Source organism: Castor canadensis, chromosome 16 (assembly GCF_047511655.1).
Source record: "Castor canadensis chromosome 16, mCasCan1.hap1v2, whole genome shotgun sequence".
In the NCBI taxonomy this organism is placed as follows: domain Eukaryota; kingdom Metazoa; phylum Chordata; class Mammalia; order Rodentia; family Castoridae; genus Castor; species Castor canadensis.
This window is the reverse complement of record NC_133401.1, coordinates 32,764,416-32,836,504: the sequence shown is the minus strand read 5'-3', so window position 1 is coordinate 32,836,504 and position 72,089 is coordinate 32,764,416.

Sequence of the window (72,089 nt, the reverse complement as noted above, 5' to 3'; positions counted from 1 at the left end):
AACAATGGCCTAGATACTCGTTCTTCTATTACACACAGGTTTCTCTGGAGAGATAGTTGTGTATCATCAACTTAGTTAAATAGGCCTGTTTGTGACAAAATGAGCCATTCTCAAAATTGAAAACTAGCATTAGCAGGAAGTACTCCCTTCCAAAGGGAAGTGAGATCTCACAAACAAACAAGGTCTAACACAGACGGTTTTCTCCCGAGCCATACATGTGGTTCTTCACGTTTACCAAGTAGGCCTATTTGGAACAACAAAACCTTTCTCCATCTTGAGAAGTTTGATTTGCAGAAATTATTTCTTTCAAAATCTAATTCAATTCCCATAGTTAAGCAATGTGCTACACGCTCCTGATTCTGTGACAGGAGGTATAATTTCGACAGCTACGTGTGTTTCCCCAAGTCAGAAGAGTAGGTCCATTTGCAACAAACTGAGCCTAAGTCCACCTTGAAAATTCCAATTGGAAGGATGCATTTCTTCAAAAACTAACTCTATTCTCCCAGGGAAACAATGTGATAGATGTTGCAGTTTCTCACATAGCTGGTTTGCTATCGAGAGATACATGTGGTTTTCAACTCTTCTGAATACGCCTACTTGGAGCAAACAGAGCCTATCTCCATACTGGAAATTAGGATTTGCAAGAAGTGTCCTATCCAAGATTTACTCAATTCTCACAGGGGAACAATGTGCTTGTGATCCACCAGGGAACACAGAAAATTTTCAACCGACAGAAACATCTGTGTATCACCTTAAGAAAACAGGCCTATTTGGAACAAAATGAGCATCTCTTCACCATGAAAATTCTGACTTGAAGTATGTATTCCTATCAATTCTCAACTGGAAACAATGTGCTAGGTGCTCCTGCTCCTAACACGGACGGATTTTTTGCAGATAGAAATGAGTTTCTTGAACTAAGCTGAATAGGCCTATTTGGAACAAAAGGAGCCACTGTCCACCTTGAAAACTATGAATTGAAGGAAAGATTCCTTTCAAAAACTAACTCAATTACCACAGGGAAACAATGTGGTAGATGAGACAGCCTCTGACAAAGATGGTTTCCTTTGGAAACCTACATGTGTTTCGTCATCTAAGCTGAATAAGTCTATTTGCTACAAATTTAGCCTTCTCCACCTTGCAAATTCTGATTTGCCAGAAATATACCCTTCAAAAACTGACTCATTTCTCACAAGGGAACAATGTACTAGGTGATGCAGCTTTAACATAGATGCTTCTCTTTGGAGAGATGCATTTGTTTCTTGACTATCGCTGAATAGGCCCATTTGGAACCAAAGGAGCCTTATTGCAACTTGAAAACTATGATTGGCAGTAAGTATTCCTTTCAAAAACTAACACAGTTCTCGTAGGTAAACAATGTGCTAGAAGCTCCTGATTCTGCCTCAGATGCTTTTCCTGTGAGATATACATATGTTTCCTCAACCTAGCTGAATAGGCCTGTTTGCAAGAAAATGTGCCTTTATCCACCTTGAAACCTGTGATTTGCAGGAAGTATTCCTTTCATAAATTACCTGAATTCTCAAAAAGAAACCATGTGCTACATGCTGCAGCTTCTATCATAGCTGGTTTTCTTTCCATAGATTTATAGTTTCCTCTCCTCAGTTGAATAGGCCTGTGTGGAACCAATGAGCCTTTCTCCAACTTAACAACTGTGATTAGCAGGTAGTATTTGTTTCAAAAACTAACTCAATTCTCACAGGGAAACAATGTGCTGGTTGCTCCTGCTTCTAACACACATGGTTTTCTTTCCAGAGGTACATGTGGTTCAAAATCTCAGCATAAGATGCCTACTTGAAACAAAAAGATCGTCTCTTCAACTACAAAAATCTGATTCGGAGGAAGTGTTTCAATCAAACACTACCTCAATTTTCACATGGAAACAATGGGCTAGATGCTCTTTCTTCTATTACACACGGTTTTCTTTTGAGAGATAAATGTGTTTCACCAACACAGCTGAGTAGGCCTGTTTGCAACAAAATGAGCCTTTCTCAATCTTGACAACTATGATTTCCAGGAAGCACTCCATTCCAAACCGAACTGAGATCTCACAAAGGAACACCGTGTGACATTCTGCAAAGTCTAACACAGACGTTTGTTTTCTGAGACCTACATGTGTTTCTTCAACTTGTCTCAATAAGGCCTATTTGGAAGAAAATGAGCATTTCTTCACCTTCTAAATTCAGATTAGATGTATGTATTCCTTTCCAAAGCTACTTGATCCTCACAGGGAAACAATGTGCTAATTGCTCCTGCTCCTAACACAGGCGGTTTTCATTTCAGATATACATGTATTTCTTCAACTAAGCTGCATAGGCCTATTTGGAACAAAATGAGCCTTTCTAAACCTTGGAAGCTATGAATTCATGGATGCATTACTTGCAAAAACTAACTCACTTCTCACAGGGAATCCATGCACTAGATGTTGCCGCTTTGAACACAAATGGTTTTCTTTTGACATATACATGAGTTTGTCTTCCAGCTGATTAAGTCTACTTAGGACAAATTGAGGCTTTCTCCTCCTTGAAAATTCTGATTTGCCAGAAATATACCCTTCAAAAATGATCTCAATTATCACTGGGGAACAATGTGCTGGATGCTGCACATCATAACATACAGGGTTCTCTTCTAGTGAAACATGTGTTCTTTGACCGCAGCTGAATAGGCCTATTTGGAACCAAAGGAGTGTTATTCCAACTAGAAAGCCATGGTTTTTAACCAGTATTCCTTTCAAAAAGTACCTCAATTCTCATAAGTAAACAATGTCCTAGATGCTCCTGATTCTGCCACAGAGGGTTTAATTTCGAGAGACACAAGTGTTTAGTCAACTCAGCAGAGTAGGCCTCTTTGCAGCAATATGAGCCATTCTCCACCTTTAAACCTTGATTTGCAGGAAGTACACCATCCAAAACTAATTTAATTACCACAGGGAAATAATGTGCTAGATGCTCCTGGTTCTAACACACATGCTTTTCTTTGAGAGATACATGTGTTTCTTCACCTTACCTGAATAGGCCCATTTGGAACCAAATGAGCATTTCTTCACCTTGAAAATTCACATAAGAAGAAAGTATTTCTTTCAAAAACCCACTCAATTCTCACAGGTAAACAATGTGCTAGTTGCTCCTGCTGATAACACACACAGTTTGCTTTGCAGTTAGACATGTTTTTCTTCAATAAATAAATAAGCTGATGAAGCTTATTTGGAGCAAAACGAGCCTTTCTCCACCTTGAAAAGTATGAATTGAAGGCCATATTCCTTTCATAAACTAACTCAATTATCACAGGGAACTAATATGCTAGATTCTGCAGCATCTAACACAGATGATTTTCCTCTGAGAGATACATGTGTTTCTTCTTCTAAGCTGAATAAGTCTATTTGCTACAAATTCAGCCTTCTCCACGTTGAAAATTCTGATTTGCCAGAATTATACCCTTCAAAAACTAACCCATTTCTCACAAGGGAACAGTGTACTACATGCTGCAGCTGCTAATATAGATGTCTCTCTTTGGAGACATACATGACTTTCTTGACCATAGCTGAATCGGCCCATTTGGAACAAAATGAACCTTATTCCAATGTGAAAACTGTGGTTTGCAGCAAGCATTCCTTTCTAAAACTAACACAGTTCTCACAGGTAAACAATGTGCTGGAAGCTCTTGATTCTGCCACAGATGCATGTCCTAGGAGAAATATATATGTTTCCTCACCCTAGTTGACTAGGCCTATTTGCAACAAAATGTGCCTTTCTCCACCTTGAAAACTGTGTTTGCAGGAAGTATTCGTTTAAAAAACTAACTGAATTCTCACAAAGAAACCAGGATGCTACATGCTGCAGCTAACAATACAGCTGGTTTTTTTTTTTTGGAGATTCATGAGCTTCGCTCAGTCAGCTGAATAGGCCTATCTGGAACCAATGATCCTTGCTCCAACTTAAAAAGTGATTTGCAAAAGGTTTGTCTCTCAAAACTAACTCAATTCTCACAGGGAAACAAGGGGCTGGTTGCTCTTGCTTCTACTACTGATCCTTTTCTTTTGAGAGATACATGTGTGTCGTCAACTCAGCATATGATGCGTATTTGCAATAAAAAGAACCTGTCTCCAAATTCAAAATCTGATTTGCAGGAAGTGCTCCATTCAAAAACTACCTCAATTTCCACACGGAAACAATGGCCTAGATACTCGTTCTTCTATTACACACAGGTTTCTATGGAGAGATAGTTGTGTATCATCAACTTAGTTGAATAGGCCTGTTTGTGACAAAATGAGCCATTCTCAACCTTGAAAACTAGGATTAGCAGGAAGTAAAGATCTCAAAGCGAACTGAGATCTCACAAATGAACAACCTCTAACATAGACGGTTTTTCCCAAGCCATACATGTGTTTCTTCACGTTTACCGAGTAGGCCTATTTGGAACAACAAAAACCTTTCTCCATCTTGAGAAGTTTGATTTGCAGAAATTATTTCTTTCAAAATCTAATTCAATTCCCATAGTTAAGCAAGGTGCTACACGCTCCTGATTCTGTGACAGGAGGTATAATTTCGACAGTTACGTGTGTTTCCCCAAGTCAGAAGAGTAGGTCCATTTGCAACAAACTGAGCCTAAGTCCACCTTGAAAATTCCAATTGGAAGGACGTATTTCTTCAAAAACTAACTCTATTCTCCCAGGGAAACAATGTGATAGACGTTGCAGTTTCTCACATAGCTGGTTTTCTATCGAGAGATACATGTGGTTTTCAACTCTTCTGAATACGCCTGCTTGGACAAAACAGAGCCTATCTCCATACTGGAAATTAGGATTTGCAAGAAGTGTCCTATCCAAGATTTACTCAATTCTCACAGGGGAACAATGTGCTTGTGCTCCACCAGGGAACACAGAAAATTTTCAACCGACAGAAACATCTGGGTATCACCTTTAGAAAGCAGGCCTATTTGGAACAAAATGAGCATCTCTTCACCATGAAAATTCAGATTTGAAGTATGTATTCCTATCAATTCTCAACTGGAAACTATGTGCTATTTGCTCCTGCTCCTAACACGGACGGATTTTTTGCAGATAGAAATGAGTTTCTTGAACTAAGCTGAATAGGCCTATTTGGAACAAAAGGAGCCACTGTCCACCTTGAAAACTATGAATTGAAGGAAAGATTCCTTTCAAAAACTAACTCAATTGCCACAGGGAAACAATGTGGTAGATGAGACAGCCTCTGACAAAGATGGTTTCCTTTGGAAACCTACATGTGTTTCGTCATCTAAGCTGAATAAGTCTATTTGCTACAAATTTAGCCTTCTCCACCTTGCAAATTCTGATTTGCCAGAAATATACCCTTCAAAAACTGACTCATTTCTCACAAGGGAGCAATGTACTAGGTGATGCAGCTTTAACATAGATGCTTCTCTTTGGAGAGATGCATTTGTTTCTTGACTATCGCTGAATAGGGCCATTTGGAACCAAAGGAGCCTTATTGCAACTTGAAAACTATGATTGGCAGTAAGTATTCCTTTCAAAAACTAACACAGTTCTCGTAGGTAAACAATGTGCTAGCAGCTCCTGATTCTGCCTCAGATGCTTTTCCTGTGAGACATACATATGTTTCCTCAACCTAGCTGAATAGGCCTGTTTGCAAGAAAATGTGCCTTTGTCCACCTTGAAACCTGTGATTTGCAGGAAGTATTCCTTTCATAAATTACCTGAATTCTCAAAAAGAAACCATGTGCTACATGCTGCAGCTTCTATCATAGCTGGTTTTCTTTCCAGAGATTTATAGTTTCCTCTCCTCAGTTGAATAGGCCTGTCTGGAACCAATGAGCCTTTCTCCAACTTAACAACTGTGATTAGCGGGTAGTATTTGTTTCAAAAACTAACTCAATTCTCACAGGGAAACAATGTGCTGGTTGCTCCTGCTTCTAACACACATGGTTTTCTTTCCAGAGGTACATGTGGTTCAAAATCTCAGCATAAGATGCCTACTTGAAACAAAAAGATCGTCTCTTCAACTACAAAAATCTGATTCGGAGGAAGTGTTTCAATCAAACACTACCTCAATTTTCACATGGAAACAATGGGCTAGATGCTCTTTCTTCTATTACACACGGTTTTCTTTTGAGAGATAAATGTGTTTCACCAACACAGCTGAGTAGGCCTGTTTGCAACAAAATGAGCCTTTCTCAATCTTGACAACTATGATTTCCAGGAAGCACTCCATTCCAAACCGAACTGAGATCTCACAAAGGAACACCGTGTGACATTCTGCAAAGTCTAACACAGACGTTTGTTTTCTGAGACCTACATGTGTTTCTTCAACTTGTCTGAATAAGGCCTATTTGGAAGAAAATGAGCATTTCTTCACCTTCTAAATTCAGATTGGATGTAAGTATTCCTTTCCAAAGCTACTTGATCCTCACAGGGAAACAATGTGCTAGTTGCTCCTGCTCCTAACACAGGCGGTTTTCATTTCAGATATACATGTATTTCTTCAACTAAGCTGCATAGGCCTATTTGGAACAAAATGAGCCTTTCTAAACCTTGGAAGCTATGAATTCATGGATGCATTACTTGCAAAAACTAACTCACTTCTCACAGGGAATCCATGCACTAGATGTTGCCGCTTTGAACACAAATGGTTTTCTTTTGACATATACATGAGTTTGTCTTCCAGCTGATTAAGTCTACTTAGGACAAATTGAGGCTTTCTCCTCCTTGAAAATTGTGATTTGCCAGAAATATACCCTTCAAAAATGATCTCAATTATCACTGGGGAACAATGTGCTGGATGCTGCACATCATAACATACAGGGTTCTCTTCTAGTGAAACATGTGTTCTTTGACCGCAGCTGAATAGGCCTATTTGGAACCAAAGGAGTGTTATTCCAACTAGAAAGCCATGGTTTTTAACCAGTATTCCTTTCAAAAAGTACCTCAATTCTCATAAGTAAACAATGTCCTAGATGCTCCTGATTCTGCCACAGAGGGTTTAATTTCGAGAGACACAAGTGTTTAGTCAACTCAGCAGAGTAGGCCTCTTTGCAGCAATATGAGCCATTCTCCACCTTTAAACCTTGATTTGCAGGAAGTACACCATCCAAAACTAATTTAATTACCACAGGGAAATAATGTGCTAGATGCTCCTGGTTCTAACACACATGCTTTTCTTTGAGAGATACATGTGTTTCTTCACCTTACCTAAATAGGCCCATTTGGAACCAAATGAGCATTTCTTCACCTTGAAAATTCACATAAGAAGAAAGTATTTCTTTCAAAAACCCACTCAATTCTCACAGGTAAACAATGTGCTAGTTGCTCCTGCTGATAACACACACAGTTTTCTTTGCAGTTAGACATGTGTTTCTTCAATAAATAAATAAGCTGATGAAGCTTATTTGGAGCAAAACGAGCCTTTCTCCACCTTGAAAAGTATGAGTTGAAGGCCATATTCCTTTCATAAACTAACTCAATTATCACAGGGAACTAATATGCTAGATTCTGCAGCATCTAACACCGATGATTTTCCTCTGAGAGATACATGTGTTTCTTCTTCTAAGCTGAATAAGTCTATTTGCTACAAATTCAGCCTTCTCCACGTTGAAAATTCTGATTTGCCAGAATTATACCCTTCAAAAACTAACCCATTTCTCACAAGGGAACAGTGTACTACATGCTGCAGCTGCTAATATAGATGTCTCTCTTTGGAGACATACATGACTTTCTTGACCATAGCTGAATCGGCCCATTTGGAACAAAATGAACCTTATTCCAATGTCAAAACTGTGGTTTGCAGCAAGCACTCCTTTCTAAAACTAACACAGTTCTCACAGGTAAACAATGTGCTGGAAGCCCTTGATTCTGCCACAGATGCATGTCCTAGGAGAAATATATATGTTTCCTCACCCTAGTTGACTAGTACTATTTGCAACAAAATGTGCCTTTCTCCACCTTGAAAACTGTGTTTGCAGGAAGTATTCGTTTAAAAAACTAACTGAATTCTCACAAAGAAACCAGGTGCTACATGCTGCAGCAAACAATACAGCTGGTTTTTTTTTTTTGGAGATTCATGAGCTTCGTTCAGTCAGCTGAATAGGCCTATCTGGAACCAATGATCCTTACTCCAACTTAAAAAGTGATTTGCAAAAGGTTTGTCTCTCAAAACTAACTCAATTCTCACAGGGAAACAAGTGGCTGGTTGCTCTTGCTTCTACTACTGATCCTTTTCTTTTGAGAGATACATGTGTCTCGTCAACTCAGCATATGATGCGTATTTGCAATAAAAAGAACCTGTCTCCAAATTCAAAATCTGATTTGCAGGAAGTGCTCCATTCAAAAACTGCCTCAATTTCCACACGGAAACAATGGCCTAGATACTCGTTCTTCTATTACACACAGGTTTCTCTGGAGAGATAGTTGTGTATCATCAACTTAGTTAAATAGGCCTGTTTGTGACAAAATGAGCCATTCTCAACCTTGAAAACTAGCATTAGCAGGAAGTACTCCCTTCCAAAGGGAAGTGAGATCTCACAAACAAACAAGGTCTAACACAGACGGTTTTCTCCCGAGCCATACATGTGGTTCTTCACGTTTACCAAGTAGGCCTATTTGGAACAACAAAACCTTTCTCCATCTTGAGAAGTTTGATTTGCAGAAATTATTTCTTTCAAAATCTAATTCAATTCCCATAGTTAAGCAATGTGCTACACGCTCCTGATTCTGTGACAGGAGGTATAATTTCGACAGCTACGTGTGTTTCCCCAAGTCAGAAGAGTAGGTCCATTTGCAACAAACTGAGCCTAAGTCCACCTTGAAAATTCCAATTGGAAGGATGCATTTCTTCAAAAACTAACTCTATTCTCCCAGGGAAACAATGTGATAGATGTTGCAGTTTCTCACATAGCTGGTTTTCTATCGAGAGATACATGTGGTTTTCAACTCTTCTGAATACGCCTACTTGGAGCAAACAGAGCCTATCTCCATACTGGAAATTAGGATTTGCAAGAAGTGTCCTATCCAAGATTTACTCAATTCTCACAGGGGAACAATGTGCTTGTGATCCACCAGGGAACACAGAAAATTTTCAACCGACAGAAACATCTGAGTATCACCTTAAGAAAACAGGCCTATTTGGAACAAAATGAGCATCTCTTCACCATGAAAATTCAGATTTGAAGTATGTATTCCTATCAATTCTCAACTGGAAACAATGTGCTAGGTGCTCCTGCTCCTAACACGGACGGATTTTTTGCAGATAGAAATGAGTTTCTTGAACTAAGCTGAATAGGCCTATTTGGAACAAAATAGGCCTATTTCCACCTTGAAAACTATGAATTGAAGGAAAGATTCCTTTCAAAAACTAACTCAATTACCACAGGGAAACAATGTGGTAGATGAGACAGCCTCTGACAAAGATGGTTTTCTTTGGAAACCTACACGTGTTTCGTCATCTAAGCTGAATAAGTCTATTTGCTACAAATTTAGCCTTCTCCACCTTGCAAATTCTGATTTGCCAGAAATATACCCTTCAAAAACTGACTCATTTCTCACAAGGGAGCAATGTACTAGGTGATGCAGCTTTAACATAGATGCTTCTCTTTGGAGAGATGCATTTGTTTCTTGACTATCGCTGAATAGGGCCATTTGGAACCAAAGGAGCCTTATTGCAACTTGAAAACTATGATTGGCAGTAAGTATTCCTTTCAAAAACTAACACAGTTCTCGTAGGTAAACAATGTGCTAGCAGCTCCTGATTCTGCCTCAGATGCTTTTCCTGTGAGACATACATATGTTTCCTCAACCTAGCTGAATAGGCCTGTTTGCAAGAAAATGTGCCTTTGTCCACCTTGAAACCTGTGATTTGCAGGAAGTATTCCTTTCATAAATTACCTGAATTCTCAAAAAGAAACCATGTGCTACATGCTGCAGCTTCTATCATAGCTGGTTTTCTTTCCAGAGATTTATAGTTTCCTCTCCTCAGTTGAATAGGCCTGTCTGGAACCAATGAGCCTTTCTCCAACTTAACAACTGTGATTAGCGGGTAGTATTTGTTTCAAAAACTAACTCAATTCTCACAGGTAAACAATGTGCTGGTTGCTCCTGCTTGTAACACACATGGTTTTCTTTCCAGAGGTACATGTGGTTCAAAATCTCAGCATAAGATGCCTACTTGAAACAAAAAGATCGTCTCTTCAACTACAAAAATCTGATTCGGAGGAAGTGTTTCAATCAAACACTACCTCAGTTTTCACATGGAAACAATGGGCTAGATGCTCTTTCTTCTATTACACACGGTTTTCTTTTGAGAGATAAATGTGTTTCACCAACACAGCTGAGTAGGCCTGTTTGCAACAAAATGAGCCTTTCTCAATCTTGACAACTATGATTTCCAGGAAGCACTCCATTCCAAACCGAACTGAGATCTCACAAAGGAACAACGTGTGACATTCTGCAAAGTCTAACACAGACGTTTGGTTTCTGAGACCTACATGTGTTTCTTCAACTTGTCTGAATAAGGCCTATTTGGAAGAAAATGAGCATTTCTTCACCTTCTAAATTCAGATTGGATGTAAGTATTCCTTTCCAAAGCTACTTGATCCTCACAGAGAAACAATGTGCTAGTTGCTCCTGCTCCTAACACAGGCGGTTTTCATTTCAGATATACATGTGTTTCTTCAACTAAGCTGCATAGGCCTATTTGGAACAAAATGAGCCTTTCTAAACCTTGGAAGCTATGAATTCATGGATGCATTACTTGCAAAAACTAACTCGCTTCTCACAGGGAATCCATGCACTAGATGTTGCCGCTTTGAACACAAATGGTTTTCTTTTGACATATACATGAGTTTGTCTTCCAGCTGATTAAGTCTACTTATGACAAATTGAGGCTTTCTCCTCCTTGAAAATTCTGATTTGCCAGAAATATACCCTTCAAAAATGATCTCAATTATCACTGGGGAACAATGTGCTGGATGCTGCACATCATAACATACAGTGTTCTCTTCTAGTGAAACATGTGTTCTTTGACCGCAGCTGAATAGGCCTATTTGGAACCAAAGGAGTGTTATTCCAACTAGAAAGCCATGGTTTTTAACCATTATTCCTTTCAAAAAGTACCTCAATTCTCATAAGTAAACAATGTCCTAGATGCTCCTGATTCTGCCACAGAGGGTTTCATTTCGAGAGACACAAGTGTTTAGTCAACTCAGCAGAGTAGGCCTCTTTGCAGCAATATGAGCCATTCTCCACCTTTAAACCTTGATTTGCAGGAAGTACACCATCCAAAACTAATTTAATTACCACAGGGAAATAATGTGCTAGATGCTCCTGGTTCTAACACACATGCTTTTCTTTGAGAGATACATGTGTTTCTTCACCTTACCTGAATAGGCCCGTTTGGAACCAAATGAGCATTTCTTCACCTTGAAAATTCAGATAAGAAGAAAGTATTCCTTTCAAAAACCCACTCAATTCTCACAGGTAAACAATGTGTTAGTTGCTCCTGCTGATAACACACGCAGTTTTCTTTGCAGTTAGACATGTGTTTCTTCTATAAATAAATAAGCTGATGAAGCTCATTTGGAGCAAAATGAGCCTTTCTCCACCTTGAAAAGTATGAATTGAAGGCCATATTCCTTTCATAAACTAACTCAATTATCACAGGGAAATAATATGCTAGATTCTGCAGCATCTAACACAGATGATTTTCCTCTGAGAGATACATGTGTTTCTTCTTCTAAGCTGAATAAGTCTATTTGCTACAAATTCAGCCTTCTCCACCTTGAAAATTCTGATTTGCCAGAATTATACCCTTCAAAAACTAACTCATTTCTCACAAGGGAACAGTGTACTACATGCTGCAGCTGCTAATATAGATGTCTCTCTTTGGAGACATACATGACTTTCTTGACCATAGCTGAATCGGCCCATTTGGAACAAAATGAACCTTATTCCAATGTGAAAACTGTGATTTGCAGCAAGTATTCCTTTCTAAAACTAACACAGTTCTCACAGGTAAACAATGTGCTGGAAGCTCTTGATTCTGCCACAGATGCATGTCCTAGGAGAAATATATATGTTTCCTCACCCTAGTTGACTAGGCCTATTTGCAACAAAATGTGCCTTTCTCCACCTTGAAAACTGTGTTTGCAGGAAGTATTCCTTTAAAAAACTAACTGAATTCTCACAAAGAAACCAGGTGCTACATGCTGCAGCTAACAATACAGCTGGTTTTTTTTTTTTGGAGATTTATGAGCTTCGTACACTCAGCTGAATAGGCCTATCTGGAACCAATGATCCTTACTCCAACTTAAAAAGTGATTTGCAAAAGGTTTGTTTCTCAAAACTAACTCAATTCTCACAGGGAAACAAGTGGCTGGTTGCTCTTGCTTCTACTACTGATCCTTTTCTTTTGAGAGATACATGTGTCTCGTCAACTCAGCATATGATGCGTATTTGCAATAAAAAGAACCTGTCTCCAAATTCAAAATCTGATTTGCAGGAAGTGCTCCATTCAAAAACTGCCTCAATTTCCACACGGAAACAATGGGCTAGATACTCCTTCTTCTATTACACACAGGTTTCTCTGGAGAGATAGTTGTGTATCATCAACTTAGTTGAATAGGCCTGTTTGTGACAAAATGAGCCATTCTCAACCTTGACAACTAGGATTAGCAGTAAGCACTCCCTTCCAAAGCGAACTGAGATCTCACAAACGAACAACCTCGAACACAGACGGTTTTTTCCCGAGCCATACATGTGTTTCTTCACGTTTACCGAGTAGGCCTATTTGGAACAACAAAAACCTTTCTCCATCTTGAGAAGTTTGATTTGCAGAAATTATTTCTTTCAAAATCTAATTCAATTCCCATAGTTAAGCAAGGTGCTACACGCTCCTGATTCTGTGACAGGAGGTATAATTTCGACAGTTTCGTGTGTTTCCCCAAGTCAGAAGAGTAGGTCCATTTGCAACAAACTGAGCCTAAGTCCACCTTGAAAATTCCAATTGGAAGGACGTATTTCTTCAAAAACTAACTCTATTCTCCCAGGGAAACAATGTGATAGATGTTGCAGTTTCTCACATAGCTGGTTTGCTATCGAGATATACATGTGGTTTTCAACTCTTCTGAATACGCCTACTTGGAGCAAACAGAGCCTATCTCCATACTGGAAATTAGGATTTGCAAGAAGTGTCCTATCCAAGATTTACTCAATTCTCACAGGGGAACAATGTCCTTGTGCTCCACCAGGGAACACAGAAAATTTTCAACCGACAGAAACATATGTGTATCACCTTTAGAAAGCAGGCCTATTTGGAACAAAATGAGCATCTCTTCACCATGAAAATTCAGATTTGAACTATGTATTCCTATCAATTCTCAACTGGAAACAATGTGCTAGGTGCTCCTGCTCCTAACATGGATGGATTTTTTGCAGATAGAAATGAGTTTCTTGAACTAAGCTGAATAGGCCTATTTGGAACAAAAGGAGCCACTGTCCACCTTGAAAACTCTGAATTGAAGGAAAGATTCCTTTCAAAAACTAACTCAATTACCACAGGGAAACAATGTGGTAGATGCCACAGCCTCTGACAAAGATGGTTTTCTTTGGAAACCTACATGTGTTTCGTCATCTAAGCTGAATAAGTCTATTTGCTACAAATTTAGCCATCTGCACCTTGAAAATTCTGATTTGCCAGAAATATACCCTTCAAAAACTGACTCATTTCTCACAAGGGAGCAATTTACTAGGTGATGCAGCTTTAACATAGATGCTTCTCTTTGGAGAGATGCATTTGTTTCTTGACTATCGCTGAATAGGCCCATTTGGAACCAAAGGAGCCTTATTGGAACTTGAAAACTATGATTGGTAGTAAGTATTCCTTTCAAAAACTAACACAGTTCTCGTAGGTAAACAATGTGCTAGAAGCTCCTGATTCTGCCTCAGATGCTTTTCCTGTGAGTGATACATATGTTTCCTCAACCTAGCTGAATAGGCCTTTTTGCAAGAAAATGTGCCTTTCTCCACCTTGAAACCTGTGATTTGCAGGAAGTATTCCTTTCATAAATTACCTGAATTCTCAAAAAGAAATCATGTGCTACATGCTGCAGCTTCTATCATAGCTGGTTTTCTTTCCAGAGATTTATAGTTTCCTCTCCTCAGTTGAATAGGCCTGTCTGGAACCAATGAGCCTTTCTCCAACTTAACAACTGTGATTAGCAGGTAGTATTTGTTTCAAAAACTAACTCAATTCTCACAGGGAAACAATGTGCTGGTTGCTCCTGCTTCTAACACACATGGTTTTCTTTCCAGAGGTACATGTGGTTCAAAACCTCAGCAGAAGATGCCTATTTGAAACAAAAAGATCCTCTCTTCAACTACAAAAATCTGATTCGGAGGAAGTGTTTCAATCAAACACTACCTCAATTTTCACATGGAAACAATGGGCTAGATGCTCTTTCTTCTATTACACACGGTTTTCTTTTGAGAGATAAATGTGTTTCAGCAACAGAGCTGAGTAGGCCTGATTGCAACAAAATGAGCCTTTCTCAATCTTGACAACTATGGTTTCCAGGAAGCACTCCATTCCAAACTGAACTGAGATCTCACAAAGGAACACCGTGTGACATTCTGCAAAGTCTAACACAGACGTTTGTTTTCTGAGACCTACATGTGTTTCTTCAACTTGTCTGAATAAGGCCTATTTGGAACAAAATGAGCATTTCTTCACCTTCTAAATTCAGATTGGATGTAAGTATTCCTTTCCAAAGCTACTTGATCCTCACAGGGAAACAATGTGCTAGTTGCTCCTGCTCCTAACACAGACGGTTTTCCTTTCAGATATACATGTGTTTCTTCAACTAAGCTGCATAGGCCTATTTGGAACAAAATGAGCCTTTCTAAACCTTGGAAGCTATGAATTCATGGATGCATTACTTGCAAAAACTAACTCACTTCTCACAGGGAATCCATGCACTAGATGTTGCCGCTTTGAACACAAATGGTTTTCTTTTGACATATACATGAGTTTGTCTTCCAGCTGATTAAGTCTACTTATGACAAATTGAGGCTTTCTCCTCCTTGAAAATTCTGATTTGCCAGAAATATACCCTTCAAAAATGATCTCAATTATCACTGGGGAACAATGTGCTGGATGCTGCACATCATAACATACAGGGTTCACGTCTAGTGAAACATGTGTTCTTTGACCGCAGCTGAATAGGCCTATTTGGAACCAAAGGAATGTTATTCCGACTAGAAAGCCATGGTTTTTAACTAGTATTCCTTTCAAAAAGTACCTCAATTCTCATAAGTTAACAATGTCCTAGATGCTCGTGATTCTGCCACAGAGGGTTTAATTTCGAGAGACACAAGTGTTTAGTCAACTCAGCAGAGTAGACCTCTTTGCAGCAAAATGAGCCGTTCTCCACCTTTTAAACCTTGATTTGCAGGAAGTACACCATCCAAAACTAATTTAATTACCACAGGGAAATAATGTGCTAGATGCTCCTGGTTCTAACACACATGCTTTTCTTTGAGAGATACATGTGTTTCTTCACCTTACCTGAATAGGCCCATTTGGAACCAAATGAGCATTTCTTCACCTTGAAAATTCAGATAAGAAGAAAGTATTCCTTTCAAAAACCCACTCAATTCTCACAGGTAAACAATGTGCTAGTTGCTCCTGCTGATAACACACACAGTTTTCTTTGGAGTTAGACATGTGTTTCTTCAATAAATAAATAAGCTGATGAAGCTTATTTGGAGCAAAACGAGCTTTTCTCCACCTTGAAAAGTATGAATTGAAGGCTATATTCCTTTCATAAACTAACTCAATTACCACAGGGAAATAATATGGTAGATTCTGCAGCATCTAACACAGATGATTTTCCTCTGAGAGATACATGTGTTTCTTCTTCTAAGCTGAATAAGTCTATTTGCTACAAATTCAGCCTTCTCTACCTTGAAAATTCTGATTTGCCAGAATTATACCCTTCAAAAACTAACTCATTTCTCACAAGGGAACAGTGTACTACATGCTGCAGCTGCTAATATAGATGTCTCTCTTTGGAGACATACATGACTTTCTTGACCATAGCTGAATCGGCCCATTTGGAACAAAATGAACCTTATTCCAATGTGAAAACTGTGATTTGCAGCAAGTATTCCTTTCTAAAACTAACACAGTTCTCACAGGTAAACAATGTGCTGGAAGCTCTTGATTCTGCCACAGATGCATGTCCTAGGAGAAATATATATGTTTCCTCACCCTAGTTGACTAGGCCTATTTGCAACAAAATGTGCCTTTCTCCACCTTGAAAACTGTGTTTGCAGGAAGTATTCCTTTAAAAAACTAACTGAATTCTCACAAAGAAACCAGGTGCTACATGCTGCAGCTAACAATACAGCTGTTTTTTTTTTTTTTTGGAGATTTATGAGCTTCGTTCACTCAGCTGAATAGGCCTATCTGGAACCAATGATCCTTACTCCAACTTAAAAAGTGATTTGCAAAAGGTTTGTCTCTCAAAACTAACTCAATTCTCACAGGGAAACAAGTGGCTGGTTGCTCTTGCTTCTACTACTGATCCTTTTCTTTTGAGAGATACATGTGTGTCGTCAACTCAGCATATGATGCGTATTTGCAATAAAAAGAACCTGTCTCCAAATTCAAAATCTGATTTGCAGGAAGTGCTCCATTCAAAAACTGCCTCAATTTCCACACGGAAACAATGGGCTAGATACTCCTTCTTCTATTACACACAGGTTTCTCTGGAGAGATAGTTGTGTATCATCAACTTAGTTGAATAGGCCTGTTTGTGACAAAATGAGCCATTCTCAACCTTGAAAACTAGGATTAGCAGGAAGTACTCCCTTCCAAAGCGAACTGAGATCTCACAAACGAACAACCACAAACAAAGATGGTTTTTTCCCGAGCCATACATGTGTTTCTTCACGTTTACCGAGTAGGCCTATTTGGAACAACAAAAACCTTTCTCCATCTTGAGAAGTTTGATTTGCAGAAATTATTTCTTTCAAAATCTAATTCAATTCACATAGTTAAGCAAGGTGCTACACGCTCCTGATTCTGTGACAGGAGGTATAATTTCGACAGTTTCGTGTGTTTCCCCAAGTCAGAAGAGTAGGTCCATTTGCAACAAACTGAGCGTAAGTCCACCTTGAAAATTCCAATTGGAAGGACGTATTTCTTCAAAAACTAACTCTATTCTCCCAGGGAAACAATGTGATAGATGTTGCAGTTTCTCACATAGCTGGTTTGCTATCGAGAGATACATGTGGTTTTCAACTCTTCTGAATACGCCTACTTGGAGCAAACAGATCCTATCTCCATACTGGAAATTAGGATTTGCAAGAAGTGTCCTATCCAAGATTTACTCAATTCGCACAGAGGAACAATGTGCTTGTGCTCCACCAGGGAACACAGAAAATTTTCAACCGACAGAAACATCTGTGTATCACCTTCAGAAAGCAGGCCTATTTGGAACAAATTGAGCATCTCTTCACCATGAAAATTCAGATTTGAAGTATGTATTCCTACCAATTCTCAACTGGAAACAATGTGCTAGGTGCTCCTGCTCCTAACACGGATGGATTTTTTGCAGATAGAAATGAGTTTCTTGAACTAAGCTGAATAGGCCTATTTGGAACAAAAGGAGCCACTGTCCACCTTGAAAATTATGAATTGAAGGAAAGATTCCTTTCAAAAACTAACTCAATTACCACAGGGAAACAATGTGGTAGATGCCACAGCCTCTAACAAAGATGGTTTTCTTTGGAAACCTACATGTGTTTCGTCATCTAAGCTGAATAAGTCTATTTGCAACAAATTTAGCCATCTGCACCTTGAAAATTCTGATTTGCCAGAAATGTACCCTTCAAAAACTGACTCATTTCTACAAGGGAGCAATGTACTAGGTGATGCAGCTTTAACATAGATGCTTCTCTTTGGAGAGATGCATTTGTTTCTTGACTATAGCTGAATAGGCCCTTTTGGAACCAAAGGAGCCTTATTGCAACTTGAAAACTATGATTGGCAGTAAGTATTCCTTTCAAAAACTAACACAGTTCTCATAGGTAAACAACGTGCTAGAAGCTCCTGATTCTGCCTCAGATGCTTTTCCTGTGAGAGATACATATGTTTCCTCAACCTAGCTGAATAGGCCTATTTGCAAGAAAATGTGCCTTTGTCCACCTGGAAACCTGTGATTTGCAGGAAGTATTCCTTTCATAAATTACCTGAATTCTCAAAAAGAAACCATGTGCTACATGCTGCAGCTTCTATCATAGCTGGTTTTCTTTCCAGAGATTTATAGTTTCCTCTCCTCAGTTGAATAGGCCTGTCTGGAACCAATGAGCCTTTCTCCAACTTAACAACTGTGATTAGCAGGTAGTATTTGTTTCAAAAACTAACTCAATTCTCACAGGGAAACAATGTGCTGGTTGCTCCTGCTTCTAACACACATGGTTTTCTTTCCAGAGGTACATGTGGTTCAAAACCTCAGCAGAAGATGCCTATTTGAAACAAAAAGATCCTCTCTTCAACTACAAAAATCTGATTCGGAGGAAGTGTTTCAAGCAAACACTACCTCAATTTTCACATGGAAACAATGGGCTAGATGCTCTTTCTTCTATTACACACGGTTTTCTTTTGAGAGATAAATGTGTTTCACCAACAGAGCTGAGTATGCCTGATTGCAACAAAATGAGCCTTTCTCAATCTTGACAACTATGATTTCCAGGAAGCACTCCATTCCAAACCGAACTGAGATCTCACAAAGGAACACCGTGTGACATTCTGCAAAGTCTAACACAGACGTTTGTTTTCTGAGACCTACATGTGTTTCTTCAACTTGTCTGAATAAGGCCTATTTGGAAGAAAATGAGCATTTCTTCACCTTCTAAATTCAGATTGGAAGTAAGTATTCCTTTCCAAAGCTACTTGATCCTCACAGGGAAACAATGTGCTAGTTGCTCCTGCTCCTAACACAGACGGTTTTCCTTTCAGATATACATGTGTTTCTTCAACTAAGCTGCATAGGCCTATTTGGAACAAAATGAGCCTTTCTAAACCTTGGAAGCTATGAATTCATGGATGCATTACTTGCAAAAACTAACTCACTTCTCACAGGGAATCCATGCACTAGATGTTGCCGCTTTGAACACAAATGGTTTTCTTTTGACATATACATGAGTTTGTCTTCCAGCTGATTAAGTCTACTTATGACAAATTGAGGCTTTCTCCTCCTTGAAAATTCTGATTTGCCATAAATATACCCTTCAAAAATGATGTCAATTATCACTGGGGAACAATGTGCTGGATGCTGCACATCATAACATACAGGGTTCTCTTCGAGTGAAACATATGTTCTTTGACCGCAGCTGAATAGGCCTATTTGGAACCAAAGGAATGTTATTCCGACTAGAAAGCCATGGTTTTTAACTAGTATTCCTTTCAAAAAGTACCTCAATTCTCATAAGTTAACAATGTCCTAGATGCTCGTGATTCTGCCACAGAGGGTTTAATTTAGAGAGACACAAGTGTTTAGTCAACTCAGCAGAGTAGACCTCTTTGCAGCAAAATGAGCCGTTCTCCACCTTTTAAACCTTGATTTGCAGGAAGTACACCATCCAAAACTAATTTAATTACCACAGGGAAATAATGTGCTAGATGCTCCTGGTTCTAACACACATGCTTTTCTTTGAGAGATACATGTGTTTCTTCACCTTACCTGAATAGGCCCATTTGGAACCAAATGAGCATTTCCTCACCTTGAAAATTCAGATAAGAAGAAAGTATTCCTTTCAAAAACCCACTCAATTCTCACAGGTAAACAATGTGCTAGTTGCTCCTGCTGATAACACACACAGTTTTCTTTGGAGTTAGACATGTGTTTCTTCAATAAATAAATAAGCTGATGAAGCTTATTTGGAGCAAAACGAGCCTTTCTCCACCTTGAAAAGTATGAATTGAAGGCTATATTCCTTTCATAAACTAACTCAATTATCACAGGGAAATAATATGGTAGATTCTGCAGCATCTAACACAGATGATTTTCCTCTGAGAGATACATGTGTTTCTTCTTCTAAGCTGAATAAGTCTATTTGCTACAAATTCAGCCTTCTCTACCTTGAAAATTCTGATTTGCCAGAATTATACCCTTCAAAAACTAACTCATTTCTCACAAGGGAACAGTGTACTACATGCTGCAGCTGCTAATATAGATGTCTCTCTTTGGAGACATACATGACTTTCTTGACCATAGCTGAATCGGCCCATTTGGAACAAAATGAACCTTATTCCAATGTGAAAACTGTGATTTGCAGCAAGTATTCCTTTCTAAAACTAACACAGTTCTCACAGGTAAACAATGTGCTGGAAGCTCTTGATTCTGCCACAGATGCATGTCCTAGGAGAAATATATATGTTTCCTCACCCTAGTTGACTAGGCCTATTTGCAACAAAATGTGCCTTTCTCCACCTTGAAAACTGTGTTTGCAGGAAGTATTCCTTTAAAAAACTAACTGAATTCTCACAAAGAAACCAGGTGCTACATGCTGCAGCTAACAATACAGCTGTTTTTTTTTTTTTTTTGGAGATTTATGAGCTTCGTTCACTCAGCTGAATAGGCCTATCTGGAACCAATGATCCTTACTCCAACTTAAAAAGTGATTTGCAAAAGGTTTGTCTCTCAAAACTAACTCAATTCTCACAGGGAAACAAGTGGCTGGTTGCTCTTGTTTCTACTACTGATCCTTTTCTTTTGAGAGATACATGTGTGTCGTCAACTCAGCATATGATGCGTATTTGCAATAAAAATAACCTGTCTCCAAATTCAAAATCTGATTTGCAGGAAGTGCTCCATTCAAAAACTGCCTCAATTTCCACACGGAAACAATGGGCTAGATACTCCTTCTTCTATTACACACAGGTTTCTCTGGAGAGATAGTTGTGTATCATCAACTTAGTTGAATAGGCCTGTTTGTGACAAAATGAGCCATTCTCAACCTTGAAAACTAGGATTAGCAGGAAGTACTCCCTTCCAAAGCGAACTGAGATCTCACAAACGAACAACCACAAACAAAGATGGTTTTTTCCCGAGCCATACATGTGTTTCTTCACGTTTACCGAGTAGGCCTATTTGGAACAACAAAAACCTTTCTCCATCTTGAGAAGTTTGATTTGCAGAAATTATTTCTTTCAAAATCTAATTCAATTCACATAGTTAAGCAAGGTGCTACACGCTCCTGATTCTGTGACAGGAGGTATAATTTCGACAGTTTCGTGTGTTTCCCCAAGTCAGAAGAGTAGGTCCATTTGCAACAAACTGAGCGTAAGTCCACCTTGAAAATTCCAATTGGAAGGACGTATTTCTTCAAAAACTAACTCTATTCTCCCAGGGAAACAATGTGATAGATGTTGCAGTTTCTCACATAGCTGGTTTGCTATCGAGAGATACATGTGGTTTTCAACTCTTCTGAATACGCCTACTTGGAGCAAACAGAGCCTATCTCCATACTGGAAATTAGGATTTGCAAGAAGTGTCCTATCCAAGATTTACTCAATTCTCACAGGGGAACAATGTGCTTGTGCTCCACCAGGGAACACAGAAAATTTTCAACCGACAGAAACATCTGGGTATCACCTTTAGAAAGCAGGCCTGTTTGTAACAAAATGAGCATCTCTTCACCATGAAAATTCAGATTTGAAGTATGTATTCCTATCAATTCTCAACTGGAAACAATGTGCTAGGTGCTCCTGCTCCTAACACGGATGGATTTTTTGCAGATAGAAATGAGTTTCTTGAACTAAGCTGAATAGGCCTATTTGGAACAAAAGGAGCCACTGTCCACCTTGAAAACTATGAATTGAAGGAAAGATTCCTTTCAAAAACTAACTCAATTACCACAGGGAAACAATGTGGTAGATGCCACAGCCTCTAACAAAGATGGTTTTCTTTGGAAACCTACATGTGTTTCGTCATCTAAGCTGAAGAAGTCTATTTGCTACAAATTTAGCCATCTGCACCTTGAAAATTCTGATTTGCCAGAAATATACCCTTCAAAAACTGACTCATTTCTACAAGCGAGCAATGTACTAGGTGATGCAGCTTTAACATAGATGCTTCTCTTTGGAGAGATACATTTTTTTCTTGACTATAGCTGAATAGGCCCTTTTGGAACCAAAGGAGCCTTATTGCAACTTGAAAACTATGATTGGCAGTAAGTATTCCTTTCAAAAACTAACACAGTTCTCATAGGTGAACAACGTGCTAGAAGCTCCTGATTCTGCCTCAGATGCTTTTCCTGTGAGAGATACATATGTTTCCTCAACCTAGCTGAATAGGCCTATTTGCAAGAAAATGTGCCTTTGTCCACCTGGAAACCTGTGATTTGCAGGAAGTATTCCTTTCATAAATTACCTGAATTCTCAAAAAGAAACCATGTGCTACATGCTGCAGCTTCTATCATAGCTGGTTTTCTTTCCAGAGATTTATAGTTTCCTCTCCTCAGTTGAATAGGCCTGTCTGGAACCAATGAGCCTTTCTCCAACTTAACAACTGTGATTAGCAGGTAGTAATTGTTTTAAAAACTAACTCAATTCTCACAGGGAAACAATGTGCTGGTTGCTCCTGCTTCTAACACACATGGTTGTCTTTCCAGAGGTACATGTGGTTCAAAACCTCAGCAGAAGATGCCTATTTGAAACAAAAAGGTCCTCTCTTCAACTACAAAAATCTGATTCGGGGGAAGTGTTTCAATCAAACACTACCTCAATTTTCACATGGAAACAGTGGGCTAGATGCTCTTTCTTCTATTACACACGGTTTTCTTTTGAGAGACAAATGTGTTTCACCAACAGAGCTGAGTAGGCCTGATTGCAACAAAATGAGCCTTTCTCAATCTTGACAACTATGACTTCCAGGAAGCACTCCATTCCAACCCGAACTGAGATCTCACAAAGGAACACCGTGTGACATTCTGCAAAGTCTAACACAGACGTTTGTTTTCTGAGACCTACATGTGTTTCTTCAACTTGTCTGAATAAGGCCTATTTGGAAGAAAATGAGCATTTCTTCACCTTCTAAATTCAGATTGGAAGTAAGTATTCCTTTCCAAAGCTACTTGATCCTTACAGGGCAACAATGTGCTAGTTGCTCCTGCTCCTAACACAGACGGTTTTCCTTTCAGATATACATGTGTTTCTTCAACTAAGCTGCATAGGCCTATTTGGAACAAAATGAGCCTTTCTAAACCTTGGAAGCTATGAATTCATGGATGCATTACTTTCAAAAACTAACTCACTTCTCACAGGGAATCCATGCACTAGATGTTGCCGCTTTGAACACAAATGGTTTTCTTTTGACATATACATGAGTTTGTCTTCCAGCTGATTAAGTCTACTCATGACAAATTGAGGCTTTCTCCTCCTTGAAAATTCTGATTTGCCAGAAATATACCCTTCAAAAATGATCTCAATTATCACTGGGGAACAATGTGCTGGATGCTGCACATCATAACATACAGGGTTCTCTTCTAGTGAAACATGTGTTCTTTGACCGCAGCTGAATAGGTCTATTTGGAACCAAAGGAGTGTTATTCCAACTAGAAAGCCATGGTTTTTAACCAGTATTCCTTTCAAAAAGTACCTCAATTCTCATAAGTAAACAATGTCCTAGATGCTCCTGATTCTGCCACAGAGGGTTTAATTTCGAGAGACACAAGTGTTTTGTCAACTCAGCAGAGTAGGCCTCTTTGCAGCAAAATGAACCATTCTCCACCTTTTAAACCTTGATTTGCAGGAAGTACACCATCCAAAACTAATTTAATTACCACAGGGAAATAATGTGCTAGATGGTCCTGGTTCTAACACACATGCTTTTCTTTGAGAGATACATGTGTTTCTTCACCTTACCTGAATAGGCCCATTTGGAACCAAATGAGCATTTCTTCACCTTGAAAATTCAGATAAGAAGAAAGTATTCCTTTCAAAAACCCACTCAATTCTCACAGGTAAACAATGTGCTAGTTGCTCCTGCTGATAACACACACAGTTTTCTTTGCAGTTAGACATGTGTTTCTTCAATAAATAAATAAGCTGATGAAGCTCATTTGGAGCAAAACGAGCCTTTCTCCACCTTGAAAAGTATGAATTGAAGGCCATATTCCTTTCATAAACTAACTCAATTATCACAGGGAAATAATATGGTAGATTCTGCAGCATCTAACACAGATGATTTTCCTCTGAGAGATACATGTGTTTCTTCTTCTAAGCTGAATAAGTCTATTTGCTACAAATTCAGCCTTCTCCACCTTGAAAATTCTGATTTGCCAGAATTATACCCTTCAAAAACTAACCCATTTCTCACAAGGGAACAGTGTACTACATGCTGCAGCTGCTAATATAGATGTCTCTCTTTGGAGACATACATGACTTTCTTGACCATAGCTGAATCGGCCCATTTGGAACAAAATGAACCTTATTCCAATGTGAAAACTGTGATGTGCAGCAAGTATTCCTTTCTAAAACTAACACAGTTCTCACAGGTAAACAATGTGCTGGAAGCTCTTGATTCTGCCACAGATGCATGTCCTAGGAGAAATATATATGTTTCCTCACCCTAGTTGACTAGGCCTATTTGCAACAAAATGTGCCTTTCTCCACCTTGAAAACTGTGTTTGCAGGAAGTATTCCTTTAAAAAACTAACTGAATTCTCACAAAGAAACCAGGTGCTACATGCTGCAGCTAACAGTACAGCTTGTTTTTTTTTTTTTTTTTGGAGATTTATGAGTTTCGTTCACTCAGCTGAATAGGCCTATCTGGAAATAATGATCCTTACTCCAACTTAAAAAGTGATTTGCAAAATGTTTGTCTCTGAAAACGAACTCAATTCTCACAGGGAAACAAGTGGCTGGTTGCTCTTGCTTCTACTACTGATCCTTTTCTTTTGAGAGATACATGTGTCTCGTCAACTCAGCATATGATGCGTATTTGCAATAAAAAGAACCTGTCTCCAAATTCAAAATCTGATTTGCAGGAAGTGCTCCATTCAAAACTGCCTCAATTTCCACACGGAAACAATGGGCTAGATACTCCTTCTTCTATTACACACAGGTTTCTCTGGAGAGATAGTTGTGTATCATCAACTTAGTTGAATAGGCCTGTTTGTGACAAAATGAGCCATTCTCAACCTTGAAAACTAGGATTAGCAGGAAGTACTCCCTTCCAAAGCGAACTGAGATCTCACAAACGAAAAACCTCTAACACAGACGGTTTTTTCCCTAGCCATACATGTGTTTCTTCACGTTTTCCAAGTAGGCCTATTTGGAACAACAAAAACCTTTCTCCATCTTGAGAAGTTTGATTTGCAGAAATTATTTCTTTCAAAATCTAATTCAATTCCCATAGTTAAGCAAGGTACTACACGCTCCTGATTCTGTGACAGGAGGTATAATTTCGACAGTTTCGTGTGTTTCCCCAAGTCAGAAGAGTAGGTCCATTTGCAACAAACTGAGCCTAAGTCCACCTTGAAAATTCCAATTGGAAGGACGTATTTCTTCAAAAACTAACTCTATTCTCCCAGGGAAACAATGTGATAGATGTTGCAGTTTCTCACATAGCTGGTTTGCTATCGAGAGATACATGTGGTTTTCAACTCTTCTGAATACGCCTACTTGGAGCAAACAGAGCCTATCTCCATACTGGAAATTAGGATTTGCAAGAAGTGTCCTATCCAAGATTTACTCAATTCTCACAGGGGAACAACGTGCTTGTGCTCCACCAGGGAACACAGAAAATTTTCAACCGACAGAAACATCTGGGTATCACCTTTAGAAAGCAGGCCTATTTGGAACAAAATGAGCATCTCTTCACCATGAAAATTCAGATTTGAAGTATGTATTCCTATCAATTGTCAACTGGAAACAATGTGCTAGGTGCTCCTGCTCCTAACACGGATGGATTTTTTGCAGATAGAAATGAGTTTCTTGAACTAAGCTGAATAAGCCTATTTGGAACAAAAGGAGCCACTGTCCACCTTGAAAACTATGAATTGAAGGAAAGATTCCTTTCAAAAACTAACTCAATTACCACAGGGAAACAATGTGGTAGATGCCACAGCCTCTAACAAAGATGGTTTTCTTTGGAAACCTACATGTGTTTCGTCATCTAAGCTGAAGAAGTCTATTTGCTACAAATTTAGCCATCTGCACCTTGAAAATTCTGATTTGCCAGAAATATACCCTTCAAAAACTGACTCATTTCTACAAGCGAGCAATGTACTAGGTGATGCAGCTTTAACATAGATGCTTCTCTTTGGAGAGATACATTTGTTTCTTGACTATAGCTGAATAGGCCCTTTTGGAACCAAAGGAGCCTTATTGCAACTTGAAAACTATGATTGGCAGTAAGTATTCCTTTCAAAAACTAACACAGTTCTCATAGGTAAACAACGTGCTAGAAGCTCCTGATTCTGCCTCAGATGCTTTTCCTGTGAGAGATACATATGTTTCCTCAACCTAGCTGAATAGGCCTATTTGCAAGAAAATGTGCCTTTGTCCACCTTGAAACCTGTGATTTGCAGGAAGTATTCCTTTCATAAATTACCTGAATTCTCAAAAAGAAACCATGTGCTACATGCTGCAGCTTCTATCATAGCTGGTTTTCTTTCCAGAGATTTATAGTTTCCTCTCCTCAGTTGAATAGGCCTGTCTGGAACCAATGAGCCTTTCTCCAACTTAACAACTGTGATTAGCAGGTAGTATTTGTTTCAAAAACTAACTCAATTCTCACAGGGAAACAATGTGCTGGTTGCTCCTGCTTCTAACACACATGGTTTTCTTTCCAGAGGTACATGTGGTTCAAAACCTCAGCAGAAGATGCCTATTTGAAACAAAAAGATCCTCTCTTTAACTACAAAAATCTGATTCGGAGGAAGTGTTTCAATCAAACACTACCTCAATTTTCACATGGAAACAATGGGCTAGATGCTCTTTCTTCTATTACACACGGTTTTCTTTTGAGAGATAAATGTGTTTCACCAACAGAGCTGAGTAGGCCTGATTGCAACAAAATGAGCCTTTCTCAATCTTGACAACTATGATTTCCAGGAAGCACTCCATTCCAAACCAAACTGAGATCTCACAAAGGAACACCGTGTGACATTCTGCAAAGTCTAACACAGACGTTTGTTTTCTGAGACCTACATGTGTTTCTTCAACTTGTCTGAATAAGGCCTATTTGGAAGAAAATGAGCATTTCTTCACCTTCTAAATTCAGATTGGAAGTAAGTATTCCTTTCCAAAGCTACTTGATCCTCACAGGGCAACAATGTGCTAGTTGCTCCTGCTCCTAACACAGACGGTTTTCCTTTCAGATATACATGTGTTTCTTCCACTAAGCTGCATAGGCCTATTTGGAACAAAATGAGCCTTTCTAAACCTTGGAAGCTATGAATTCATGGATGCATTACTTGCAAAAACTAACTCACCTCTCACAGGGAATCCATGCACTAAATGTTGCCCCTTTGAGCACAAATGGTTTTCTTTTGACATATACATGAGTTTGTCTTCCAGCTGATTAAGTCTACTTATGACAAATTGAGGCTTTCTCCTCCTTGAAAATTCTGATTTGCCAGAAATATACCCTTCAAAAATGATCTCAATTATCACTGGGGAACAATGTGCTGGATGCGGCACATCATAACATACAGGGTTCTCTTCTAGTGAAACATGTGTTCTTTGACCGCAGCTGAATAGGCCTATTTGGAACCAAAGGAGTGTTATTCCAACTAGAAAGCCATGGTTTTTAACCAGTATTCCTTTCAAAAAGTACCTCAATTCTCATAAGTAAACAATGTCCTAGATGCTCCTGATTCTGCCACAGAGGGTTTAATTTCGAGAGACACAAGTGTTTAGTCAACTCAGCAGAGTAGGCCTCTTTGCAGCAATATGAGCCATTCTCCACCTTTTAAACCTTGATTTGCAGGAAGGACACCATCCAAAACTAATTTAATTACCACAGGGAAATAATGTGCTAGATGCTCCTGGTTCTAACACACATGCTTTTCTTTGAGAGATACATGTGTTTCTTCACCTTACCTGAATAGGCCCATTTGGAACCAAATGAGCATTTCTTCACCTTGAAAATTCAGATAAGAAGAAAGTATTCCTTTCAAAAACCCACTCAATTCTCACAGGTAAACAATGTGCTAGTTGCTCCTGCTGATAACACACACAGTTTTCTTTGCAGTTAGACATGTGTTTCTTCAATAAATAAATAAGCCGATGAAGCTTATTTGGAGCAAAACGAGCCTTTCTCCACCTTGAAAAGTATGAATTGAAGGCCATATTCCTTTCATAAACTAACTCAATTATCACAGGGAACTAATATGCTAGATTCTGCAGCATCTAACACAGATGATTTTCCTCTGAGAGATACATGTGTTTCTTCTTCTAAGCTGAATAAGTCTGTTTGCTACAAATTCAGCCTTCTCCACCTTGAAAATTCTGATTTGCCAGAATTATACCCTTGAAAAACTAACTCATTTCTCACAAGGGAACAGTGTACTACATGCTGCAGCTGCTAGTATAGATGTCTCTCTTTGGAGACATACATGACTTTCTTGACCATAGCTGAATCGGCCCATTTGGAACAAAATGAACCTTATTCCAATGTGAAAACTGTGATTTGCAGCAAGTATTCCTTTCTAAAACTAACACAGTTCTCACAGGTAAACAATGTGCTGGAAGCACTTGATTGTGCCACAGATGCATGTCCTAGGAGAAATATATATGTTTCCTCACCCTAGTTGCCTAGGCCTATTTGCAACAAAATGTGCCTTTCTCCACCTTGAAAACTGTGTTTGCAGGAAGTATTCCTTTAAACAACTAACTGAATTCTCACAAAGAAACCAGGTGCTACAGGCTGCAGCTAACAATACAGCTGGTTTTTTTTTTTTTTTGGAGATTAATGAGCTTCGTTCACTCAGCTGAATAGGCCTATCTGGAACCAATGATCCTTACTCCACCTTAAAAAGTGATTTGTAAAAGGTTTGTCTCTCAAAACTAACTCAATTCTCACAGGGAAACAAGTGGCTGGTTGCTCTTGCTTCTGCTGCTGATCCTTTTCTTTTGAGAGATACATGTGTCTCGTCAACTCAGCATATGATGGGTATTTGCAATAAAAGGAACCTGTCTCCAAATTCAAAATCTGATTTGCAGGAAGTGCTCCATTCAAAAACTGCCTCAATTTCCACACGGAAACAATGGGCTAGATACTCCTTCTTCTATTACACACAGGTTTCTCTGGAGAGATAGTTGTGTATCATCAACTTAGTTGAATAGGCCTGTTTGTGACAAAATGAGCCATTCTCAACCTTGAAAACTAGGATTAGCAGGAAGTACTCCCTTCCAAAGCGAACTGAGATCTCACAAACGAAAAACCTCTAACACAGACGGTTTTTTCCCGAGCCATACATGTGTTTCTTCACGTTTTCCAAGTAGGCCTATTTGGAACAACAAAAACCTTTCTCCATCTTGAGAAGTTTGATTTGCAGAAATTATTTCTTTCAAAATCTAATTCAATTCCCATAGTTAAGCACGGTGCTACACGCTCCTGATTCTGTGACAGGAGGTATAATTTCGACTGTTTCGTGTGTTTCCCCAAGTCACAAGAGTAGGTCCATTTGCAACAAACTGAGCCTAAGTCCACCTTGAAAATTCCAATTGGAAGGACGTATTTCTTCAAAAACTAACTCTATTCTCCCAGGGAAACAATGTGATAGATGTTGCAGTTTCTCACATAGCTGGTTTGCTATCGAGAGATACATGTGGTTTTCAACTCTTCTGAATACGCCTACTTGGAGCAAACAGAGCCTATCTCCATACTGGAAATTAGGATTTGCAAGAAGTGTCCTATCCAAGATTTACTCAATTCTCACAGGGGAACAATGTGCTTGTGCTCCACCAGGGAACACAGAAAATTTTCAACCGACAGAAACATCTGGGTATCACCTTTAGAAAGCAGGCCTATTTGGAACAAAATGAGCATCTCTTCACCATGAAAATTCAGATTTGAAGTATGTATTCCTATCAATTCTCAACTGGAAACAATGTGCTAGGTGCTCCTGCTCCTAACACGGATGGATTTTTTGCAGATAGAAATGAGTTTCTTGAACTAAGCTGAATAGGCCTATTTGGAACAAAAGGAGCCACTGTCCACCTTGAAAACTATGAATTGAAGGAAAGATTCCTTTCAAAAACTAACTCAATTACCACAGGGAAACAATGTGGTAGATGCCACAGCCTCTAACAAAGATGGTTTTCTTTGGAAACCTACATGTGTTTCGTCATCTAAGCTGAAGAAGTCTATTTGCTACAAATTTAGCCATCTGCACCTTGAAAATTCTGATTTGCCAGAAATATACCCTTCAAAAACTGACTCATTTCTACAAGCGAGCAATGTACTAGGTGATGCAGCTTTAATATAGATGCTTCTCTTTAGAGAGATACATTTGTTTCTTGACTATAGCTGAATAGGCCCTTTTGGAACCAAAGGAGCCTTATTGCAACTTGAAAACTATGATTGGCAGTAAGTATTCCTTTCAAAAACTAACACAGTTCTCATAGGTAAACAACGTGCTAGAAGCTCCTGATTCTGCCTCAGATGCTTTTCCTGTGAGAGATACATATGTTTCCTCAACCTAGCTGAATAGGCCTATTTGCAAGAAAATGTGCCTTTGTCCACCTGGAAACCTGTGATTTGCAGGAAGTATTCCTTTCATAAATTACCTGAATTCTCAAAAGGAAACCATGTGCAACATGCTGCAGCTTCTATCATAGCTGGTTTTCTTTCCAGAGATTTATAGTTTCCTCTCCTCAGTTGAATAGGCCTGTCTGGAACCAATGAGCCTTTCTCCAACTTAACAACTGTGATTAGCAGGTAGTATTTGTTTCAAAAACTAACTCAATTCTCACAGGGAAACAATGTGCTAGTTGCTCCTGCTCCTAACACAGACGGTTTTCCTTTCAGATATACATGTGTTTCTTGAACTAAGCTGCATAGGCCTATTTGGACAAAATGAGCCTTTCTAAACCTTGGAAGCTATGAATTCATGGATGCATTACTTGCAAAAACTAACTCACTTCTCACAGGGAATCCATGCACTAGATGTTGCCGCTTTGAACACAAATGGTTTTCTTTTGACATATACATGAGTTTGTCTTCCAGCTGATTAAGTCTACTTATGACAAATTGAGGCTTTCTCCTCCTTGAAAATTCTGATTTGCCCGAAATATACCCTTCAAAAATGATCTCAATTATCACTGGGGAACAATGTGCTGGATGCTGCACATCATAACATACAGGGTTCTCTTCTAGTGAAACATGTGTTCTTTGACCGCAGCTGAATGGGCCTATTTGGAACCAAAGGAGTGTTATTCCCACTAGAAAGCCATGGTTTTTAACCAGTATTCCTTTCAAAAAGTACCTCAATTCTCATAAGTAAACAATGTCCTAGATGCTCCTGATTCTGCCACAGAGGGTTTAATTTCGAGAGACACAAGTGTTTAGTCAACTCAGCAGAGTAGGCCTCTTTGCAGCAAAATGAGCTATTCACCACCTTTTAAACCTTGATTTGCAGGAAGTACACAATCCAAAACTAATTTGATTACCACAGGGAAATAATGTGCTAGATGCTCCTGGTTCTAACACACATCTTTTTCTTTGAGAGATACATGTGTTTCTTCACCTTACCTGAATAGGCCCATTTGGAACCAAATGAGCATTTCTTCACCTTGAGAATTCAGATAAGAAGAAAGTATTCCTTTCAAAAACTCACTCAATTCTCACAGGTAAACAATGTGCTAGTTGCTCCTGCTGATAACACACACAGTTTTCTTTGCACTTAGACATGTGTTTCTTCAATAAATAAATAAGCTGATGAAGCTTATTTGGAGCAAAACGAGCCTTTCTCCACCTTGAAAAGTATGAATTGAAGGCCATATTCCTTTCATAAACTAACTCAATTATCACAGGGAAATAATATGCTAGATTCTGCAGCATCTAACACAGATGATTTTCCTCTGAGAGATACATGTGTTTCTTCTTCTAAGCTGAATCAGTCTATTTGCCACAAATTCAGCCTTCTCCACCTTGAAAATTCTGGTTTGACAGAATTATACCCTTCAAAAACTAACTCATTTCTCACAAGGGAACAGTGTACTACATGCTGCAGCTGCTAGTATAGATGTCTCTCTTTGGAGACATACATGACTTTCTTGACCATAGCTGAATCGGCCCATTTGGAACAAAATGAACCTTATTCCAATGTGAAAACTGTGATTTGCAGCAAGTATTCCTTTCTAAAACTAACACAGTTCTCACAGGTAAACAATGTGCTGGAAGCTCTTGATTCTGCCACAGATGCATGTCCTAGGAGAAATATATATGTTTCCTCACCCTAGTTGACTAGGCCTATTTGCAACAAAATGTGCCTTTCTCCACCTTGAAAACTGTGTTTGCAGGAAGTATTCCTTTAAACAACTAACTGAATTCTCACAAAGAAACCAGGTGCTACATGCTGCAACTAACAATACAGCTGGTTTTTTTTTTTTTTTGGAGAGTAATGAGCTTCGTTCACTCAGCTGAATAGGCCTATCTGGAACCAATGATCCTTACTCCACCTTAAAAAGTGATTTGTAAAAGGTTTGTCTCTCAAAACTAACTCAATTCTCACAGGGAAACAAGTGGCTGGTTGCTCTTGCTTCTGCTGCTGATCCTTTTCTTTTGAGAGATACATGTGTCTCGTCAACTCAGCATATGATGGGTATTTGCAATAAAAGGAACCTGTCTCCAAATTCAAAATCTGATTTGCAGGAAGTGCTCCATTCAAAAACTGCCTCAATTTCCACACGGAAACAATGGGCTAGATACTCCTTCTTCTATTACACACAGGTTTCTCTGGAGAGATAGTTGTGTATCATCAACTTAGTTGAATAGGCCTGTTTGTGACAAAATGAGCCATTCTCAACCTTGAAAACTAGGATTAGCAGGAAGTACTCCCTTCCAAAGCGAACTGAGATCTCACAAACGAAAAACCTCTAACACAGACGTTTTTTTCCCGAGCCATACATGTGTTTCTTCACGTTTTCCAAGTAGGCCTATTTGGAACAACAAAAACCTTTCTCCATCTTGAGAAGTTTGATTTGCAGAAATTATTTCTTTCAAAATCTAATTCAATTCCCATAGTTAAGCACGGTGCTACACGCTCCTGATTCTGTGACAGGAGGGATAATTTCGACTGTTTCGTGTGTTTCCCCAAGTCAGAAGAGTAGGTCCATTTGCAACAAACTGAGCCTAAGTCCACCTTGAAAATTCCAATTGGAAGGACGTATTTCTTCAAAAACTAACTCTATTCTCCCAGGGAAACATTGTGATAGATGTTGCAGTTTCTCACATAGCTGGTTTGCTATCGAGAGATACATGTGGTTTTCAACTCTTCTGAATACGCCTACTTGGAGCAAACAGAGCCTATCTCCATACTGGAAATTAGGATTTGCAAGAAGTGTCCTATCCAAGATTTACTCAATTCTCACAGGGGAACAATGTGCTTGTGCTCCACCAGGGAACACAGAAAATTTTCAACCGACAGAAACATCTGGGTATCACCTTTAGAAAGCAGGCCTGTTTGTAACAAAATGAGCATCTCTTCACCATGAAAATTCAGATTTGAAGTATGTATTCCTATCAATTCTCAACTGGAAACAATGTGCTAGGTGCTCCTGCTCCTAACACGGATGGATTTTTTGCAGATAGAAATGAGTTTCTTGAACTAAGCTGAATAGGCCTATTTGGAACAAAAGGAGCCACTGTCCACCTTGAAAACTATGAATTGAAGGAAAGATTCCTTTCAAAAACTAACTCAATTACCACAGGGAAACAATGTGGTAGATGCTACAGCCTCTAACAAAGATGGTTTTCTTTGGAAACCTACATGTGTTTCGTCATCTAAGCTGAAGAAGTCTATTTGCTACAAATTTAGCCATCTGCACCTTGAAAATTCTGATTTGCCAGAAATATACCCTTCAAAAACTGACTCATTTCTACAAGCGAGCAATGTACTAGGTGATGCAGCTTTAACATAGATGCTTCTCTTTGGAGAGATACATTTGTTTCTTGACTATAGCTGAATAGGCCCTTTTGGAACCAAAGGAGCCTTATTGCAACTTGAAAACTATGATTGGCAGTAAGTATTCCTTTCAAAAACTAACACAGTTCTCATAGGTAAACAACGTGCTAGAAGCTCCTGATTCTGCCTCAGATGCTTTTCCTGTGAGAGATACATATGTTTCCTCAACCTAGCTGAATAGGCCTATTTGCAAGAAAATGTGCCTTTGTCCACCTTGAAACCTGTGATTTGCAGGAAGTATTCCTTTCATAAATTACCTGAATTCTCAAAAAGAAACCATGTGCTACATGCTGCAGCTTCTATCATAGCTGGTTTTCTTTCCAGAGATTTATAGTTTCCTCTCCTCAGTTGAATAGGCCTGTCTGGAACCAATGAGCCTTTCTCCAACTTAACAACTGTGATTAGCAGGTAGTATTTGTTTCAAAAACTAACTCAATTCTCACAGGGAAACAATGTGCTGGTTGCTCCTGCTTCTAACACACATGGTTTTCTTTCCAGAGGTACATGTGGTTCAAAACCTCAGCAGAAGATGCCTATTTGAAACAAAAAGATCCTCTCTTCAACTACAAAAATCTGATTCGGAGGAAGTGTTTCAATCAAACACTACCTCAATTTTCACATGGAAACAATGGGCTAGATGCTCTTTCTTCTATTACGCACGGTTTTCTTTTGAGAGATAAATGTGTTTCACCAACAGAGCTGAGTAGGCCTGATTGCAACAAAATGAGCCTTTCTCAATCTTGACAACTATGATTTCCAGGAAGCACTCCATTCCAAACCGAACTGAGATCTCACAAAGGAACACCGTGTGACATTCTGCAAAGTCTAACACAGACGTTTGTTTTCTGAGACCTACATGTGTTTCTTCAACTTGTCTGAATAAGGCCTACTTGGAAGAAAATGAGCATTTCTTCACCTTCTAAATTCAGATTGGAAGTAAGTATTCCTTTCCAAAGCTACTTGATCCTCACAGGGAAACAATGTGCTAGTTGCTCCTGCTCCTAACACAGATGGTTTTCCTTTCAGATATACATGTGTTTCTTCAACTAAGCTGCATAGGCCTATTTGGAACAAAATGAGCCTTTCTAAACCTTGGAAGCTATGAACTCATGGATGCATTACTTGCAAAAACTAACTCACTTCTCACAGGGAATCCATGCACTAGATGTTGCCGCTTTGAACACAAATGGTTTTCTTTTGACATATACATGAGTTTGTCTTCCAGCTGATTAAGTCTACTTATGACAAATTGAGGCTTTCTCCTCCTTGAAAATTCTGATTTGCCAGAAATATACCCTTCAAAAATGATCTCAATTATCACTGGGGAACAATGTGCTGGATGCTGCACATCATAACATACAGGGTTCTCTTCTAGTGAAACATGTGTTCTTTGACCGCAGCTGAATGGGCCTATTTGGAACCAAAGGAGTGTTATTCCAACTAGAAAGCCATGGTTTTTAACCAGTATTCCTTTCAAAAAGTACCTCAATTCTCATAAGTAAACAATGTCCTAGATGCTCCTGATTCTGCCACAGAGGGTTTAATTTCGAGAGACACAAGTGTTTAGTCAACTCAGCAGAGTAGGCCTCTTTGCAGCAAAATGAGCCATTCACCACCTTTTAAACCTTGATTTGCAGGAAGTACACAATCCAAAACTAATTTAATTACCACAGGGAAATAATGTGCTAGATGCTCCTGGTTCTAACATACATGCTTTTCTTTGGGAGATACATGTGTTTCTTCACCTTACCTGAATAGGCCCATTTGGAACCAAATGAGCATTTCTTCACCTTGAAAATTCAGATAAGAAGAAAGTATTCCTTTCAAAAACTCACTCAATTCTCACAGGTAAACAATGTGCTAGTTGCTCCTGCTGATAACACACACAGTTTTCTTTGCACTTAGACATGTGTTTCTTCAATAAATAAATAAGCTGATGAAGCTTATTTGGAGCAAAACGAGCCTTTCTCCACCTTGAAAAGTATGAATTGAAGGCCATATTCCTTTCATAAACTAACTCAATTATCACAGGGAAATAATATGCTAGATTCTGCAGCATCTAACACAGATGATTTTCCTCTGAGAGATACATGTGTTTCTTCTTCTAAGCTGAATAAGTCTATTTGCCACAAATTCAGCCTTCTCCACCTTGAAAATTCTGGTTTGACAGAATTATACCCTTCAAAAACTAACTCATTTCTCACAAGGGAACAGTGTACTACATGCTGCAGCTGCTAGTATAGATGTCTCTCTTTGGAGACATACATGACTTTCTTGACCATAGCTGAATCGGCCCATTTGGAACAAAATGAACCTTATTCCAATGTGAAAACTGTGATTTGCAGCAAGTATTCCTTTCTAAAACTAACACAGTTCTCACAGGTAAACAATGTGCTGGAAGCACTTGATTGTGCCACAGATGCATGTCTTAGGAGAAATATATATGTTTCCTCACCCTAGTTGACTAGGCCTATTTGCAACAAAATGTGCCTTTCTCCACCTTGAAAACTGTGTTTGCAGGAAGTATTCCTTTAAACAACTAACTGAATTCTCACAAAGAAACCAGGTGCTACATGCTGCAGCTAACAATACAGCTGGTTTTTTTTTTTTTTTGGAGATTAATGAGCTTCGTTCACTCAGCTGAATAGGCCTATCTGGAACCAATGATCCTTACTCCACCTTAAAAAGTGATTTGTAAAAGGTTTGTCTCTCAAAACTAACTCAATTCTCACAGGGAAACAAGTGGCTGGTTGCTCTTGCTTCTGCTGCTGATCCTTTTCTTTTGAGAGATACATGTGTCTCGTCAACTCAGCATATGATGGGTATTTGCAATAAAAGGAACCTGTCTCCAAATTCAAAATCTGATTTGCAGGAAGTGCTCCATTCAAAAACTGCCTCAATTTCCACACGGAAACAATGGGCTAGATACTCCTTCTTCTATTACACACAGGTTTCTCTGGAGAGATAGTTGTGTATCATCAACTTAGTTGAATAGGCCTGTTTGTGACAAAATGAGCCATTCTCAACCTTGAAAACTAGGATTAGCAGGAAGTACTCCCTTCCAAAGCGAACTGAGATCTCACAAACGAAAAACCTCTAACACAGACGTTTTTTTCCCGAGCCATACATGTGTTTCTTCACGTTTTCCAAGTAGGCCTATTTGGAACAACAAAAACCTTTCTCCATCTTGAGAAGTTTGATTTGCAGAAATTATTTCTTTCAAAATCTAATTCAATTCCCATAGTTAAGCAAGGTGCTACACGCTCCTGATTCTGTGACAGGAGGGATAATTTCGACTGTTTCGTGTGTTTCCCCAAGTCAGAAGAGTAGGTCCATTTGCAACAAACTGAGCCTAAGTCCACCTTGAAAATTCCAATTGGAAGGACGTATTTCTTCAAAAACTAACTCTATTCTCCCAGGGAAACATTGTGATAGATGTTGCAGTTTCTCACATAGCTGGTTTGCTATCGAGAGATACATGTGGTTTTCAACTCTTCTGAATACGCCTACTTGGAGCAAACAGAGCCTATCTCCATACTGGAAATTAGGATTTGCAAGAAGTGTCCTATCCAAGATTTACTCAATTCTCACAGGGGAACAATGTGCTTGTGCTCCACCAGGGAACACAGAAAATTTTCAACCGACAGAAACATCTGGGTATCACCTTTAGAAAGCAGGCCTGTTTGTAACAAAATGAGCATCTCTTCACCATGAAAATTCAGATTTGAAGTAAGTATTCCTATCAATTCTCAACTGGAAACAATGTGCTAGGTGCTCCTGCTCCTAACACGGATGGATTTTTTGCAGATAGAAATGAGTTTCTTGAACTAAGCTGAATAGGCCTATTTGGAACAAAAGGAGCCACTGTCCACCTTGAAAACTATGAATTGAAGGAAAGATTCCTTTCAAAAACTAACTCAATTACCACAGGGAAACAATGTGGTGGATGCCACAGCCTCTAACAAAGATGGTTTTCTTTGGAAACCTACATGTGTTTCGTCATCTAAGCTGAAGAAGTCTATTTGCTACAAATTTAGCCATCTGCACCTTGAAAATTCTGATTTGCCAGAAATATACCCTTCAAAAACTGACTCATTTCTACAAGCAAGCAATGTACTAGGTGATGCAGCTTTAACATAGATGCTTCTCTTTGGAGAGATACATTTGTTTCTTGACTATAGCTGAATAGGCCCTTTTGGAACCAAAGGAGCCTTATTGCAACTTGAAAACTATGATTGGCAGTAAGTATTCCTTTCAAAAACTAACACAGTTCTCATAGGTGAACAACGTGCTAGAAGCTCCTGATTCTGCCTCAGATGCTTTTCCTGTGAGAGATACATATGTTTCCTCAACCTAGCTGAATAGGCCTATTTGCAAGAAAATGTGCCTTTGTCCACCTTGAAACCTGTGATTTGCAGGAAGTATTCCTTTCATAAATTACCTGAATTCTCAAAAAGAAACCATGTGCTACATGCTGCAGCTTCTATCATAGCTGGTTTTCTTTCCAGAGATTTATAGTTTCCTCTCCTCAGTTGAATAGGCCTGTCTGGAACCAATGAGCCTTTCTCCAACTTAACAACTGTGATTAGCAGGTAGTATTTGTTTCAAAAACTAACTCAATTCTCACAGGGAAACAATGTGCTGGTTGCTCCTGCTTCTAACACACATGGTTTTCTTTCCAGAGGTACATGTGGTTCAAAACCTCAGCAGAAGATGCCTATTTGAAACAAAAAGATCCTCTCTTCAACTACAAAAATCTGATTCGGAGGAAGTGTTTCAATCAAACACTACCTCAATTTTCACATGGAAACAATGGGCTAGATGCTCTTTCTTCTATTACACACGGTTTTCTTTTGAGAGATAAATGTGTTTCACCAACAGAGCTGAGTAGGCCTGATTGCAACAAAATGAGCCTTTCTCAATCTTGACAACTATGATTTCCAAGAAGCACTCCATTCCAAACCGAACTGAGATCTCACAAAGGAACACCGTGTGACATTCTGCAAAGTCTAACACAGACGTTTGTTTTCTGAGACCTACATGTGTTTCTTCAACTTGTCTGAATAAGGCCTACTTGGAAGAAAATGAGCATTTCTTCACCTTCTAAATTCAGATTGGAAGTAAGTATTCCTTTCCAAAGCTACTTGATCCTCACAGGGAAACAATGTGCTAGTTGCTCCTGCTCCTAACACAGATGGTTTTCCTTTCAGATATACATGTGTTTCTTCAACTAAGCTGCATAGGCCTATTTGGAACAAAATGAGCCTTTCTAAACCTTGGAAGCTATGAACTCATGGATGCATTACTTGCAAAAACTAACTCACTTCTCACAGGGAATCCATGCACTAGATGTTGCCGCTTTGAACACAAATGGTTTTCTTTTGACATATACATGAGTTTGTCTTCCAGCTGATTAAGTCTACTTATGACAAATTGAGGCTTTCTCCTCCTTGAAAATTCTGATTTGCCAGAAATATACCCTTCAAAAATGATCTCAATTATCACTGGGGAACAATGTGCTGGATGCTGCACATCATAACATACAGGGTTCTATTCTAGTGAAACATGTGTTCTTTGAAGGCAGCTGAATAGGCCTATTTGGAACCAAAGGAGTGTTATTCCAACTAGAAAGCCATGGTTTTTAACCAGTATTCCTTTCAAAAAGTACCTCAATTCTCATAAGTAAACAATGTCCTAGATGCTCCTGATTCTGCCACAGAGGGTTTAATTTCGAGAGACACAAGTGTTTAGTCAACTCAGCAGAGTAGGCCTCTTTGCAGCAAAATGAGCCATTCACCACCTTTTAAACCTTGATTTGCAGGAAGTACACAATCCAAAACTAATTTAATTACCACAGGGAAATAATGTGCTAGATGCTCCTGGTTCTAACACACATGCTTTTCTTTGGGAGATACATGTGTTTCTTCACCTTACCTGAATAGGCCCATTTGGAACCAAATGAGCATTTCTTCACCTTGAAAATTCAGATAAGAAGAAAGTATTCCTTTCAAAAACTCACTCAGTTCTCACAGGTAAACAATGTGCTAGTTGCTCCTGCTGATAACACACACAGTTTTCTTTGCACTTAGACATGTGTTTCTTCAATAAATAAATAAGCTGATGAAGCTTATTTGGAGCAAAACGAGCCTTTCTCCACCTTGAAAAGTATGAATTGAAGGCCATATTCCTTTCATAAACTAACTCAATTATCACAGGGAAATAATATGCTAGATTCTGCAGCATCTAACACAGATGATTTTCCTCTGAGAGATACATGTGTTTCTTCTTCTAAGCTGAATAAGTCTATTTGCCACAAATTCAGCCTTCTCCACCTTGAAAATTCTGGTTTGACAGAATTATACCCTTCAAAAACTAACTCATTTCTCACAAGGGAACAGTGTACTACATGCTGCAGCTGCTAGTATAGATGTCTCTCTTTGGAGACATACATGACTTTCTTGACCATAGCTGAATCGGCCCATTTGGAACAAAATGAACCTTATTCCAATGTGAAAACTGTGATTTGCAGCAAGTATTCCTTTCTAAAACTAACACAGTTCTCACAGGTAAACAATGTGCTGGAAGCACTTGATTCTGCCACAGATGCATGTCCTAGGAGAAATATATATGTTTCCTCACCCTAGTTGACTAGGCCTATTTGCAACAAAATGTGCCTTTCTCCACCTTGAAAACTGTGTTTGCAGGAAGTATTCCTTTAAACAACTAACTGAATTCTCACAAAGAAACCAGGTGCTACATGCTGCAGCTAACAATACAGCTGGTTTTTTTTTTTTTTTGGAGATTAATGAGCTTCGTTCACTCAGCTGAATAGGCCTATCTGGAACCAATGATCCTTACTCCACCTTAAAAAGTGATTTGTAAAAGGTTTGTCTCTCAAAACTAACTCAATTCTCACAGGGAAACAAGTGGCTGGTTGCTCTTGCTTCTGCTGCTGATCCTTTTCTTTTGAGAGATACATGTGTCTCGTCAACTCAGCATATGATGGGTATTTGCAATAAAAGGAACCTGTCTCCAAATTCAAAATCTGATTTGCAGGAAGTGCTCCATTCAAAAACTGCCTCAATTTCCACACGGAAACAATGGGCTAGATACTCCTTCTTCTATTACACACAGGTTTCTCTGGAGAGATAGTTGTGTATCATCAACTTAGTTGAATAGGCCTGTTTGTGACAAAATGAGCCATTCTCAACCTTGAAAACTAGGATTAGCAGGAAGTACTCCCTTCCAAAGCGAACTGAGATCTCACAAACGAAAAACCTCTAACACAGACGTTTTTTTCCCGAGCCATACATGTGTTTCTTCACGTTTTCCAAGTAGGCCTATTTGGAACAACAAAAACCTTTCTCCATCTTGAGAAGTTTGATTTGCAGAAATTATTTCTTTCAAAATCTAATTCAATTCCCATAGTTAAGCACGGTGCTACACGCTCCTGATTCTGTGACAGGAGGGATAATTTCGACTGTTTCGTGTGTTTCCCCAAGTCAGAAGAGTAGGTCCATTTGCAACAAACTGAGCCTAAGTCCACCTTGAAAATTCCAATTGGAAGGACGTATTTCTTCAAAAACTAACTCTATTCTCCCAGGGAAACATTGTGATAGATGTTGCAGTTTCTCACATAGCTAGTTTGCTATCGAGAGATACATGTGGTTTTCAACTCTTCTGAATACGCCTACTTGGAGCAAACAGAGCCTATCTCCATACTGGAAATTAGGATTTGCAAGAAGTGTCCTATCCAAGATTTACTCAATTCTCACAGGGGAACAATGTGCTTGTGCTCCACCAGGGAACACAGAAAATTTTCAACCGACAGAAACATCTGGGTATCACCTTTAGAAAGCAGGCCTGTTTGTAACAAAATGAGCATCTCTTCACCATGAAAATTCAGATTTGAAGTATGTATTCCTATCAATTCTCAACTGGAAACAATGTGCTAGGTGCTCCTGCTCCTAACACGGATGGATTTTTTGCAGATAGAAATGAGTTTCTTGAACTAAGCTGAATAGGCCTATTTGGAACAAAAGGAGCCACTGTCCACCTTGAAAACTATGAATTGAAGGAAAGATTCCTTTCAAAAACTAACTCAATTACCACAGGGAAACAATGTGGTAGATGCCACAGCCTCTAACAAAGATGGTTTTCTTTGGAAACCTACATGTGTTTCGTCATCTAAGCTGAAGAAGTCTATTTGCTACAAATTTAGCCATCTGCACCTTGAAAATTCTGATTTGCCAGAAATATACCCTTCAAAAACTGACTCATTTCTACAAGCGAGCAATGTACTAGGTGATGCAGCTTTAACATAGATGCTTCTCTTTGGAGAGATACATTTGTTTCTTGACTATAGCTGAATAGGCCCTTTTGGAACCAAAGGAGCCTTATTGCAACTTGAAAACTATGATTGGCAGTAAGTATTCCTTTCAAAAACTAACACAGTTCTCATAGGTGAACAACGTGCTAGAAGCTCCTGATTCTGCCTCAGATGCTTTTCCTGTGAGAGATACATATGTTTCCTCAACCTAGCTGAATAGGCCTATTTGCAAGAAAATGTGCCTTTGTCCACCTTGAAACCTGTGATTTGCAGGAAGTATTCCTTTCATAAATTACCTGAATTCTCAAAAAGAAACCATGTGCTACATGCTGCAGCTTCTATCATAGCTGGTTTTCTTTCCAGAGATTTATAGTTTCCTCTCCTCAGTTGAATAGGCCTGTCTGGAACCAATGAGCCTTTCTCCAACTTAACAACTGTGATTAGCAGGTAGTATTTGTTTCAAAAACTAACTCAATTCTCACAGGGAAACAATGTGCTGGTTGCTCCTGCTTCTAACACACATGGTTTTCTTTCCAGAGGTACATGTGGTTCAAAACCTCAGCAGAAGATGCCTATTTGAAACAAAAAGATCCTCTCTTCAACTACAAAAATCTGATTCGGAGGAAGTGTTTCAATCAAACACTACCTCAATTTTCACATGGAAACAATGGGCTAGATGCTCTTTCTTCTATTACGCACGGTTTTCTTTTGAGAGATAAATGTGTTTCACCAACAGAGCTGAGTAGGCCTGATTGCAACAAAATGAGCCTTTCTCAATCTTGACAACTATGATTTCCAGGAAGCACTCCATTCCAAACCGAACTGAGATCTCACAAAGGAACACCGTGTGACATTCTGCAAAGTCTAACACAGACGTTTGTTTTCTGAGACCTACATGTGTTTCTTCAACTTGTCTGAATAAGGCCTACTTGGAAGAAAATGAGCATTTCTTCACCTTCTAAATTCAGATTGGAAGTAAGTATTCCTTTCCAAAGCTACTTGATCCTCACAGGGAAACAATGTGCTAGTTGCTCCTGCTCCTAACACAGATGGTTTTCCTTTCAGATATACATGTGTTTCTTCAACTAAGCTGCATAGGCCTATTTGGAACAAAATGAGCCTTTCTAAACCTTGGAAGCTATGAACTCATGGATGCATTACTTGCAAAAACTAACTCACTTCTCACAGGGAATCCATGCACTAGATGTTGCCGCTTTGAACACAAATGGTTTTCTTTTGACATATACATGAGTTTGTCTTCCAGCTGATTAAGTCTACTTATGACAAATTGAGGCTTTCTCCTCCTTGAAAATTCTGATTTGCCAGAAATATACCCTTCAAAAATGATCTCAATTATCACTGGGGAACAATGTGCTCGATGCTGCACATCATAACATACAGGGTTCTCTTCTAGTGAAACATGTGTTCTTTGACCGCAGCTGAATGGGCCTATTTGGAACCAAAGGAGTGTTATTCCAACTAGAAAGCCATGGTTTTTAACCAGTATTCCTTTCAAAAAGTACCTCAATTCTCATAAGTAAACAATGTCCTAGATGCTCCTGATTCTGCCACAGAGGGTTTAATTTCGAGAGACACAAGTGTTTAGTCAACTCAGCAGAGTAGGCCTCTTTGCAGCAAAATGAGCCATTCACCACCTTTTAAACCTTGATTTGCAGGAAGTACACAATCCAAAACTAATTTAATTACCACAGGGAAATAATGTGCTAGATGCTCCTGGTTCTAACACACATGCTTTTCTTTGAGAGATACATGTGTTTCTTCACCTTACCTGAATAGGCCCATTTGGAACCAAATGAGCATTTCTTCACCTTGAAAATTCAGATAAGAAGAAAGTATTCCTTTCAAAAACTCACTCAATTCTCACAGGTAAACAATGTGCTAGTTGCTCCTGCTGATAACACACACAGTTTTCTTTGGAGTTAGACATGTGTTTCTTCAATAAATAAATAAGCTGATGAAGCTTATTTGGAGCAAAACGAGCCTTTCTCCACCTTGAAAAGTATGAATTGAAGGCCATATTCCTTTCATAAACTAACTCAATTATCACAGGGAAATAATATGCTAGATTCTGCAGCATCTAACACAGATGATTTTCCTCTGAGAGATACATGTGTTTCTTCTTCTAAGCTGAATAGGTCTATTTGCCACAAATTCAGCCTTCTCCACCTTGAAAATTCTGGTTTGACAGAATTATACCCTTCAAAAACTAACTCATTTCTCACAAGGGAACAGTGTACTACATGCTGCAGCTGCTAGTATAGATGTCTCTCTTTGGAGACATACATGACTTTCTTGACCATAGCTGAATCGGCCCATTTGGAACAAAATGAACCTTATTCCAATGTGAAAACTGTGATTTGCAGCAAGTATTCCTTTCTAAAACTAACACAGTTCTCACAGGTAAACAATGTGCTGGAAGCACTTGATTGTGCCACAGATGCATGTCCTAGGAGAAATATATATGTTTCCTCACCCTAGTTGACTAGGCCTATTTGCAACAAAATGTGCCTTTCTCCACCTTGAAAACTGTGTTTGCAGGAAGTATTCCTTTAAACAACTAACTGAATTCTCACAAAGAAACCAGGTGCTACATGCTGCAGCTAACAATACAGCTGGTTTTTTTTTTTTTTGGAGATTAATGAGCTTCGTTCACTCAGCTGAATAGGCCTATCTGGAACCAATGATCCTTACTCCACCTTAAAAAGTGATTTGTAAAAGGTTTGTCTCTCAAAACTAAGTCAATTCTCACAGGGAAACAAGTGGCTGGTTGCTCTTGCTTCTGCTGCTGATCCTTTTCTTTTGAGAGATACATGTGTCTCGTCAACTCAGCATATGATGGGAATTTGCAATAAAAGGAACCTGTCTCCAAATTCAAAATCTGATTTGCAGGAAGTGCTCCATTCAAAAACTGCCTCAATTTCCACACGGAAACAATGGGCTAGATACTCCTTCTTCTATTACACACAGGTTTCTCTGGAGAGATACTTGTGTATCATCAACTTAGTTGAATAGGCCTGTTTGTGACAAAATGAGCCATTCTCAACCTTGAAAACTAGGATTAGCAGGAAGTACTCCCTTCCAAAGCGAACTGAGATCTCACAAACGAAAAACCTCTAACACAGACGGTTTTTTCCCGAGCCATACATGTGTTTCTTCACGTTTTCCAAGTCGGCCTATTTGGAACAACAAAAACCTTTTTCCATCTTGAGAAGTTTGATTTGCAGAAATTATTTCTTTCAAAATCTAATTCAATTCCCATAGTTAAGCAAGGTGCTACACGCTCCTGATTCTGTGACAGGAGGTATAATTTCGACTGTTTCGTGTGTTTCCCCAAGTCAGAAGAGTAGGTCCATTTGCAACAAACTGAGCCTAAGTCCACCTTGAAAATTCCAATTGGAAGGACGTATTTCTTCAAAAACTAACTCTATTCTCCCAGGGAAACAATGTGATAGATGTTGCAGTTTCTCACATAGCTGGTTTGCTATCGAGAGATACATGTGGTTTTCAACTCTTCTGAATACGCCTACTTGGAGCAAACAGAGCCTATCTCCATACTGGAAATTAGGATTTGCAAGAAGTGTCCTATCCAAGATTTACTCAATTCTCACAGGGGAACAATGTGCTTGTGCTCCACCAGGGAACACAGAAAATTTTCAACCGACAGAAACATCTGGGTATCACCTTTAGAAAGCAGGCCTGTTTGTAACAAAATGAGCATCTCTTCACCATGAAAATTCAGATTTGAAGTATGTATTCCTATCAATTCTCAACTGGAAACAATGTGCTAGGTGCTCCTGCTCCTAACACGGATGGATTTTTTGCAGATAGAAATGAGTTTCTTGAACTAAGCTGAATAGGCCTATTTGGAACAAAAGGAGCCACTGTCCACCTTGAAAACTATGAATTGAAGGAAAGATTCCTTTCAAAAACTAACTCAATTACCACAGGGAAACAATGTGGTAGATGCCACAGCCTCTAACAAAGATGGTTTTCTTTGGAAACCTACATGTGTTTCGTCATCTAAGCTGAAGAAGTCTATTTGCTACAAATTTAGCCATCTGCACCTTGAAAATTCTGATTTGCCAGAAATATACCCTTCAAAAACTGACTCATTTCTACAAGCGAGCAATGTACTAGGTGATGCAGCTTTAATATAGATGCTTCTCTTTGGAGAGATACATTTGTTTCTTGACTATAGCTGAATAGGCCCTTTTGGAACCAAAGGAGCCTTATTGCAACTTGAAAACTATGATTGGCAGTAAGTATTCCTTTCAAAAACTAACACAGTTCTCATAGGTAAACAACGTGCTAGAAGCTCCTGATTCTGCCTCAGATGCTTTTCCTGTGAGAGATACATATGTTTCCTCAACCTAGCTGAATAGGCCTATTTGCAAGAAAATTTGCCTTTGTCCACCTTGAAACCTGTGATTTGCAGGAAGTATTCCTTTCATAAATTACCTGAATTCTCAAAAAGAAACCATGTGCTACATGCTGCAGCTTCTATCATAGCTGGTTTTCTTTCCAGAGATTTATAGTTTCCTCTCCTCAGTTGAATAGGCCTGTCTGGAACCAATGAGCCTTTCTCCAACTTAACAACTGTGATTAGCAGGTAGTATTTGTTTCAAAAACTAACTCAATTCTCACAGGGAAACAATGTGCTGGTTGCTCCTCCTTCTAACAGACATGGTTTTCTTTCCAGAGGTACATGTGGTTCAAAACCTCAGCAGAAGATGCCTATTTGAAACAAAAAGATCCTCTCTTCAACTACAAAATTCTGATTCGGAGGAAGTGTTTCAATCAAACACTACCTCAATTTTCACATGGAAACAATGGGCTAGATGCTCTTTCTTCTATTACACACGGTTTTCTTTTGAGAGATAAATGTGTTTCACCAACAGAGCTGAGTAGGCCTGATTGCAACAAAATGAGCCTTTCTCAATCTTGACAACTATGATTTCCAGGAAGCACTCCATTCCAAACCGAACTGAGATCTCACAAAGGAACACCGTGTGACATTCTGCAAAGTCTAACACAGACGTTTGTTTTCTGAGACCTACATGTGTTTCTTCAACTTGTCTGAATAAGGCCTATTTGGAAGAAAATGAGCATTTCTTCACCTTCTAAATTCAGATTGGAAGTAAGTATTCCTTTCCAAAGCTACTTGATCCTCACAGGGAAACAATGTGCTAGTTGCTCCTGCTCCTAACACAGACGGTTTTCCTTTCAGATATACATGTGTTTCTTCAACTAAGCTGCATAGGCCTATTTGGAACAAAATGAGCCTTTCTAAACCTTGGAAGCTATGAATTCATGGATGCATTACTTGCAAAAACTAACTCACTTCTCACAGGGAATCCATGCACTAGATGTTGCCGCTTTGAACACAAATGGTTTTCTTTTGACATATACATGAGTTTGTCTTCCAGCTGATTAAGTCTACTTATGACAAATTGAGGCTTTCTCCTCCTTGAAAATTCTGATTTGCCAGAAATATACCCTTCAAAAATGATCTCAATTATCACTGGGGAACAATGTGCTGGATGCTGCACATCATAACATACAGGGTTCTCTTCTAGTGAAACATGTGTTCTTTGACCGCAGCTGAATGGGCCTATTTGGAACCAAAGGAGTGTTATTCCAACTAGAAAGCCATGGTTTTTAACCAGTATTCCTTTCAAAAAGTACCTCAATTCTCATAAGTAAACAATGTCCTAGATGCTCCTGATTCTGCCACAGAAGGTTTAATTTCGAGAGACACAAGTGTTTAGTCAACTCAGCAGAGTAGGCCTCTTTGCAGCAAAATGAGCCATTCTCCACCTTTTAAACCTTGATTTGCAGGAAGTACACCATCCAAAACTAATTTAATTACCACAGGGAAATAATGTGCTAGATGCTCCTGGTTCTAACACACATGCTTTTCTTTGAGAGATACATGTGTTTCTTCACCTTACCTGAATAGGCCCATTTGGAACCAAATGAGCATTTCTTCACCTTGAAAATTCAGATAAGAAGAAAGTATTCCTTTCAAAAACTCACTCAATTCTCACAGGTAAACAATGTGCTAGTTGCTCCTGCTGATAACACACACAGTTTTCTTTGCACTTAGACATGTGTTTCTTCAATAAATAAATAAGCCGATGAAGCTTATTTGGAGCAAAACGAGCCTTTCTCCACCTTGAAAAGTATGAATTGAAGGCCATATTCCTTTCATAAACTAACTCAATTATCACAGGGAAATAATATGCTAGATTCTGCAGCATCTAACACAGATGATTTTCCTCTGAGAGATACATGTGTTTCTTCTTCTAAGCTGAATAAGTCTGTTTGCTACAAATTCAGCCTTCTCCACCTTGAAAATTCTGATTTGCCAGAATTATACCCTTGAAAAACTAACTCATTTCTCACAAGGGAACAGTGTACTACATGCTGCAGCTGCTAGTATAGATGTCTCTCTTTGGAGACATACATGACTTTCTTGACCATAGCTGAATCGGCCCATTTGGAACAAAATGAACCTTATTCCAATGTGAAAACTGTGATTTGCAGCAAGTATTCCTTTCTAAAACTAACACAGTTCTCACAGGTAAACAATGTGCTGGAAGCTCTTGATTGTGCCACAGATGCATGTCCTCGGAGAAATATATATGTTTCCTCACCCTAGTTGACTAGGCCTATTTGTAACAAAATGTGCCTTTCTCCACCTTGAAAACTGTGTTTGCAGGAAGTATTCCTTTAAAAAACTAACTGAATTCTCACAAAGAAACCAGGTGCTACATGCTGCAGCTAACAATACAGCTGGTTTTTTTTTTTTTTTTGGAGATTTACGAGCTTCGTTGACTCAGCTGAATAGGCCGACCTGGAACCAATGATCCTTACTCCAACTTAAAAAGTGATTTGCAAAAGGTTTGTCTCTCAAAACTAAGTCAATTCTCACAGGGAAACAAGTGGCTGGTTGCTCTTGCTTCTACTACTGATCCTTTTCTTTTGAGAGATACATGTGTCTCGTCAACTCAGCATATCATGCGTATTTGCAATAAAAAGAACCTGTCTCCAAATTCAAAATCTGATTTGCAGGAAGTGCTCCATTCAAAAACTGCCTCAATTTCCACACGGAAACAATGGGCTAGATACTCCTTCTTCTATTACACACAGGTTTCTCTGGAGAGATAGTTGTGTATCATCAACTTAGTTGAATAGGCCTGTTTGTGACAAAATGAGCCATTCTCAACCTTGAAAACTAGGATTAGCAGGAAGTACTCCCTTCCAAAGCGAACTGAGATCTCACAAACGAACAACCTCTAACACAGACGGTTTTTCCCCGAGCCATACATGTGTTTCTTCACGTTTACCGAGTAGGCCTATTTGGAACAACAAAAACCTTTCTCCATCTTGAGAAGTTTGATTTGCAGAAATTATTTCTTTCAAAATCTAATTCAATTCCCATAGTTAAGCAATGTGCTACACGCTCCTGATTCTGTGACAGGAGGTATAATTTCGACAGCTATGTGTGTTTCCCCAAGTCAGAAGAGTAGGTCCATTTGCAACAAACTGAGCCTAAGTCCACCTTGAAAATTCCAATTGGAAGGACGTATTTCTTCAAAAACTAACTCTATTCTCCCAGGGAAACAATGTGATAGATGTTGCAGTTTCTCACATAGCTGGTTTGCTATCGAGAGATACATGTGGTTTTCAACTCTTCTGAATACGCCTACTTGGAGCAAACAGAGCCTATCTCCATACTGGAAATTAGGATTTGCAAGAAGTGTCCTATCCAAGATTTACTCAATTCTCACAGGGGAACAATGTGCTTGTGCTCCACCAGGGAACACAGAAAATTTTCAACCGACAGAAACATCTGGGTATCACCTTTAGAAAGCAGGCCTGTTTGTAACAAAATGAGCATCTCTTCACCATGAAAATTCAGATTTGAAGTATGTATTCCTATCAATTCTCAACTGGAAACAATGTGCTAGGTGCTCCTGCTCCTAACACGGATGGATTTTTTGCAGATAGAAATGAGTTTCTTGAACTAAGCTGAATAGGCCTATTTGGAACAAAAGGAGCCACTGTCCACCTTGAAAACTATGAATTGAAGGAAAGATTCCTTTCAAAAACTAACTCAATTACCACAGGGAAACAATGTGGTAGATGCCACAGCCTCTAACAAAGATGGTTTTCTTTGGAAACCTACATGTGTTTCGTCATCTAAGCTGAAGAAGTCTATTTGCTACAAATTTAGCCATCTGCACCTTGAAAATTCTGATTTGCCAGAAATATACCCTTCAAAAACTGACTCATTTCTACAAGCGAGCAATGTACTAGGTGATGCAGCTTTAATATAGATGCTTCTCTTTGGAGAGATACATTTGTTTCTTGACTATAGCTGAATAGGCCCTTTTGGAACCAAAGGAGCCTTATTGCAACTTGAAAACTATGATTGGCAGTAAGTATTCCTTTCAAAAACTAACACAGTTCTCATAGGTAAACAACGTGCTAGAAGCTCCTGATTCTGCCTCAGATGCTTTTCCTGTGAGAGATACATATGTTTCCTCAACCTAGCTGAATAGGCCTATTTGCAAGAAAATTTGCCTTTGTCCACCTTGAAACCTGTGATTTGCAGGAAGTATTCCTTTCATAAATTACCTGAATTCTCAAAAAGAAACCATGTGCTACATGCTGCAGCTTCTATCATAGCTGGTTTTCTTTCCAGAGATTTATAGTTTCCTCTCCTCAGTTGAATAGGCCTGTCTGGAACCAATGAGCCTTTCTCCAACTTAACAACTGTGATTAGCAGGTAGTATTTGTTTCAAAAACTAACTCAATTCTCACAGGGAAACAATGTGCTGGTTGCTCCTGCTTCTAACAGACATGGTTTTCTTTCCAGAGGTACATGTGGTTCAAAACCTCAGCAGAAGATGCCTATTTGAAACAAAAAGATCCTCTCTTCAACTACAAAATTCTGATTCGGAGGAAGTGTTTCAATCAAACACTACCTCAATTTTCACATGGAAACAATGGGCTAGATGCTCTTTCTTCTATTACACACGGTTTTCTTTTGAGAGATAAATGTGTTTCACCAACAGAGCTGAGTAGGCCTGATTGCAACAAAATGAGCCTTTCTCAATCTTGACAACTATGATTTCCAGGAAGCACTCCATTCCAAACCGAACTGAGATCTCACAAAGGAACACCGTGTGACATTCTGCAAAGTCTAACACAGACGTTTGTTTTCTGAGACCTACATGTGTTTCTTCAACTTGTCTGAATAAGGCCTATTTGGAAGAAAATGAGCATTTCTTCACCTTCTAAATTCAGATTGGAAGTAAGTATTCCTTTCCAAAGCTACTTGATCCTCACAGGGAAACAATGTGCTAGTTGCTCCTGCTCCTAACACAGACGGTTTTCCTTTCAGATATACATGTGTTTCTTCAACTAAGCTGCATAGGCCTATTTGGAACAAAATGAGCCTTTCTAAACCTTGGAAGCTATGAATTCATGGATGCATTACTTGCAAAAACTAACTCACTTCTCACAGGGAATCCATGCACTAGATGTTGCCGCTTTGAACACAAATGGTTTTCTTTTGACATATACATGAGTTTGTCTTCCAGCTGATTAAGTCTACTTATGACAAATTGAGGCTTTCTCCTCCTTGAAAATTCTGATTTGCCAGAAATATACCCTTCAAAAATGATCTCAATTATCACTGGGGAACAATGTGCTGGATGCTGCACATCATAACATACAGGGTTCTCTTCTAGTGAAACATGTGTTCTTTGACCGCAGCTGAATGGGCCTATTTGGAACCAAAGGAGTGTTATTCCAACTAGAAAGCCATGGTTTTTAACCAGTATTCCTTTCAAAAAGTACCTCAATTCTCATAAGTAAACAATGTCCTAGATGCTCCTGATTCTGCCACAGAAGGTTTAATTTCGAGAGACACAAGTGTTTAGTCAACTCAGCAGAGTAGGCCTCTTTGCAGCAAAATGAGCCATTCTCCACCTTTTAAACCTTGATTTGCAGGAAGTACACCATCCAAAACTAATTTAATTACCACAGGGAAATAATGTGCTAGATGCTCCTGGTTCTAACACACATGCTTTTCTTTGAGAGATACATGTGTTTCTTCACCTTACCTGAATAGGCCCATTTGGAACCAAATGAGCATTTCTTCACCTTGAAAATTCAGATAAGAAGAAAGTATTCCTTTCAAAAACTCACTCAATTCTCACAGGTAAACAATGTGCTAGTTGCTCCTGCTGATAACACACACAGTTTTCTTTGCACTTAGACATGTGTTTCTTCAATAAATAAATAAGCCGATGAAGCTTATTTGGAGCAAAACGAGCCTTTCTCCACCTTGAAAAGTATGAATTGAAGGCCATATTCCTTTCATAAACTAACTCAATTATCACAGGGAAATAATATGCTAGATTCTGCAGCATCTAACACAGATGATTTTCCTCTGAGAGATACATGTGTTTCTTCTTCTAAGCTGAATAAGTCTGTTTGCTACAAATTCAGCCTTCTCCACCTTGAAAATTCTGATTTGCCAGAATTATACCCTTGAAAAACTAACTCATTTCTCACAAGGGAACAGTGTACTACATGCTGCAGCTGCTAGTATAGATGTCTCTCTTTGGAGACATACATGACTTTCTTGACCATAGCTGAATCGGCCCATTTGGAACAAAATGAACCTTATTCCAATGTGAAAACTGTGATTTGCAGCAAGTATTCCTTTCTAAAACTAACACAGTTCTCACAGGTAAACAATGTGCTGGAAGCTCTTGATTGTGCCACAGATGCATGTCCTCGGAGAAATATATATGTTTCCTCACCCTAGTTGACTAGGCCTATTTGTAACAAAATGTGCCTTTCTCCACCTTGAAAACTGTGTTTGCAGGAAGTATTCCTTTAAAAAACTAACTGAATTCTCACAAAGAAACCAGGTGCTACATGCTGCAGCTAACAATACAGCTGGTTTTTTTTTTTTTTTTGGAGATTTACGAGCTTCGTTGACTCAGCTGAATAGGCCGACCTGGAACCAATGATCCTTACTCCAACTTAAAAAGTGATTTGCAAAAGGTTTGTCTCTCAAAACTAAGTCAATTCTCACAGGGAAACAAGTGGCTGGTTGCTCTTGCTTCTACTACTGATCCTTTTCTTTTGAGAGATACATGTGTCTCGTCAACTCAGCATATCATGCGTATTTGCAATAAAAAGAACCTGTCTCCAAATTCAAAATCTGATTTGCAGGAAGTGCTCCATTCAAAAACTGCCTCAATTTCCACACGGAAACAATGGGCTAGATACTCCTTCTTCTATTACACACAGGTTTCTCTGGAGAGATAGTTGTGTATCATCAACTTAGTTGAATAGGCCTGTTTGTGACAAAATGAGCCATTCTCAACCTTGAAAACTAGGATTAGCAGGAAGTACTCCCTTCCAAAGCGAACTGAGATCTCACAAACGAACAACCTCTAACACAGACGGTTTTTCCCCGAGCCATACATGTGTTTCTTCACGTTTACCGAGTAGGCCTATTTGGAACAACAAAAACCTTTCTCCATCTTGAGAAGTTTGATTTGCAGAAATTATTTCTTTCAAAATCTAATTCAATTCCCATAGTTAAGCAATGTGCTACACGCTCCTGATTCTGTGACAGGAGGTATAATTTCGACAGCTACGTGTGTTTCCCCAAGTCAGAAGAGTAGGTCCATTTGCAACAAACTGAGCCTAAGTCCACCTTGAAAATTCCAATTGGAAGGACGTATTTCTTCAAAAACTAACTCTATTCTCCCAGGGAAACAATGTGATAGATGTTGCAGTTTCTCACATAGCTGGTTTGCTATCGAGAGATACATGTGGTTTTCAACTCTTCTGAATACGCCTACTTGGAGCAAACAGAGCCTATCTCCATACTGGAAATTAGGATTTGCAAGAAGTGTCCTATCCAAGATTTACTCAATTCTCACAGGGGAACAATGTGCTTGTGCTCCACCAGGGAACACAGAAAATTTTCAACCGACAGAAACATCTGGGTATCACCTTTAGAAAGCAGGCCTGTTTGTAACAAAATGAGCATCTCTTCACCATGAAAATTCAGATTTGAAGTATGTATTCCTATCAATTCTCAACTGGAAACAATGTGCTAGGTGCTCCTGCTCCTAACACGGATGGATTTTTTGCAGATAGAAATGAGTTTCTTGAACTAAGCTGAATAGGCCTATTTGGAACAAAAGGAGCCACTGTCCACCTTGAAAACTATGAATTGAAGGAAAGATTCCTTTCAAAAACTAACTCAATTACCACAGGGAAACAATGTGGTAGATGCCACAGCCTCTAACAAAGATGGTTTTCTTTGGAAACCTACATGTGTTTCGTCATCTAAGCTGAAGAAGTCTATTTGCTACAAATTTAGCCATCTGCACCTTGAAAATTCTGATTTGCCAGAAATATACCCTTCAAAAACTGACTCATTTCTACAAGCGAGCAATGTACTAGGTGATGCAGCTTTAATATAGATGCTTCTCTTTGGAGAGATACATTTGTTTCTTGACTATAGCTGAATAGGCCCTTTTGGAACCAAAGGAGCCTTATTGCAACTTGAAAACTATGATTGGCAGTAAGTATTCCTTTCAAAAACTAACACAGTTCTCATAGGTAAACAACGTGCTAGAAGCTCCTGATTCTGCCTCAGATGCTTTTCCTGTGAGAGATACATATGTTTCCTCAACCTAGCTGAATAGGCCTATTTGCAAGAAAATTTGCCTTTGTCCACCTTGAAACCTGTGATTTGCAGGAAGTATTCCTTTCATAAATTACCTGAATTCTCAAAAAGAAACCATGTGCTACATGCTGCAGCTTCTATCATAGCTGGTTTTCTTTCCAGAGATTTATAGTTTCCTCTCCTCAGTTGAATAGGCCTGTCTGGAACCAATGAGCCTTTCTCCAACTTAACAACTGTGATTAGCAGGTAGTATTTGTTTCAAAAACTAACTCAATTCTCACAGGGAAACAATGTGCTGGTTGCTCCTGCTTCTAACACACATGGTTTTCTTTCCAGAGGTACATGTGGTTCAAAACCTCAGCAGAAGATGCCTATTTGAAACAAAAAGATCCTCTCTTCAACTACAAAAATCTGATTCGGAGGAAGTGTTTCAATCAAACACTACCTCAATTTTCACATGGAAACAATGGGCTAGATGCTCTTTCTTCTATTACACACGGTTTTCTTTTGAGAGATAAATGTGTTTCACCAACAGAGCTGAGTAGGCCTGATTGCAACAAAATGAGCCTTTCTCAATCTTGACAACTATGATTTCCAGGAAGCACTCCATTCCAAACCGAACTGAGATCTCACAAAGGAACACCGTGTGACATTCTGCAAAGTCTAACACAGACGTTTGTTTTCTGAGACCTACATGTGTTTCTTCAACTTGTCTGAATAAGGCCTATTTGGAACAAAATGAGCATTTCTTCACCTTCTAAATTCAGATTGGAAGTAAGTATTCCTTTCCAAAGCTACTTGATCCTCACAGGGAAACAATGTGCTAGTTGCTCCTGCTCCTAACACAGACGGTTTTCCTTTCAGATATACATGTGTTTCTTCAACTAAGCTGCATAGGCCTATTTGGAACAAAATGAGCCTTTCTAAACCTTGGAAGCTATGAATTCATGGATGCATTACTTGCAAAAACTAACTCACTTCTCACAGGGAATCCATGCACTAGATGTTGCCGCTTTGAACACAAATGGTTTTCTTTTGACATATACATGAGTTTGTCTTCCAGCTGATTAAGTCTACTTATGACAAATTGAGGCTTTCTCCTCCTTGAAAATTCTGATTTGCCAGAAATATACCCTTCAAAAATGATCTCAATTATCACTGGGGAACAATGTGCTGGATGCTGCACATCATAACATACAGGGTTCTCTTCTAGTGAAACATGTGTTCTTTGACCGCAGCTGAATGGGCCTATTTGGAACCAAAGGAGTGTTATTCCAACTAGAAAGCCATGGTTTTTAACCAGTATTCCTTTCAAAAAGTACCTCAATTCTCATAAGTAAACAATGTCCTAGATGCTCCTGATTCTGCCACAGAAGGTTTAATTTCGAGAGACACATGTGTTTAGTCAACTCAGCAGAGTAGGCCTCTTTGCAGCAAAATGAGCCATTCTCCACCTTTTAAACCTTGATTTGCAGGAAATACACCATCCAAAACTAATTTAATTACCACAGGGAAATAATGTGCTAGATGCTCCTGGTTCTAACACACATGCTTTTCTTTGAGAGATACATGTGTTTCTTCACCTTACCTGAATAGGCCCATTTGGAACCAAATGAGCATTTCTTCACCTTGAAAATTCAGATAAGAAGAAAGTATTCCTTTCAAAAACTCACTCAATTCTCACAGGTAAACAATGTGCTAGTTGCTCCTGCTGATAACACACACAGTTTTCTTTGCACTTAGACATGTGTTTCTTCAATAAATAAATAAGCCGATGAAGCTTATTTGGAGCAAAACGAGCCTTTCTCCACCTTGAAAAGTATGAATTGAAGGCCATATTCCTTTCATAAACTAACTCAATTATCACAGGGAAATAATATGCTAGATTCTGCAGCATCTAACACAGATGATTTTCCTCTGAGAGATACATGTGTTTCTTCTTCTAAGCTGAATAAGTCTATTTGCTACAAATTCAGCCTTCTCCACCTTGAAAATTCTGATTTGCCAGAATTATACCCTTCAAAAACTAACTCATTTCTCACAAGGGAACAGTGTACTACATGCTGCAGCTGCTAATATAGATGTCTTGACCATAGCTGAATCGGCCCATTTGGAACAAAATGAACCTTATTCCAATGTGAAAACTGTGATTTGCAGCAAGTATTCCTTTCTAAAACTAACACAGTTCTCACAGGTAAACAATGTGCTGGAAGCTCTTGATTGTGCCACAGATGCATGTCCTCGGAGAAATATATATGTTTCCTCACCCTAGTTGACTAGGCCTATTTGTAACAAAATGTGCCTTTCTCCACCTTGAAAACTGTGTTTGCAGGAAGTATTCCTTTAAAAAACTAACTGAATTCTCACAAAGAAACCAGGTGCTACATGCTGCAGCTAACAATACAGCTGGTTTTTTTTTTTTTTTGGAGATTTACGAGCTTCGTTGACTCAGCTGAATAGGCCGACCTGGAACCAATGATCCTTACTCCAACTTAAAAAGTGATTTGCAAAAGGTTTGTCTCTCAAAACTAAGTCAATTCTCACAGGGAAACAAGTGGCTGGTTGCTCTTGCTTCTACTACTGATCCTTTTCTTTTGAGAGATACATGTGTCTCGTCAACTCAGCATATCATGCGTATTTGCAATAAAAAGAACCTGTCTCCAAATTCAAAATCTGATTTGCAGGAAGTGCTCCATTCAAAAACTGCCTCAATTTCCACACGGAAACAATGGGCTAGATACTCCTTCTTCTATTACACACAGGTTTCTCTGGAGAGATAGTTGTGTATCATCAACTTAGTTGAATAGGCCTGTTTGTGACAAAATGAGCCATTCTCAACCTTGAAAACTAGGATTAGCAGGAAGTACTCCCTTCCAAAGCGAACTGAGATCTCACAAACGAACAACCTCTAACACAGACGGTTTTTCCCCGAGCCATACATGTGTTTCTTCACGTTTACCGAGTAGGCCTATTTGGAACAACAAAAACCTTTCTCCATCTTGAGAAGTTTGATTTGCAGAAATTATTTCTTTCAAAATCTAATTCAATTCCCATAGTTAAGCAATGTGCTACACGCTCCTGATTCTGTGACAGGAGGTATAATTTCGACAGCTATGTGTGTTTCCCCAAGTCAGAAGAGTAGGTCCATTTGCAACAAACTGAGCCTAAGTCCACCTTGAAAATTCCAATTGGAAGGACGTATTTCTTCAAAAACTAACTCTATTCTCCCAGGGAAACAATGTGATAGATGTTGCAGTTTCTCACATAGCTGGTTTACTATCGAGAGATACATGTGGTTTTCAACTCTTCTGAATACGCCTACTTGGAGCAAACAGAGCCTATCTCCATACTGGAAATTAGGATTTGCAAGAAGTGTCCTATCCAAGATTTACTCAATTCTCACAGGGGAACAATGTGCTTGTGCTCCACCAGGGAACACAGAAAATTTTCAACCGACAGAAACATCTGGGTATCACCTTTAGAAAGCAGGCCTGTTTGTAACAAAATGAGCATCTCTTCACCATGAAAATTCAGATTTGAAGTATGTATTCCTATCAATTCTCAACTGGAAACAATGTGCTAGGTGCTCCTGCTCCTAACACGGATGGATTTTTTGCAGATAGAAATGAGTTTCTTGAACTAAGCTGAATAGGCCTATTTGGAACAAAAGGAGCCACTGTCCACCTTGAAAACTATGAATTGAAGGAAAGATTCCTTTCAAAAACTAACTCAATTACCACAGGGAAACAATGTGGTAGATGCCACAGCCTCTAACAAAGATGGTTTTCTTTGGAAACCTACATGTGTTTCGTCATCTAAGCTGAAGAAGTCTATTTGCTACAAATTTAGCCATCTGCACCTTGAAAATTCTGATTTGCCAGAAATATACCCTTCAAAAACTGACTCATTTCTACAAGCGAGCAATGTACTAGGTGATGCAGCTTTAATATAGATGCTTCTCTTTGGAGAGATACATTTGTTTCTTGACTATAGCTGAATAGGCCCTTTTGGAACCAAAGGAGCCTTATTGCAACTTGAAAACTATGATTGGCAGTAAGTATTCCTTTCAAAAACTAACACAGTTCTCATAGGTAAACAACGTGCTAGAAGCTCCTGATTCTGCCTCAGATGCTTTTCCTGTGAGAGATACATATGTTTCCTCAACCTAGCTGAATAGGCCTATTTGCAAGAAAATTTGCCTTTGTCCACCTTGAAACCTGTGATTTGCAGGAAGTATTCCTTTCATAAATTACCTGAATTCTCAAAAAGAAACCATGTGCTACATGCTGCAGCTTCTATCATAGCTGGTTTTCTTTCCAGAGATTTATAGTTTCCTCTCCTCAGTTGAATAGGCCTGTCTGGAACCAATGAGCCTTTCTCCAACTTAACAACTGTGATTAGCAGGTAGTATTTGTTTCAAAAACTAACTCAATTCTCACAGGGAAACAATGTGCTGGTTGCTCCTGCTTCTAACAGACATGGTTTTCTTTCCAGAGGTACATGTGGTTCAAAACCTCAGCAGAAGATGCCTATTTGAAACAAAAAGATCCTCTCTTCAACTACAAAAATCTGATTCGGAGGAAGTGTTTCAATCAAACACTACCTCAATTTTCACATGGAAACAATGGGCTAGATGCTCTTTCTTCTATTACACACGGTTTTCTTTTGAGAGATAAATGTGTTTCACCAACAGAGCTGAGTAGGCCTGATTGCAACAAAATGAGCCTTTCTCAATCTTGACAACTATGATTTCCAGGAAGCACTCCATTCCAAACCGAACTGAGATCTCACAAAGGAACACCGTGTGACATTCTGCAAAGTCTAACACAGACGTTTGTTTTCTGAGACCTACATGTGTTTCTTCAACTTGTCTGAATAAGGCCTATTTGGAACAAAATGAGCATTTCTTCACCTTCTAAATTCAGATTGGAAGTAAGTATTCCTTTCCAAAGCTACTTGATCCTCACAGGGAAACAATGTGCTAGTTGCTCCTGCTCCTAACACAGACGGTTTTCCTTTCAGATATACATGTGTTTCTTCAACTAAGCTGCATAGGCCTATTTGGAACAAAATGAGCCTTTCTAAACCTTGGAAGCTATGAATTCATGGATGCATTACTTGCAAAAACTAACTCACTTCTCACAGGGAATCCATGCACTAGATGTTGCCGCTTTGAACACAAATGGTTTTCTTTTGACATATACATGAGTTTGTCTTCCAGCTGATTAAGTCTACTTATGACAAATTGAGGCTTTCTCCTCCTTGAAAATTCTGATTTGCCAGAAATATACCCTTCAAAAATGATGTCAATTATCACTGGGGAACAATGTGCTGGATGCTGCACATCATAACATACAGGGTTCTCTTCTAGTGAAACATGTGTTCTTTGACCGCAGCTGAATGGGCCTATTTGGAACCAAAGGAGTGTTATTCCAACTAGAAAGCCATGGTTTTTAACCAGTATTCCTTTCAAAAAGTACCTCAATTCTCATAAGTAAACAATGTCCTAGATGCTCCTGATTCTGCCACAGAAGGTTTAATTTCGAGAGACACATGTGTTTAGTCAACTCAGCAGAGTAGGCCTCTTTGCAGCAAAATGAGCCATTCTCCACCTTTTAAACCTTGATTTGCAGGAAATACACCATCCAAAACTAATTTAATTACCACAGGGAAATAATGTGCTAGATGCTCCTGGTTCTAACACACATGCTTTTCTTTGAGAGATACATGTGTTTCTTCACCTTACCTGAATAGGCCCATTTGGAACCAAATGAGCATTTCTTCACCTTGAAAATTCAGATAAGAAGAAAGTATTCCTTTCAAAAACTCACTCAATTCTCACAGGTAAACAATGTGCTAGTTGCTCCTGCTGATAACACACACAGTTTTCTTTGCACTTAGACATGTGTTTCTTCAATAAATAAATAAGCCGATGAAGCTTATTTGGAGCAAAACGAGCCTTTCTCCACCTTGAAAAGTATGAATTGAAGGCCATATTCCTTTCATAAACTAACTCAATTATCACAGGGAAATAATATGCTAGATTCTGCAGCATCTAACACAGATGATTTTCCTCTGAGAGATACATGTGTTTCTTCTTCTAAGCTGAATAAGTCTATTTGCTACAAATTCAGCCTTCTCCACCTTGAAAATTCTGATTTGCCAGAATTATACCCTTCAAAAACTAACTCATTTCTCACAAGGGAACAGTGTACTACATGCTGCAGCTGCTAATATAGATGTCTTGACCATAGCTGAATCGGCCCATTTGGAACAAAATGAACCTTATTCCAATGTGAAAACTGTGATTTGCAGCAAGTATTCCTTTCTAAAACTAACACAGTTCTCACAGGTAAACAATGTGCTGGAAGCTCTTGATTGTGCCACAGATGCATGTCCTCGGAGAAATATATATGTTTCCTCACCCTAGTTGACTAGGCCTATTTGTAACAAAATGTGCCTTTCTCCACCTTGAAAACTGTGTTTGCAGGAAGTATTCCTTTAAAAAACTAACTGAATTCTCACAAAGAAACCAGGTGCTACATGCTGCAGCTAACAATACAGCTGGTTTTTTTTTTTTTTTGGAGATTTACGAGCTTCGTTGACTCAGCTGAATAGGCCGACCTGGAACCAATGATCCTTACTCCAACTTAAAAAGTGATTTGCAAAAGGTTTGTCTCTCAAAACTAAGTCAATTCTCACAGGGAAACAAGTGGCTGGTTGCTCTTGCTTCTACTACTGATCCTTTTCTTTTGAGAGATACATGTGTCTCGTCAACTCAGCATATCATGCGTATTTGCAATAAAAAGAACCTGTCTCCAAATTCAAAATCTGATTTGCAGGAAGTGCTCCATTCAAAAACTGCCTCAATTTCCACACGGAAACAATGGGCTAGATACTCCTTCTTCTATTACACACAGGTTTCTCTGGAGAGATAGTTGTGTATCATCAACTTAGTTGAATAGGCCTGTTTGTGACAAAATGAGCCATTCTCAACCTTGAAAACTAGGATTAGCAGGAAGTACTCCCTTCCAAAGCGAACTGAGATCTCACAAACGAACAACCTCTAACACAGACGGTTTTTCCCCGAGCCATACATGTGTTTCTTCACGTTTACCGAGTAGGCCTATTTGGAACAACAAAAACCTTTCTCCATCTTGAGAAGTTTGATTTGCAGAAATTATTTCTTTCAAAATCTAATTCAATTCCCATAGTTAAGCAATGTGCTACACGCTCCTGATTCTGTGACAGGAGGTATAATTTCGACAGCTACGTGTGTTTCCCCAAGTCAGAAGAGTAGGTCCATTTGCAACAAACTGAGCCTAAGTCCACCTTGAAAATTCCAATTGGAAGGACGTATTTCTTCAAAAACTAACTCTATTCTCCCAGGGAAACAATGTGATAGATGTTGCAGTTTCTCACATAGCTGGTTTGCTATCGAGAGATACATGTGGTTTTCAACTCTTCTGAATACGCCTACTTGGAGCAAACAGAGCCTATCTCCATACTGGAAATTAGGATTTGCAAGAAGTGTCCTATCCAAGATTTACTCAATTCTCACAGGGGAACAATGTGCTTGTGCTCCACCAGGGAACACAGAAAATTTTCAACCGACAGAAACATCTGGGTATCACCTTTAGAAAGCAGGCCTGTTTGTAACAAAATGAGCATCTCTTCACCATGAAAATTCAGATTTGAAGTATGTATTCCTATCAATTCTCAACTGGAAACAATGTGCTAGGTGCTCCTGCTCCTAACACGGATGGATTTTTTGCAGATAGAAATGAGTTTCTTGAACTAAGCTGAATAGGCCTATTTGGAACAAAAGGAGCCACTGTCCACCTTGAAAACTATGAATTGAAGGAAAGATTCCTTTCAAAAACTAACTCAATTACCACAGGGAAACAATGTGGTAGATGCCACAGCCTCTAACAAAGATGGTTTTCTTTGGAAACCTACATGTGTTTCGTCATCTAAGCTGAAGAAGTCTATTTGCTACAAATTTAGCCATCTGCACCTTGAAAATTCTGATTTGCCAGAAATATACCCTTCAAAAACTGACTCATTTCTACAAGCGAGCAATGTACTAGGTGATGCAGCTTTAACATAGATGCTTCTCTTTGGAGAGATACATTTGTTTCTTGACTATAGCTGAATAGGCCCTCTTGGAACCAAAGGAGCCTTATTGCAACTTGAAAACTATGATTGGCAGTAAGTATTCCTTTCAAAAACTAACACAGTTCTCATAGGTAAACAACGTGCTAGAAGCTCCTGATTCTGCCTCAGATGCTTTTCCTGTGAGAGATACATATGTTTCCTCAACCTAGCTGAATAGGCCTATTTGCAAGAAAATGTGCCTTTGTCCACCTTGAAACCTGTGATTTGCAGGAAGTATTCCTTTCATAAATTACCTGAATTCTCAAAAAGAAACCATGTGCTACATGCTGCAGCTTCTATCATAGCTGGTTTTCTTTCCAGAGATTTATAGTTTCCTCTCCTCAGTTGAATAGGCCTGTCTGGAACCAATGAGCCTTTCTCCAACTTAACAACTGTGATTAGCAGGTAGCATTTGTTTCAAAAAGTAACTCAATTCTCACAGGGAAACAATGTGCTGGTTGCTCCTGCTTCTAACACACATGGTTTTCTTTCCAGAGGTACATGTGGTTCAAAACCTCAGCAGAAGATGCCTATTTGAAACAAAAAGATCCTCTCTTCAACTACAAAAATCTGATTCGGAGGAAGTGTTTCAATCAAACACTACCTCAATTTTCACATGGAAACAATGGGCTAGATGCTCTTTCTTCTATTACACACGGTTTTCTTTTGAGAGATAAATGTGTTTCACCAACAGAGCTGAGTAGGCCTGATTGCAACAAAATGAGCCTTTCTCAATCTTGACAACTATGATTTCCAGGAAGCACTCCATTCCAAACCGAACTGAGATCTCACAAAGGAACACCGTGTGACATTCTGCAAAGTCTAACACAGACGTTTGTTTTCTGAGACCTACATGTGTTTCTTCAACTTGTCTGAATAAGGCCTATTTGGAAGAAAATGAGCATTTCTTCACCTTCTAAATTCAGATTGGAAGTAAGCATTCCTTTCCAAAGCTACTTGATCCTCACAGGGAAACAATGTGCTAGTTGCTCCTGCTCCTAACACAGACGGTTTTCCTTTCAGATATACATGTGTTTCTTCAACTAAGCTGCATAGGCCTATTTGGAACAAAATGAGCCTTTCTAAACCTTGGAAGCTATGAATTCATGGATGCATTACTTGCAAAAACTAACTCACTTCTCACAGGGAATCCATGCACTAGATGTTGCCGCTTTGAACACAAATGGTTTTCTTTTGACATATACATGAGTTTGTCTTCCAGCTGATTAAGTCTACTTATGACAAATTGAGGCTTTCTCCTCCTTGAAAATTCTGATTTGCCAGAAATATACCCTTCAAAAATGATCTCAATTATCACTGGGGAACAATGTGCTGGATGCTGCACATCATAACATACAGGGTTCTCTTCTAGTGAAACATGTGTTCTTTGACCGCAGCTGAATGTGCCTATTTGGAACCAAAGGAGTGTTATTCCAACTAGAAAGCCATGGTTTTTAACCAGTATTCCTTTCAAAAAGTACCTCAATTCTCATAAGTAAACAATGTCCTAGATGCTCCTGATTCTGCCACAGAAGGTTTAATTTCGAGAGACACATGTGTTTAGTCAACTCAGCAGAGTAGGCCTCTTTGCAGCAAAATGAGCCATTCTCCACCTTTTAAACCTTGATTTGCAGGAAGTACACCATCCAAAACTAATTTAATTACCACAGGGAAATAATGTGCTAGATGCTCCTGGTTCTAACACACATGCTTTTCTTTGAGAGATACATGTGTTTCTTCACCTTACCTGAATAGGCCCATTTGGAACCAAATGAGCATTTCTTCACCTTGAAAATTCAGATAAGAAGAAAGTATTCCTTTCAAAAACTCACTCAATTCTCACAGGTAAACAATGTGCTAGTTGCTCCTGCTGATAACACACACAGTTTTCTTTGCACTTAGACATGTGTTTCTTCAATAAATAAATAAGCCGATGAAGCTTATTTGGAGCAAAACGAGCCTTTCTCCACCTTGAAAAGTATGAATTGAAGGCCATATTCCTTTCATAAACTAACTCAATTATCACAGGGAAATAATATGCTAGATTCTGCAGCATCTAACACAGATGATTTTCCTCTGAGAGATACATGTGTTTCTTCTTCTAAGCTGAATAAGTCTATTTGCTACAAATTCAGCCTTCTCCACCTTGAAAATTCTGATTTGCCAGAATTATACCCTTCAAAAACTAACTCATTTCTCACAAGGGAACAGTGTACTACATGCTGCAGCTGCTAATATAGATGTCTTGACCATAGCTGAATCGGCCCATTTGGAACAAAATGAACCTTATTCCAATGTGAAAACTGTGATTTCCAGCAAGTATTCCTTTCTAAAACTAACACAGTTCTCACAGGTAAACAATGTGCTGGAAGCTCTTGATTGTGCCACAGATGCATGTCCTCGGAGAAATATATATGTTTCCTCACCCTAGTTGACTAGGCCTATTTGTAACAAAATGTGCCTTTCTCCACCTTGAAAACTGTGTTTGCAGGAAGTATTCCTTTAAAAAACTAACTGAATTCTCACAAAGAAGCCAGGTGCTACATGCTGCAGCTAACAATACAGCTGGTTTTTTTTTTTTTTTTGGAGATTTACGAGCTTCGTTCACTCAGCTGAATAGGCCGACCTGGAACCAATGATCCTTACTCCAACTTAAAAAGTGATTTGCAAAAGGTTTGTCTCTCAAAACTAAGTCAATTCTCACAGGGAAACAAGTGGCTGGTTGCTCTTGCTTCTACTACTGATCCTTTTCTTTTGAGAGATACATGTGTCTCGTCAACTCAGCATATCATGCGTATTTGCAATAAAAAGAACCTGTCTCCAAATTCAAAATCTGATTTGCAGGAAGTGCTCCATTCAAAAACTGCCTCAATTTCCACACGGAAACAATGGGCTAGATACTCCTTCTTCTATTACACACAGGTTTCTCTGGAGAGATAGTTGTGTATCATCAACTTAGTTGAATAGGCCTGTTTGTGACAAAATGAGCCATTCTCAACCTTGAAAACTAGGATTAGCAGGAAGTACTCCCTTCCAAAGCGAACTGAGATCTCACAAACGAACAACCTCTAACACAGACGGTTTTTCCCCGAGCCATACATGTGTTTCTTCACGTTTACCGAGTAGGCCTATTTGGAACAACAAAAACCTTTCTCCATCTTGAGAAGTTTGATTTGCAGAAATTATTTCTTTCAAAATCTAATTCAATTCCCATAGTTAAGCAATGTGCTACACGCTCCTGATTCTGTGACAGGAGGTATAATTTCGACAGCTACGTGTGTTTCCCCAAGTCAGAAGAGTAGGTCCATTTGCAACAAACTGAGCCTAAGTCCACCTTGAAAATTCCAATTGGAAGGACGTATTTCTTCAAAAACTAACTCTATTCTCCCAGGGAAACAATGTGATAGATGTTGCAGTTTCTCACATAGCTGGTTTGCTATCGAGAGATACATGTGGTTTTCAACTCTTCTGAATACGCCTACTTGGAGCAAACAGAGCCTATCTCCATACTGGAAATTAGGATTTGCAAGAAGTGTCCTATCCAAGATTTACTCAATTCTCACAGGGGAACAATGTGCTTGTGCTCCACCAGGGAACACAGAAAATTTTCAACCGACAGAAACATCTGGGTATCACCTTTAGAAAGCAGGCCTGTTTGTAACAAAATGAGCATGTCTTCACCATGAAAATTCAGATTTGAAGTATGTATTCCTATCAATTCTCAACTGGAAACAATGTGCTAGGTGCTCCTGCTCCTAACACGGATGGATTTTTTGCAGATAGAAATGAGTTTCTTGAACTAAGCTGAATAGGCCTATTTGGAACAAAAGGAGCCACTGTCCACCTTGAAAACTATGAATTGAAGGAAAGATTCCTTTCAAAAACTAACTCAATTACCACAGGGAAACAATGTGGTAGATGCCACAGCCTCTAACAAAGATGGTTTTCTTTGGAAACCTACATGTGTTTCGTCATCTAAGCTGAAGAAGTCTATTTGCTACAAATTTAGCCATCTGCACCTTGAAAATTCTGATTTGCCAGAAATATACCCTTCAAAAACTGACTCATTTCTACAAGCGAGCAATGTACTAGGTGATGCAGCTTTAACATAGATGCTTCTCTTTGGAGAGATACATTTGTTTCTTGACTATAGCTGAATAGGCCCTTTTGGAACCAAAGGAGCCTTATTGCAACTTGAAAACTATGATTGGCAGTAAGTATTCCTTTCAAAAACTAACACAGTTCTCATAGGTAAACAACGTGCTAGAAGCTCCTGATTCTGCCTCAGATGCTTTTCCTGTGAGAGATACATATGTTTCCTCAACCTAGCTGAATAGGCCTATTTGCAAGAAAATGTGCCTTTGTCCACCTTGAAACCTGTGATTTGCAGGAAGTATTCCTTTCATAAATTACCTGAATTCTCAAAAAGAAACCATGTGCTACATGCTGCAGCTTCTATCATAGCTGGTTTTCTTTCCAGAGATTTATAGTTTCCTCTCCTCAGTTGAATAGGCCTGTCTGGAACCAATGAGCCTTTCTCCAACTTAACAACTGTGATTAGCAGGTAGTATTTGTTTCAAAAACTAACTCAATTCTCACAGGGAAACAATGTGCTGGTTGCTCCTGCTTCTAACACACATGGTTTTCTTTCCAGAGGTACATGTGGTTCAAAACCTCAGCAGAAGATGCCTATTTGAAACAAAAAGATCCTCTCTTCAACTACAAAAATCTGATTCGGAGGAAGTGTTTCAATCAAACACTACCTCAATTTTCACATGGAAACAATGGGCTAGATGCTCTTTCTTCTATTACACACGGTTTTCTTTTGAGAGATAAATGTGTTTCACCAACAGAGCTGAGTAGGCCTGATTGCAACAAAATGAGCCTTTCTCAATCTTGACAACTATGATTTCCAGGAAGCACTCCATTCCAAACCGAACTGAGATCTCACAAAGGAACACCGTGTGACATTCTGCAAAGTCTAACACAGACGTTTGTTTTCTGAGACCTACATGTGTTTCTTCAACTTGTCTGAATAAGGCCTATTTGGAAGAAAATGAGCATTTCTTCACCTTCTAAATTCAGATTGGAAGTAAGCATTCCTTTGCAAAGCTACTTGATCCTCACAGGGAAACAATGTGCTAGTTGCTCCTGCTCCTAACACAGACGGTTTTCCTTTCAGATATACATGTGTTTCTTCAACTAAGCTGCATAGGCCTATTTGGAACAAAATGAGCCTTTCTAAACCTTGGAAGCTATGAATTCATGGATGCATTACTTGCAAAAACTAACTCACTTCTCACAGGGAATCCATGCACTAGATGTTGCCGCTTTGAACACAAATGGTTTTCTTTTGACATATACATGAGTTTGTCTTCCAGCTGATTAAGTCTACTTATGACAAATTGAGGCTTTCTCCTCCTTGAAAATTCTGATTTGCCAGAAATATACCCTTCAAAAATGATCTCAATTATCACTGGGGAACAATGTGCTGGATGCTGCACATCATAACATACAGGGTTCTCTTCTAGTGAAACATGTGTTCTTTGACCGCAGCTGAATGGGCCTATTTGGAACCAAAGGAGTGTTATTCCAACTAGAAAGCCATGGTTTTTAACCAGTATTCCTTTCAAAAAGTACCTCAATTCTCATAAGTAAACAATGTCCTAGATGCTCCTGATTCTGCCACAGAGGGTTTAATTTCGAGAGACACAAGTGTTTAGTCAACTCAGCAGAGTAGGCCTCTTTGCAGCAAAATGAGCCATTCTCCACCTTTTAAACCTTGATTTGCAGGAAGTACACCATCCAAAACTAATTTAATTACCGCAGGGAAATAATGTGCTAGATGCTCCTGGTTCTAACACACATGCTTTTCTTTGAGAGATACATGTGTTTCTTCACCTTACCTGAATAGGCCCATTTGGAACCAAATGAGCATTTCTTCACCTTGAAAATTCAGATAAGAAGAAAGTATTCCTTTCAAAAACTCACTCAATTCTCACAGGTAAACAATGTGCTAGTTGCTCCTGCTGATAACACACACAGTTTTCTTTGCACTTAGACATGTGTTTCTTCAATAAATAAATAAGCCGATGAAGCTTATTTGGAGCAAAACGAGCCTTTCTCCACCTTGAAAAGTATGAATTGAAGGCCATATTCCTTTCATAAACTAACTCAATTATCACAGGGAAATAATATGCTAGATTCTGCAGCATCTAACACAGATGATTTTCCTCTGAGAGATACATGTGTTTCTTCTTCTAAGCTGAATAAGTCTATTTGCTACAAATTCAGCCTTCTCCACCTTGAAAATTCTGATTTGCCAGAATTATACCCTTTAAAAACTAACTCATTTCTCACAAGGGAACAGTGTACTACATGCTGCAGCTGCTAATATAGATGTCTTGACCATAGCTGAATCGGCCCATTTGGAACAAAATGAACCTTATTCCAATGTGAAAACTGTGATTTCCAGCAAGTATTCCTTTCTAAAACTAACACAGTTCTCACAGGTAAACAATGTGCTGGAAGCTCTTGATTGTGCCACAGATGCATGTCCTCGGAGAAATATATATGTTTCCTCACCCTAGTTGACTAGGCCTATTTGTAACAAAATGTGCCTTTCTCCACCTTGAAAACTGTGTTTGCAGGAAGTATTCCTTTAAAAAACTAACTGAATTCTCACAAAGAAGCCAGGTGCTACATGCTGCAGCTAACAATACAGCTGGTTTTTTTTTTTTTTTTGGAGATTTACGAGCTTCGTTCACTCAGCTGAATAGGCCGACCTGGAACCAATGATCCTTACTCCAACTTAAAAAGTGATTTGCAAAAGGTTTGTCTCTCAAAACTAAGTCAATTCTCACAGGGAAACAAGTGGCTGGTTGCTCTTGCTTCTACTACTGATCCTTTTCTTTTGAGAGATACATGTGTCTCGTCAACTCAGCATATCATGCGTATTTGCAATAAAAAGAACCTGTCTCCAAATTCAAAATCTGATTTGCAGGAAGTGCTCCATTCAAAAACTGCCTCAATTTCCACACGGAAACAATGGGCTAGATACTCCTTCTTCTATTACACACAGGTTTCTCTGGAGAGATAGTTGTGTATCATCAACTTAGTTGAATAGGCCTGTTTGTGACAAAATGAGCCATTCTCAACCTTGAAAACTAGGATTAGCAGGAAGTACTCCCTTCCAAAGCGAACTGAGATCTCACAAACGAACAACCTCTAACACAGACGGTTTTTCCCCGAGCCATACATGTGTTTCTTCACGTTTACCGAGTAGGCCTATTTGGAACAACAAAAACCTTTCTCCATCTTGAGAAGTTTGATTTGCAGAAATTATTTCTTTCAAAATCTAATTCAATTCCCATAGTTAAGCAATGTGCTACACGCTCCTGATTCTGTGACAGGAGGTATAATTTCGACAGCTACGTGTGTTTCCCCAAGTCAGAAGAGTAGGTCCATTTGCAACAAACTGAGCCTAAGTCCACCTTGAAAATTCCAATTGGAAGGACGTATTTCTTCAAAAACTAACTCTATTCTCCCAGGGAAACAATGTGATAGATGTTGCAGTTTCTCACATAGCTGGTTTGCTATCGAGAGATACATGTGGTTTTCAACTCTTCTGAATACGCCTACTTGGAGCAAACAGAGCCTATCTCCATACTGGAAATTAGGATTTGCAAGAAGTGTCCTATCCAAGATTTACTCAATTCTCACAGGGGAACAATGTGCTTGTGCTCCACCAGGGAACACAGAAAATTTTCAACCGACAGAAACATCTGGGTATCACCTTTAGAAAGCAGGCCTGTTTGGAACAAAATGAGCATCTCTTCACCATGAAAATTCAGATTTGAAGTATGTATTCCTATCAATTCTCAACTGGAAACAATGTGCTAGGTGCTCCTGCTCCTAACACGGATGGATTTTTTGCAGATAGAAATGAGTTTCTTGAACTAAGCTGAATAGGCCTATTTGGAACAAAAGGAGCCACTGTCCACCTTGAAAACTATGAATTGAAGGAAAGATTCCTTTCAAAAACTAACTCAATTACCACAGGGAAACAATGTGGTAGATGCCACAGCCTCTAACAAAGATGGTTTTCTATGGAAACCTACATGTGTTTCGTCATCTAAGCTGAAGAAGTCTATTTGCTACAAATTTAGCCATCTGCACCTTGAAAATTCTGATTTGCCAGAAATATACCCTTCAAAAACTGACTCATTTCTACAAGCGAGCAATGTACTAGGTGATGCAGCTTTAACATAGATGCTTCTCTTTGGAGAGATACATTTGTTTCTTGACTATAGCTGAATAGGCCCTTTTGGAACCAAAGGAGCCTTATTGCAACTTGAAAACTATGATTGGCAGTAAGTATTCCTTTCAAAAACTAACACAGTTCTCATAGGTGAACAACGTGCTAGAAGCTCCTGATTCTGCCTCAGATGCTTTTCCTGTGAGAGATACATATGTTTCCTCAACCTAGCTGAATAGGCCTATTTGCAAGAAAATGTGCCTTTGTCCACCTGGAAACCTGTGATTTGCAGGAAGTATTCCTTTCATAAATTACCTGAATTCTCAAAAAGAAACCATGTGCTACATGCTGCAGCTTCTATCATAGCTGGTTTTCTTTCCAGAGATTT